The 72089-nt window shown below is 31.4% G+C and overlaps 5 protein-coding genes and 1 pseudogene across 5 annotated transcripts; 1 reads left to right on the forward strand and 5 right to left on the reverse strand.

Moving 5' to 3' along the window:
* The first annotated feature begins 8048 nt into the window (after window positions 1-8048).
* LOC133702638 (floral homeotic protein AGAMOUS-like) lies at window positions 8049-15125 on the forward strand. The gene is made up of 8 exons (XM_062126945.1): window positions 8049-8288; window positions 12462-12543; window positions 13372-13433; window positions 13517-13616; window positions 13754-13795; window positions 13953-13994; window positions 14124-14286; window positions 14830-15125. Exons 1-7 carry the CDS (start codon window positions 8062-8064, stop codon window positions 14283-14285), a joined length of 717 nt encoding a protein of 238 aa, XP_061982929.1. The 5' UTR covers window positions 8049-8061; the 3' UTR covers window position 14286; window positions 14830-15125.
* A 5397-nt stretch (window positions 15126-20522) lies between these two features.
* On the reverse strand, window positions 20523-22295 carry LOC133703693 (GDSL esterase/lipase At1g29660-like). Its single transcript, XM_062128300.1, has 5 exons — window positions 22049-22295; window positions 21435-21559; window positions 21101-21340; window positions 20906-21010; window positions 20523-20561 (listed from the first exon to the last, which is right to left on the reverse strand). Exons 1-5 carry the CDS (start codon window positions 22293-22295, stop codon window positions 20523-20525), a joined length of 756 nt encoding a protein of 251 aa, XP_061984284.1.
* Window positions 22296-23083: 788 nt separating this feature from the next.
* LOC133703694 (GDSL esterase/lipase At1g29660-like) lies at window positions 23084-24514 on the reverse strand (annotated as a pseudogene).
* A 4108-nt stretch (window positions 24515-28622) lies between these two features.
* LOC133703695 (GDSL esterase/lipase At5g45670-like) lies at window positions 28623-30695 on the reverse strand. Its single transcript, XM_062128301.1, has 5 exons — window positions 30024-30695; window positions 29649-29773; window positions 29319-29561; window positions 28978-29221; window positions 28623-28861 (listed from the first exon to the last, which is right to left on the reverse strand). Exons 1-5 carry the CDS (start codon window positions 30280-30282, stop codon window positions 28623-28625), a joined length of 1110 nt encoding a protein of 369 aa, XP_061984285.1. The 5' UTR covers window positions 30283-30695.
* Window positions 30696-52589: 21894 nt separating this feature from the next.
* On the reverse strand, window positions 52590-54662 carry LOC133703294 (GDSL esterase/lipase At5g45670-like). The gene is made up of 5 exons (XM_062127757.1): window positions 54158-54662; window positions 53781-53905; window positions 53451-53693; window positions 53110-53353; window positions 52590-52993 (listed from the first exon to the last, which is right to left on the reverse strand). The coding sequence occupies exons 1-5, from the start codon at window positions 54414-54416 to the stop codon at window positions 52755-52757; spliced, it is 1110 nt and encodes a 369-aa protein (XP_061983741.1). The 5' UTR covers window positions 54417-54662; the 3' UTR covers window positions 52590-52754.
* Window positions 54663-65777: 11115 nt separating this feature from the next.
* Window positions 65778-67762, reverse strand: LOC133703295 (GDSL esterase/lipase At5g45670-like). The gene is made up of 5 exons (XM_062127758.1): window positions 67425-67762; window positions 67212-67336; window positions 66867-67112; window positions 66503-66758; window positions 65778-66281 (listed from the first exon to the last, which is right to left on the reverse strand). Exons 1-5 carry the CDS (start codon window positions 67669-67671, stop codon window positions 66058-66060), a joined length of 1098 nt encoding a protein of 365 aa, XP_061983742.1. The 5' UTR covers window positions 67672-67762; the 3' UTR covers window positions 65778-66057.
* Window positions 67763-72089: the final 4327 nt, after the last annotated feature.

A 72089-nucleotide genomic window follows, 5' to 3' on the forward strand; every position in this document is an offset into this window, starting at 1 on the left:
TGATTAGGTAGGGCCCAACCCAATATATTATTATAATATAATAATAATATTATATATTAAATAAAAAAACAAACAAAAAAATTCCAGAAAAAATTCAAAATCCTTTCAAATTTTTTTTGATTTTCTTGCTTGTTTTTCTACCAATTTTGCTTAATATTAGTTTGTCTTTTTCCACTGTAAATATACAAATGTGGTATTAAAATACCTGGTTTTCTCTGAAATATTGCAAAATATATATATATAGAAAAACAACAAAAACAAATGTCTTGTTTTCATGCATACGACCAAATCTCTTAAAAAAACATTCAAAAAAAGATATGTATTAGCATGCATTTTGAGTTTTAATAATCAGTTTATTAAAGTCATGAGAACTAGGCTCATATTTCAAAAATAAAAAAAAAATTTGTTTTTTCTTTTAGTATTTGGGATTACGAACTTACAAGTAAGATGTATTTCTAATATTAAATAAAAGGTAGTTTATTTTTTGTTGACGTTAGAACGGTTAGGTTTTACCTGATAAGATAAGGATCTCCTTATTGAGAAGAACTTTTCTCAAACCTTAGATAGACCATCAATTAAAAAACACGACAATACCTTAGTTTATCATACAATTAAACAATGCAATTTATCTTAGGTAAGGCGTATTAAGGGTGCTAATACCTTCTCTTTACACAATCAATCCTCGTGCCCGATCTCTGAGACTAGGTAATGTTCCTAGTGACCAAAATACTAGGTGGTCACTCTCATTCCCTCTTTCTACTGATAAAGATAAGAATGTATTGTCTATTTCCCCATCACCATACCACGAATTCCAGGAACATGATCACCATGACGCCGCACACATGCGACAATGATAAGTCTAGATATATACATTGTTCACATAAAATATTATAGATTCATTGATTAAAGGTTTATTGAGAGAGCTTGTAATTAATTCATTGAGGAGAATGGTCTTAAAGCCTTTAAAGATGAAAAAGTATAATAATGACTAACATACCTAGTTGGCTGGAGATATCCTATGATCTAGGTTCAAATGGAGAACTAAGTCATATAACATTCTCAAAAGCACCCAAAAATCATTATTTCCTGGTTATTCCTATGATGGAAAGGGTGTTATTTACAACATAATATATGGTGAGTTATGCACTTAATGACTTTTATATCTTGGTATAACAAATTGAGCATATCAAAAAACTCTAAATGAAAGATCATGTTTAAGACTTTACAAAAAAATTGACTTTCAAGGTCAAATTAAACATAATCATGAGAACTAAAGGAAAAATATAGGTAAAGAAGTATATGAGTACTATTGTATTGGTTTACATAAAAAACTAAATAGTTTAAGACATTGTGCTCACTATTTAGTTGCGTAAATTCAATAGTATTTTACTAATAAAAATTCAAAACCAAAAGCTACGTATTTTGATGTAGTGATCAAGCAAATTATTATCTCTATACAAATCCTTGAGTCTTTTATATTGGTTAGACAATTTCCATTTATATAGATGATTGTTATAATATTTATTTCTAACCATGATTAATTGACACATTTGAGACCTAATTAAAAGTCAGTTTCACTAGCTTTAAAATTTAAACCTATATTGAAAAGTATTCTTTAACAAAGTTCTTTAATATGGAACATTAACTTGATTAAAATAAAGTGTATATGAATGAAAAATTATCTTAAAGAATCCATAGTCGGTATGATTTTGTGAAACACAAAACCCTCTATACCATATAGAAAAAATTCAAAATTGTCTTATAGTTTATATCGTGGAAAGTTGAAGAGTCATAAATGAGCTTAAGAAAAGTAATTTGAGTTTAACTCATATGTGTGAGCTTGGCTTGGCTCAAACTCAGGCTTAGGAATAGGCGTGCTCCGAGCCTCCAAGCTATGGGTCTTAAGCCTTGGGCCTCAATCTCTAAGCTTTGAGTCTTGAGAACTGGGCCTAAGTCAAGGTCAGCGCCTGCACCTGGGCTTGAGTCTTAGCCTAGGCCTAGGCTTGGGTTTAGGTTTTTTTTTCAATATATTTTGGACTTGAATTTGGATTTGTTATAAAATAATATTTTAACCTATAAAAAATTATTTTTTCCCGGTCATTTATATATCTAGCCCATTAATAAAGAGTATGAAAAGTCTTATCTTCTTGAACAACTTTTTCAGAGGAAAAACATTTGGTTTTTATAAAACAAAAAACTGTCAAGTTTCTATTATTTTTATAAGTAATTAAGGCCAAAAAATTGATAATTAATAGAATTAATTGTGTACCATTTTTTGTTTCAAAATCAATATAAATAGGAGTTGAATGAGAGATATTTTGCATATCTTGTAGTAACTCGTAAGCCTTTTCCACCATTCTAGAGCTTAAGTTCTTGTCATTTTATATATGATTTGGATTTTATTTAGTAATGAAACTAAATAAAATGATTCTCTTGGAATCCTAAAATGTTGATTGTAATAACATTTACACCAAAAGAGGAGCATTAAATTCTTAAGAACAAAGAATTTATCCTTGTTGAAAATAACTTTCATTTTAATTTGATTCTAAGTGCTTTAACTAGTAAGTATTTTACTTGTAAATTTAAATTATTTTAAGTTTAATAATTGCTTTATTATGCTTAATATTATGTTAGGATTCTATTTCGATCTCTATTGTAATATTATATTGATTACATAAAATTACATCCTATATAAACTAAATTTATAAACAACACCACATTCTCTCTCCATCAATCTATATCTATCTCTTTTACTACGTGAAACATGATTTTTGTGATGATGGTAATTATTATTATCAAAACAATGCGGTGATGGTAGTGAAAAAATTAATATTAACGATAATTAATAATAGCATTTGTTATTGATGTTGTTATTAAATTTTATATCATTAAAGTTATGTTATTTCAAATATACATTTAAATACATATACATATACATATTCAAAGGTATTATTATTTTTCTTTTAAATTGATGACTTAAATTTAGAACTAATTGAGTTATTTTAGAAGAAATCAATGTGAGGCATGACAAAATTTAGGGTGCTAGAAATATTAAAGTTAGGAATTTGGTTGATTAAGGAATATCAAATTTTTTATGTTTTTCCAAATTTATATTTTTTTCATCAATTTATTTTTATTTTGTTTTAATTCTATTTTATTAATTAATTTTTAATAATTTATTTCATTTTTTTCAGTGTATTATTAGTTTAATATGTCATGTAGCCAATCAGTTGGTTATACATGGTATTATTATATTCATATAAATATATATTTATTATTAATAAAGGCTTAATTTATCTTTAATATTCATATAATATTATATTAATAAATCTAATCTTTGATTTATAAATCTAAAGTAAAGATAAAGTTCATGGGACATTTATTAGAGTTGTATAGACTGATACATATTATGTTATTTTCTTGATAAAAGAAAACAGTTATTCTAATAAGTTAAGGTATAAGGGATACCTTTAACTAATATGTAGGTACTTGTCATAAAATATTTACACTGAACTAACCCATATGAGAATTCTATATAGAAAGATCACTTATGTCTATGGAAAGGCTCATGTGACAGTTGTGTAAGTGTTCCTTAAAATTGAGATCATTAAGTTATCTTATATAGAGAATATTATGCATTGATCAAGCTATATATTATCTTAATCGAGGTAATGAAGGGGCAGACATTAGGTATAACATGAACTTTATGAAAGTACTTGAGTGATCAAGAGAGGATTCATCAGCCTATGTGAATTAGAGAAAATGTTTCATCTGTTCTCAAATAGTATTGACTAAAAAATCCTTAAATAAAGTGGAATGAGATTTGAAAAGAGTTTCAAATCTCATTCAAATTATCAATGGCTATTATGTAGAGAACAAAAATGAATTAACATGGTAGACATAATCTATACTTTAAAGTTAAATCGTAACATTATTGATGAAAGGATATTAATTACATTGAGAAATCGATCATTGAAAGGTTAAGTTAAACCACTAATGACTTTTCTAATATTTGAGGGATCATGACACGTTGCTAAACGATGCACCTGATTTTCAAATATATATTAATCAATTCTTGAATTGATAATAAATTAAATTACTTAATTCTATTTAATTAGAATTATAATTTATATTCGGGCTAAGATATTAAGAACCTAACGGGTCATACACATTAAGAATTGTTAGTTAGAAATTAAACAAGATAATTTAATTAAGTACGCCTTAATTAAAATATATTTTTGAAATTAAGGACCATAATATAATTAATATAGGGATTATATTTCTAGACCTAGAAAAATCAAGTAAAGACTTCATTATGTTAATTTCTAAAATTTTCCTGAATTAATATATTGATATTTTGCTAATTTATAGGATTTTTCATATTTTCTTATAAATAATAAGTTATGCCTCTTATTTTTGGTGTTGTTGTTTATTAGACTGAAAAACTATGTAAGTCACAGATAAAGAGTTAGTACTCTAGGCATAACAATCTCTCTCTTTTAAATATGGTATGCGCATTGACAAAAATCACAAAATAGCGGAAGCCATCAGAAGAAACCATAGGAGCAGGACCCCAAACATTTAAATCAAGTGGGGCAAAATTTTTGTGACCGATAGGTCGCAATGACAAATGGGACGACTTGCCTAAAGGACAAGCTTGACACTGGGTAAAAGAACGTCTAGAAGTACATACGATTTTATTTCTAGAAACTAACAAATTTAAAATGCGAGGGGTTAGATGACCCAAATGACGATGCCACAGGTCGACAGTCGCGGAGATGCAAAGAGACCAGAAAGCTTAAGGAACGTGGCAGAAGACTCGGAGATGACGTAAAGACTATCATGACTCTGACCGGAAATGAGAACTTTCTTGGTGACGAGATCCTTCACATAAAACATAGAAGCGTGAAATTCAAAATAAACATGATTATCACAACAGAATTTTTGAAAAGATAACAACGGTTTGGTAATGTGAGGCACATGGAAAACATTAGATAATGTAAACATGCGTTTTGAGAAATGTAATGTAGTATGTCCAATATGGGATATATCAAGGCCCTTACCGTCACCAACATGCAAATAATCATTACCAAGATAGGGTGTAGAACCGGTCAGAGATCCAAGATCAGGTGTGACTTGTTGATTTGTGCCAGTGTCGGGGAACCAAGTCGCAACAGAAACATTGCTAATAGCAAGGTGAACAGATGGCTGCTGAGTGCTGCTGCGAAGCTGGGAACAATGGGGAAACTGGAGCACAATTGGCAGCGTACATGCTGCTGTCTAGACCACTACCCAGTGCCTGAGTTGCGCCTGGTTTGCTGCCAATGGTTTGGCCGCCAATCTACAGCAGATTGGCTCCTGTTCTGGGGAGTGTAACCGTTGCTGTTGGGACGCCAATTACCTCTAGAGTGACTCCTTTTGCGGCTGAAGTTGGGGCTGTGATGAGACATAGCATGGTGGGCAAAAAACTATGGTGTTGGCAGCAGTGGTGGCTGCTGCGGCAGAGAAGAAGAAGACAGCAGAAAGGGAGCAGCAACCATGGAATGGAAGGAGTTCTTGTGCAGAAATTGATGGGTAAGAAGGTGGTTGTGAAAATCAGCATATGACAGTGGCTCGACCTTGGTTATGAGACTCATTACTAAGTCTTCGAACTCGCCACGAAAGCCACAAAACACATATAGATTAAAGTCTTCAAGAGATATTGGGCGACCAGCAACAACCAATTCGTCAAATAATGATTTTGCTTGCTGCATATATATACTAATCGATGAGTCACCTTGACAAAGGTCTTGAAAGGAGCCATGGAGTTGCATGATGTGAGAATTAGATGAAGAGGCAAGCGCTTTCTCAAGAGTGTGCCCAATACAATACGAGGTAAAACAATCTACCACGAGATGCAACATATCCACAGAGAGAGAGGAGAGTAAAGCACTCAAAATAAGTTGATCATGTTGCTTCCAACGAAGAAAAGAAGGGTTGGTGGTAGATGAAGAACCAACAGAACTGTCAAAAATATGAGATGGAGGACATGGCACAGTGTCGTCAACGAAGTGAAAAACACCTTGATCAAGGAGGTATGGCTTCATCTGTATTCGCCAATAGAAATAATTTGTGTTCTTAAGTTTCAACGAAACAACTTGGTAGGTGTTTGATAAAGGAACGATAGCTGGAGTGTGTGTTCCCATGAGAGGCAAAGGAACGACAGAGATTTGTGAAAAAGGATCAGAGACATGCTCTGCAAGTGGAGGCTGCTGTTAGGGAGAAAAGATACCACCGGCAGCAGCTTGGGGATGGTTGGCCGGCTGTGCTGCACCACCAGTGGAGAGAGGGAAGTTGGCGGCAGCTGTAGAATCCATAGAGGAAAAAGAGAGAGAGGGTCAACTATAAAAGGAGGGAGGGAGAAAGGAGTTCTGACAGCAGAAAGCTCTGATACCAAGTTGAGAATAATTAGGAGGCTTAACGTAATGGTTAGCCAACCATATATATATATATATATGACAATATACAATATTAATGGTAGAGGTTACCACACAAGAGTATGTCTACAATATTTTCTATATACAATATTTCCTATATAAGTACATTCTACAATAGTAGTAAATGAGGTCCATTCATCATAATAGAACTTAGGTTTTTTCTTCATTCATTTGTTACTAGAAAGAGAAGAGGGGATAGCTCTCTTTTTCTAGCAGAAGTATATGAGTTATTGATCAAAGAAAAAGCAATGATGTGAGAAGTCTATATATATAATTTCTCCTACGTACTCCGTTGAGCCTTTTTTTCCTAATAAAAATTGATGGAAAATCGACAACATATACCGAGAAATGTGAAGTTCTTCAATTGAGAAGAAATCGTTTCAAAAGGACGAATCTCCTTGTAGTGAAACTCCAAGTAAATTAAACAACCTGCTGGGGAACATCCATACAACTATCCTCCGATCCCTTCTTTTCTTTTCAAGTAGGCAGGCAATAAAACGTATTTAGCATAGCCAAGTTCGAAAAAAAAAAAAAACAATGAAAGAAGGGAAAAGATGAGGTTCTCTTGTTAAGCACCTTTCATTTGTACCATAATTTTGTCCTTGAAACGATTAGAGAGCCCGAAAACGTGCTATTCACCCCATAAAAATCCATTTTCAAAAAGTCCCTTTCTCTTGATGACCTAAATCATTCGCATGGAAGCCAAGGAAGAAAATGAAAAAAACGAATATAGTGGATGGTTATTGAGGTCTCAGTCTTCTGATTGATTCCCATCTATAGCGTATTCTCTAATTAATTCCAAGATATATAAAAGAAAAAGGAAATTACAAGGATGGTGTAGATAAACTTAGTAGAAAGTATTGTTATATATATATATGTATGTATGGGAATGGATGAAAGGTCGTTTATCACTTTTATAAATGCCCACCTCTTAGCCCCAACTTGCTTCCATTTTCTACATCTCTCCTACTCAGATTCGTAGGAACAAAGAAGAGAGAAACCCCAGAGCAAAAGATCCTTACTTTCTCTCCTTAATAACTACTATCTCTATAACCCCTAGTTTGGTTTATTTCCTCCCAAGGTTAGTTACCAAAACACTGAGACATATATCTCGTTGTATTCTTGAGTGCTTCACTTGTTTGGGGCTTATCAATCTTCTCCTCTCTTCTCTTCTCTTCTTCATCATAGTGACTGAGGAACCCCATCAGATGAAACTTTTAATTTTCTAAAAAAGATTTACTTTCAAACGTTTCTGTCACTCTCTGCCGTTTCAATCTCCAGATTGAAGCATTACTGGTTCATCCCTTTGTTTTGTTTCTCAATTATTTTCATATCCATGAAACCATAAGGGCTAATTCAAGAGCTAGCTGCAGGCGTTCATGGAACCCCTTTCTTCTGTTTATTTTGTCTTCCATCATGAGCTATTCAGTGCTCAAGCGTATTCCTGCTAAATATGCTATGAATTATCCTTATATATAAATCATTCTTGAATTAATTACTAGCTAGTAGTTCAGTAATTTTATTACTCTCTTTTCTGCTGTCTTCACCCAGTTTGTGTTTTGGATCAGCTAGCTAGGCAGCAGCTATGGCATACCAAAATGAACCCCAAGAGAGCTCTCCCCTGAGGAAGCTGGGGAGGGGAAAGGTGGAGATCAAGCGGATCGAGAATACCACCAATCGCCAAGTCACTTTCTGCAAAAGGCGGAATGGTTTGCTCAAGAAAGCCTATGAATTATCTGTTCTTTGCGATGCTGAGGTTGCACTCATCGTCTTCTCCAGCCGTGGACGCCTTTATGAGTACTCTAACAACAGGTATATACTTAGTTCCTCGGCTCATGAATTCTCCATGTTGCAAGCCCTCTTCAAGTGCTCAAAGTTGGTTTTTCTTGCTTTCTCATCCAAAGGGATTTGTTTTTTCTTTTTGCTTATGTCAGTCTTAATTTTTATTGCTTTGGTTTTAAGCTGTTTCTTTAATTGGTTTTCTTCCATCATCATTTTCTTTCTTCAATTGGTTTTCAACGTTTGTTGTGGGAAAGAAAAATAGGAGCCTGGTGTCAAGGTTTTTAGCTTCTGAGCTAGATCTTCGGGTGTCTTTAAAGTAAAAGAACACAATCATTCTTTATGCTGCAGTTTGGATTGAATTTCTTCTCTAACTACAATTCACTTGTCTTTCTTTCTTCTATTTCATTTCTTTTCCTTGTATAAGCATAATTAATGTTTTGTTTTTCCTTCTCTTTTATTTTATTCCACCCTTAGATGATCGTGATGCATACATGATTTTGAGTTCTTGGTACATAGATCTGGTGTATTAGATAGACATAGAAGCACTATTATAAGTGTAATGAGGTACTAGAAACAAGTAGAGGGCTGGGAATGTATGCAGGCATGTCATATCAGCCTCTTTATCTCCTCCCTTGCTGTTGAGTTTGCTGTTTCCTTTTTCTTTTTTTTCCATCATTCCTCTTGCACTCTACCTCTCTCCTTTACTCTTTTCTTGCACATACATGCATGTTTGAGTCATCTCTAGGGCTAAAGAGATTACCTATAGCCAAAGCTGTCTGTCATCTTCTCATTAGTCCAAACCCCTCCCATCTCTTCTCACTTCCAAAATAGCACGTCAGTGGACATAAGAAGAAAAGAGTACAAAGTCAAATTAAATGTGAAAAAGAAAAAAAGGGTTTTTTTATATGTCATGTCATCAAACACACAAACATATATTACTAGGGTTTCTAAATCCAAATCCCCAAATGGGTTTTTTCATCTTATTTTATTTTTCCAAACCAATCACTAGGATCTCTCAATTTGGGATTCTTTTTCCTCTAATTCACACGAAATTTCACAAAATCTCTGTTCGAACCCACGTGAGGAAAGTGAAAAGCTTTTTGTTTTTCAAGCATAGCCCTAGTTAGGGTTCATATTTAAGTAACCACTTGAAGTCATCAAAATTGAACCGAAACTTTAGTGCAAACTATTAAATCAACCATGTGGATTCTTCCATAACCAGTCAAAAATTAAGTTAGATTTCACCTAGATTTTTACCCTTTTTAACCTCGGTAAGAAGGGTACAGTAACTGGTTAGGGTTTAATAGCCAGTTCAATATATCAGATTGTTGTTTTGGTTTATGAAAAGAATATTTGGTCACGTCACACACGATTTTTCAGTTCTTGACTACTGACAAAAGGGTTCAAGTCATGATTCATGAAAATGAACCATAAATTTTGAACTCCCAATCTGCAAAAAAAAAAAGAAGAAGAAGCAATACCACACATAATATTGTCCATTTCTTCTCCTTAGATCCCTCCCTCTCTCTGTTATTTTCTTTCCCATAGTGAAAGAGAGATGGAACAACGAGAAAGGGTTAGCTAAGGTCATGATGATGCCACTGTTGGTCATTGTTGAGTGTGGTTTGCGTTTGTTCAAGATCTTGAATATATGCATGTATGTATGTGTATGTATGTAAGCAAGTTCTTTTAGGAAGAGAGAGTTAATACAGAGAGAGAAAGAGAAGAGACGATGTACGACAAATGCTAGCCAATGGGAGACTTCTGTCAATTTTGGCTTTTTTAATGTAAATGGAAGCGTAAAACTCTAGCAGCAGCAGCTGCTGCTGCTCCTCTCTCAGAGTTTCAGTAACATTCAAGAAAACAAAAAAAAAATAGTTTTTTATCCTATTACAAATGAAATAGAATATCGAGGTGGGTAATAGATGGTGGCTCAAGAGATTATCCATCATAGAAGAAAAAAAGATAAATAGATATTGCCCACCATGTAATGAGGAATTGACAAGTGGGATAGATGTGACCGTTGATTTAGCTTGGCCAATCATGTTATAGGACTCAGTGACAGCTTGGCAGAGACAGCCAATCACTGGCTCGACGAAGTTAAGGTATCAGAAAATCTAGATATCTGGGTCTTGTCTTAATTGACAAAATGTGTTCGCATCTTACTGTTATTATTATGGCAAAATTTTAGGATGCACAAAGAACTGGGTGGAGGTTTTCCCATCCATCTTCTTCTTTAGGGTTTTAAAGGAGTTAACTTAATGGAGTTATTAGTTGATTTGACTCTTTGATTTGAATGTTCTTACCTTAAAATCAGGCTTAACATCATCTGGTATTGGTATAGGGGCATGATTTTGCTCTCTCCCTCTTCAGTCAATTTCTTCATTTATTTTGATATATAATTTTCTTTTTCCCTAATGTTAAGCCTCTACTGCCACATCTTAAATTACTCTTCAAAGGGTAGAGGGGTATGTAACTGATAACTAGTAACTTCACATAAAATACTGTACAATATAGATTTAAAAAAGGAATTTTATATAAAATTTGAACTCTCAATTTTATTTTATTTTTGTTATTTGGATGAGTAGTTTGTCTAAAGCAATAGCTAATATGGAGGGTATTAAGAAACTGCCTCTAGTTGTTGAGACAAAAGCCTTGAAGCACGTATTTTACTCACTAATTCACACTTCTTGGCTGTGCTCTTACCATCTTGGAAAATAAATGGATTCCAAAAAAGTACATGGTTTCTTAATCTATTTGAAATGATTTAATAATGAAAAATAAAATTAAATGTAAAGTCTTAAATGTAATAAAAAAATAATTTTCAATGTTTTTTGTGTTTAGCCTAACTTACATCAGATGAACAAGTAGAGGAAAGGAAAGCATTAAAACTGTTGCATGAAACAAGGGAGAGCAACAAAATGGAAACAAACAAAACCTAAGAAACCAACTTCTCCTGACTAAACATTCTCTATATTAAGCTCTAAAGAGTTGGAATCAAGCCTCAGCCACAAAGCAATACTTTGACGCACCATGGAGAAACAGATTTGAAGGTTAGGGGCAGTGTCATTAAAAATAACATCATTTCAGTGAAGCCAAAAATTCCAAACAACACAAGAGAAAAAAAGCTCCCATGAGAAACCAACTTTTTTTTTTATTTTGAAGTCCTCATATTTATAATATCCATATAAAACATAGGAAATTAAAATCATCAATTCTCAAAATTATTGGAGAAAAACACCTACATATGCATTATCAAATACACAAATAGGAAGTAACCATTTGAAGAAAATTAAAGACTAGAGATATCGAAAGTTGACAAACATGTGTACATGTGTTAATGTAATCGTGTGCAAGTGTCATGTCAGTTGAGTTACCAGTGCTAAGTGTTGCTTCCGTTAATGTTATAACAAATTATCAATATATGTAAGTACTAATTTTAAAGAATATTGCTATTAAATAGTAATTAAGCTATCTTTGGATACATAGAAGACCATGGGAAGTGAAAAGTTTCCTTGATAAAAGGAGTTGTGGTTTTCAATATATATATATAAGAATGACATGAGAAGTCTCTTAATACAGGCCTCCAATGAAAAGGAAATGAAGAATAATTTTCCAATTACTTTCGAGTAAAAAGTTATCTATGTTCAATACTTTCTTTTCTTTAAAAAAAAGAGAGAACAGAATAGAAGAATGTATAGATCTGTCTGTTTTTTGTTCTTTGATAACTAGAATAGTGTATGTTTCAGTTTCTTGGTAAGAGGTTAGATGTGAAGTTCTTATAATACTATAACAAAATATACTTCATCATTTGAGGGGTGGAGGAGATCTTACAAACAAACTACTGAACCCAATTCCCTTTTACTTTTAGTAACATCCCAATTTTGGTGTTGAGACATTGTGATAAGGTAAAGTTATATACTTTGGCCAAAGTAATTTACAGGATGAAGCCTTCTTCTCCCTGATTAGTGACTTTCTGAGGTATTAACATCAGTTCTGAAATTTATTAGGACAAGAGATTTAATATTCTTGAAATCCTCAATTGCAGATAATTATGAAATTTAAGATCAAAATGAAATATCCACAGGATCACTTATTTATGATTAAAATTTGATTTTGGGGTGACATTCTTCCACATTATTCGAATGCACGTTGTGATGACACTTGCTTTTTCTTGATGGAAATGATGACATGAATGCGCAGTGTCAAATCTACAATTGAAAGGTACAAAAAGGCATGTGCAGATTCTTCCAACAATGGGTCAGTTTCTGAAGCCAATGCTCAGGTATCATATATCAGCTCTAACAATTTGTTTGCATGTGCAGATTCTTCCAACACTTTGTTATAATCCTTTGTGTCCTACTGGTTTTTGGTTTTGGATACTGATTAGTTTGTAAAGTATGCACTAGGGCTGAAAAAAGGCATACAGAATTATGATATTATAGAACAAAATTACCAATTAACAGTATTTTTCTTTCTATTTTAATAAATTACAGTATAGTTTTTCGTGAATTTATGTGCGAGTGTTTACACTGAATTACAAAATGTGCATGTACGTTTTGAGGCTAGTGTAGAACCACATAAAGACAGTATATATGGAACTACCAGCATATAATAAAATCCTTTTTATGAAATTTTATCGTCGATGTTTTACACTAAATTCTCTCACTATTCATTAACAGCGTAATTAACAACATGCTGTTAAAATATAGAACGAGTTCAAGCAATATTCCTAACAATCATTTATTGCCAATATTTGTCAAATACCCTTTGTGATAACCTCATTTGTGTAAAATCGATTAAATACATACCTATTTAATTTTGCTTCTCAGAATGGAGGTTTTTTCCTACTGCATTGGGAGTCATGAGTGTAAACCTGCATTATAGCCAGTTTTGTGTACAGAAATCCTTTTCCTTCCTCTGTTGCTGTGGCCCTATTGTATCAATTTATTTCCAGTTTGATTCGGTATTATATACATGTTTCCAGGAAGTACAAGAGAGAAATGTACATTACTGATATTTTCTACTTATATTTTATGAGTTCTAATCTGAACTCGAGGATCTTAATCTAGTTATTTATAATGTTTTATTGCCTTTTGCTTTTGCATTTCAGTTCTATCAGCAAGAAGCTGCCAAGCTGCGCTCGCAAATTGGTAATTTGCAGAATTCAAACAGGTATGATCATTTGTGATCTTGATCAATTTGTTAGATAAAATTTGTTTTTCCTCCAAACTCCGTTTAAGCAAATTAATTTTCAGGAATATGCTGGGTGAATCACTTAGTGCATTGAGTGTGAAGGAACTTAAGAGCTTGGAGATAAAACTTGAGAAAGGAATTGGTAGAATTCGTTCGAAAAAGGTCTTTATTCTAGTACTCAAATGATTCTCTTTTTTTTTAAGTCAAATATCACTTTAATTTTCCTTTTATTGCCACTAACAAGTTTTGTTTTGTCTTGTTTTCCTTTTGTTTTTTAATTCCTCCCTCAAACCTGCCAGAATGAGCTGTTGTTTGCTGAAATTGAGTATATGCAGAAGAGGGTAACAACTTTTGTGCTCATATTCACCATGGCTTCTTCTATTTGAGATAAAAAAATTCAAGTTTTTGCCAACTTAATGATCCTATGGTGAACTTCTTCTATTGTATTTTCACTCCAAAAATTTTCTTTGATTCATTGAATGAAAATGCAAATTGCAGGAGATTGACTTGCACAACAATAACCAGCTTCTCCGAGCAAAGGTCTTTCTACTTATCTATTTATCAATACCTTGTGTGTGTCTGAACTTGGATCTTAATATCTTAGATCGTTGGTGGGTTGTTTTTATTTAGTAAATATGACACTACGTGGGGCTTATGTTGATGTTGCAGATTGCAGAGAATGAAAGAAGGCGACAGCACATGAATTTGATGCCAGGAGGGGTCAACTTCGAGATCATGCAGTCTCAACCATTTGACTCTCGGAACTATTCTCAAGTTAATGGATTGCCGCCTGCCAATCATTACCCTCATGAAGACCAGCTCTTCAGTTAGTGTAAGTATTTCCTTTGCAATGAGCTGTAGTTTTTCATCAATTAATTACTGATGAGCATACAATTAATTACTTTGATCTGGATAGACTGGATGGGTTTCAGTAGCAGCAGCGGCTGAATGGTTCGTGGGCTGTAAAAATTTATTGGAAGGATATAATAACTGATGCTGTGCCTTCTAATTCTCATAATCATTTGATCTTTCAATTAGTTAGATGATGATTTACGCATTCTTATTGAGATTTTTACCATTGGATGATAAGAGGGAATTGCAATATTTAGCTGTTGTGCTAAAAGTAGACTGCTGTTATCAGCACCCCATGCATATATCACTGAAGACCTAGAAGATTACCCAACCTAGTTTTACTTCACTGAACCGTTTGTATGCAAGAACTAAAAGCGTAATCTGATTTCCCAAGTGACAAGTATATGTTTCTAACTCCTTGACGAATCTGCTGCTGATTCCTTTGCTGGTTTAAATTATTCTTATGACTACAAACACAATACTTTTCAACTAGTGAATGAATAATCATTTCCTTATGTTGCAGTTAAAAAGCACCAAGTGCAGCAACTCCTCGCATTTCCATATTCCAGAGAGTACCTACTATTTCACTGAGCGCAAAAGCTACAAGTACTCTAAAACAAAAATCTGAAGTAGCATAGCTCAAATTTGTGCCGGTGGAGAGCCTAGTACTCTTCCTCCATGTATTGCTTTTCCAGTCCCAGTTAAGACATAACAAATGTCAGATAAGGATTTCTTTTCTGCATGTTTCATGAAGGCACTATAAGATGCTGTGACAGTACTTGTGACTAACTTATTATATATTTTGTCTTATATTTCTTATCTTTCATCTTGTAATATTTGTTCGCGTATCTAGTATTGCCTTTTCAATCAAACCCTGCCGTGACCCAGAATCAGGACAACTGCCTTAGCATGCTGTTCATCAGCGGTACATGTAATATAGGCCTATATATTTTGCTGCCAGCTAAATACAGTTTACATATTTCATGTGTGAGTTCAGCACGAGTAATTAATTTTATGGTTATTTTCTTTGTAACAGAGCCTCTTGATGTATATTTGTATGCATTGCGAGGTTTTTAAAGATTAAATTAATACGTAAGCTGAATGTCTCACAAAAGGTACAAATTGCTTCAGCTGCTCAATCCAGTGCATGCCTACGTACAGGCTGCAGCAAAAGGCAAAGGGTCTGGTGTAGGTAAACCTAGAGCAACAATAATGTAACTGTAGTAGTTGAGGAGCTAGAGCTTTCAAGATGTGCTTCATGAGTGATAGCATACGGAGTTCACTGGGGCAGGAGGTGGTGTTTGGTGACAAGAGATTCGTAACTGTAGTAGAAAAGCCACCATGGAGTTTAGACAGTGTTCATACGTACTGAAAGAAGAAGATGTATGTTAACAACAAAGAATCAACATTTTTAAGCAGAAAGATTCCTTTTTTGCGATTTTGAAGTTGAAATTTAATGCCATGCTCCATATATCTAGATATGGGTTTCGCAAGTAAGTGGCCATGAAAAATGCATCAAGGTTCAGAAAAGGATTTTGTACGATCATAACATCTTCGAACTTGTTTCCTTTTCTATGTTTGTGGAACACTGGAATCATTAATGAATTTAACTCTTTCTAATTGCAGTCATTTAATTATTGAGCAAGCAAGCTATAACAATTTTCTTAAAAGTATTCTGAAATTTTAAAAATTGGACAAGAAAATTTCTATAAGTTTGACAAATATCATAAAAATCATCATTTGTATCCAAAATGTCCTTAGCAACTATTTGAGAAACAATTAAATTAAAATCTTACAAAACTAAAGTAACGCTAAACAACAAGAAAAAATGAAAAGAAAAAACTCTGATAATATATATGATTATTGGATTAGTGGATGTATAAATAGGTCCTATTTTAAAATCATGATATAATGATTTATATATTATTGTCATATTTTTCTAGTGTTGCTAAAATAAATAAAAAACCATATGCGCGAATGTAATAAAGAAATAATAAATATTGCAAGGAATAACAGAAAAGGAAATGAATTGGTAATAAATTAATTTTAGATGAGAATCATTATTAATAGATGTAGACATGCTAATAGATGTAGAGATGACAATTTAATTTAAACTCAATGATACTAATCCAAAACGACTTGAATTAGTGGATTTTTAGATAGTTACCTTATTTGATGGGTAATAAATATTATATGAATATTATCAAATACAAACCATACCTAACCCGATATATATCTATAGGATGACAATGCATATCCATATGAATATCTAAAACTTGATGGATAAGGTATAAATATCTAAATTTATACTCCATGGGTAATTAGTAGGATATTAATATAAAAAAACCTGACTTGTGAATGTCTATTAATATTCCTAAATAGACCCACAAAAGATTAAAAGTAAAATACGTTATTTAAAGATTAAGGCAACTTAACACCTTAGAGGGGATGAATTATGTGTATTACTAAGCTTTACAATTAATATAAATTACTTCAAGTAAATGCAATAACAAATAATATAATTAAAGTACTTAGAGTAAAGAGTGAAAAGGAGAGAATTTGCAAAAAAAAAATTAACATAGTTCAGCAAACCTATATTCCCAACTCAAGTGACAAACCGTATTTGAATATTGTATTCTTTAATATGTCCAAGTTTTAGAGTATAATTGTCATTTGATGAATTCATACCAAGCGTTTTATACCACTTGAAAAAATGGTTCTATAAGATTTTTCCCCAAACATTATGTTTATGTATTGTCATAATTCAGAGTTCAACTTGTCAGATTTTTCAGGCTTTTCACCTTTCATTTTGTATGAAATAAACTCAAAACCCTAACTTATTGATTAAAAACAAAACTTATAAATAAAAATAAATTAGAATAATATTGCAAATTCTAGATAATAATTTCTAGTCCTTATCAGAATGCCTTTTTCCAATGTCTAATAAAAAAAACCCATAGAAAACAAGGCCTTTAGAATCTTCTAGACAAATATTAACCCGGTCCAATAATTGGATCAAAAGTTATGTTTATTAATATAAAACTACACATTTAAATATAAGTTTAATATGCGTGCAAGTATAAAATTAAGTTGAATCCGCAAGTCTTGTAGGAAATAAACTCAAATATCTTGAATTAACCCATTAATTGCGTCACTAATTTTCTTAGATGATGTCTTTGTAATAGACCAAATTGGCATATACAATGGATCCTATAGTATTGCTTAATGATTATCATCTAGTGATGTCTTAGTTTACCACACTTTAAACAATTTTCTATTATTGGCTTTATATATGGGTTGGCTTCCTTAGGATGTTTATTCTACCTTTCTACCACTGTGTCATCCTTCTTAGTAGCCTATTGATGAGAATTTTATTAGGTTTCTTGAATACTCTTACCATTCAGAGCCTTGACTTACTAGTTCGTATGGTTTGGCTTAAATTAGTTGCTATTGTACTACCACTTCTACAATAGTATTTATGCTTTCAAAGCTAAGTTTAGTACATGATTGAGCATATGCACCATCTATGCATCAATTTATCTCTAATAGCAGGATTCAAACCTTCCAAATACATAGCAACTATTTGGCCCTCAATCTCTTAATATAGTTGCACTTTATCATATTTATAAAGTCAATAGTGTATTCATGAACAATCTTTCAATCCCAAGTACATTTTTAATATGTAAAAGATAAGTATTATTTAAAATTTAAGGGTAGGAATCAATCTCTTAACATATTCCTTGTTAAACCAAAAATAAAAAATGACCTTCCTTATATAACTACATCACCTTAAAACCTTATACACGAGGAAAACATTCCCCTTTTAACCTAATTACAGTCATTCGTGCCACATTTTTTTATGATATTCATGTATAATCTATAACTCTATCACAATCATCAAATCAATAAATAAAATCTTTTATTTTCAAATCTACACTAAAAATGGCTAGTGTCAATTTTTAGATGGAACGTATTAGAGTGATTGTTAAATTTATCTCACCTTTCTTCATCTTTTACACCATATCGAGAAAAATAACATTCTTCAACTGCTTATCTACCAAAACGCTTCATAGAGGCCTAGAAAACACATGGGTTTGGTTTATAGGTATATGTCTAGCTTTAAATGTGTTGTGAGGCAAATCTCAATATTCTACCCTAACATTAGTATCGATTTGTTATTTTATTAAGTGACCTTTCTAGTTAGCCAAACCTTTACTTTGGACCCTAATCACCACCACCTAGGGTTTTTTAAGCCTTTTCAAGAACCTTCATGATGTTCCTAATATGCATCCCTTGATCAATGTCACCAGTAAGGGTGATACCTATTATCCATTAGTTAGGTCAATCCCATTTGAATAATACTTGACACAACAAAAAAAAAAGAAATGAGGTTTATTGCATGTCAAAATATCAAAAAGACACAAAATAATAAATTTTACAGGAAAAAAACGCACAAGTCTATATATTTTTTAAATAGATAATTAAGTTTCAAACTCCAAAATGGTAATTTAAATAATCTATTATAGTCAACTATAGGCTAAATCAAAAATCAATACTAAAATAAAAGGAAGATAATTAGGAAATTAAACTATATTTTTTAAATAAGAGCAATCTAAGGCAGATTTAGAAATATGAATAAAAAAGGTCTTGAAAATGGTTTTTTAAAGTGCATTTTGACCTTATAAATAAGCTCAAATGGAACAATGTGAATCCTTGAATAAGCTTTTTGAATTTGTATGATTTGCATCAATAAGACACCAAGATTTAAAGTTATGTCTATCAAAGCAACAATGTGTATTTATCCTTCCACACTATCTTCTTAAGCTTTTACCTATGAAGTTGGCCTATGAATTCTCCAACCACATACAACATTTAATAATTTCCCTCTTATGATAGTCATAGATAGTTTTCTAAATATTTTTATTTTATGAGTTACAAATAGTTATGTAGTACTTTTCATAGACATCCATCTATGGCTTAATTGGCAAGAGAGAAGACATAGAAATATCTTGACTTCAAATCCCATCCTTACCCTTTATTAAGCCTTTTGTTTGTTAAAAAAAAATGAACTCCCATTGATCAAAGGATTGGGGTGATTTCACGCAATCAATACCAAACTATGAAAGACTAGTTACAAAGTTCAAAAGAGTTTATACATAAAAATCTCGCAACTTGTAAATGTCAAAAAAAAAAGTTAATTGTTACATGGAATAGCATTATGGTCTTGAACATATGATCTTTAATACCAATTTCTCGTTAGGAAGAATGGAGTTATATGATCAAAATATGAAAAGCAATGAATTGATAAATAGCTTTTTTTAAAAAAAAAAATCAATGATTCTACTTTGAACTTCTTATAACTTTAAAAATTTAAATTTTCTAAGCATTCTTGATTCTAACTCGTAAGTGAAGTAAATTTCTTTAATTTCAAGCACAGAGCAATTATGTTTAGCTAGAAATTACCTTAAAAAAATAGAAATTTTAGAATGGATGTCAAGCAACTATCATAACCTCCTTAGTGTTTGGAAGAAAACAATACAAAAACAAGTATTGCATGTTGTTGTTAGGCTTCTTTATATATTTTTTTTTTCCAAAAAAATCATCCTAACTTACACCCAAACAAGTACTACTTCACATTTTTATTTAATCTAAAAACAACTTAAATTTCACCATTATGCAAGCGATAGTCTTAAGAAAGCAAGATAAATTATATTGATGAAGCAAAACACCCAAAATTTGTTTACACATTACTCAACTAACTAAACAACTCCATATTATCTTGTTTTTTTATTATTTTTATTACAATTTTTCAATAATCATTATTAGATTTAACAGTTTTATTATTGGAATTTACATTTACAGTTTATTGGTAGAAGATCACTAGTTTAAACTCATAGATCTTTCAATTAAGAAAAAAAATCAACCATTAAATTAAACATGAGACAAGCTAAATAAAGTTGCATCATACTTTTACATATATACTCTCCATTTACTTTTTTTAACATTTTACAGTACAAATCACAATAAAACAAATGATATACAAATAGTAGTGTGAAAGTTTCTACGTTTGCAAGTTGAATTCCTTCATCATATTGAAGGGGCCATATAGTGTTACATATTATCACAACGGAACATGCATAGCTAATCACTTTAATGCCTTAAAGTATTGTCCGCAAAGCATTGTATGATATTGTTCCGGTGATTAAGTTCAAGAACTCAGAAGGATGAAAGGAATCCCAAAACAATGCCAAATTCCTATTTAGGCATGGAAGTTTGGAAGGAATACATAAACCATAATCGTTCACTTGACAACAACTCTTGATTAAACCTCTTGTACCTTCATATCATAAAATAAAACATTCATTAATATTATTCTAAAAACAATATAACTAGAAGAATTTAAGAGAATACACAAATTCATCATGTATAAAATTTATAAAATAAAAAACACTTTTACCTGGAGTGTTGACATATTTCCATATAATTTCATAAATCTCCAAATAGATAAAGTTTGCGCCAATTAGTTTGTTATTTAAATCTTGGACACGCAATTTAAGAAGTTCATTGAAAAGAATTGCTGCTTTATTTAGTTTTTTTACGCAGAGAGAGCCGTTTGTGCCATAGTAAGCAGTGGCGTTTGGGGTGCAACCTATTGGCGCAACTCCAATTATAGCCAACTTTCTTGCTCCAAAATCATGGAGAGTCTGAAGAAACAATAAGATGTTTAACTTACAAAAGTAAATAAGATCAATTAGATATTCCCTAACATAAAATCAATATATATAGTTGTTAACCTTTAGGTGCCGAGCATATTCTTCAACAAGAACATTAGCATATTGTTTTGGGGTATAATGACGACTTGAATTGTAATACTTTGGTAGAAAATAGTTATTAATGTAATCATTACTGCCAATCATCGATAAATATAAGCACTGCTTTAGGTAGTTTGAATGGTTTTTTCCTAGTATGTGATGAATGCGAGACATGATAACTTGGTGATGTTGTATTTGCTTGTTGAAAGAAACAAGAATGCCCTGCAAAAAAAAAAAAAATCTTTTCTAGTCACCATGATTATTTTTGTGTGAAAATATTCTTAAATTGCATTAAATAATTTTAAATAGAAATTACCATATGTTTTCCTGTTTCATCTCGAATTCCAGCATAGCCAGATCCATAGTTAACACCTTCAAGGATTTGTGAGCCCTTTGCTGTTGGAAAAGATTTAATGAAACTCTTGAAACCTAAGAGTTCACCTGTTATGAAAAAGCTTCATGATCATTATTCAACTTGTATTTTTTTTATTTGAATTTCATCAATGAAATAACATGAAAGCATAAGAAGCAAAAAGAAATGTTATGAAAGTCCTAACTACTCGTATAACAGTTTACAAATTGCATTTTAAATATATTAGAACCTACCAATTACTCCTAACTATAATGAATCTGTACTTCTAAAAATTGAAAAACAATATAAAAAATTCATTTAAAACCTTATACATTAAATGGAATAGAAAAGGTATGGTAGCTTCCGAGAAAAATCATATGTCAACATCTATATAAAAAAAAAAGATGAAGAAGAAGAAGACAAAGATCACTAATGATCTAAAACAAAATGCTAAATTTATACATATGCCTAGCTAGAATTTAAGTTTGAGATTATTGTTATAAATCCTTGAAATGATGAATCTGAGTTAAAATATAACAAGTATTAAGACAAAATATAAGCATATATTTAGTATATACCAAGCACATCAGGCACAGTTCGACCATTATTAAACCTTCCCGTTGGACCATCGGGAAAGTCAATCCCATATGGTAGATAGTTCACAATTCCCTTATTCTTAAGATGGTTATTGTTGCCATTATCAACCAATGAATCTCCAAAAATGAAAAAACAAGGCACTTCTGATTTTCCATCAACATCATGTATCGATTTCAAAACAATCAATAGAACAAATGCAAGTAGATATAGTATATTCACACTAGCCATCGCAAACAAATTGAGGAAAATAAACAAGAAATATATGGAAGAGGTAAGGGAAAACTAGACAAAGCAAGGGATGGGAGGAAAAAGAAGGTGAAGTGAGAAAGAAATGAGAACTAAAACAACAAGCATATAGAGAAACCAAATGGTAAGCAACTCTATTCTTTAATAAAATAAAGAAACAAATGGTAACAACCATAATGTTTTGTTGCAACAAACATCCTAGAATTCGTTGCATGATAATCATATGTTATGGATAAGTTTGAATCTTTTTATTAATAAGCTCTTTAAGGTGTTTTGATTTATTTTTTTTCAACACATGACTATTTATACATCACATAAACCCATAAATAATATAAATTAAGTTTTTTAAATCACCACTAACCCACAAAGTATTTCATGATCATTGGTATTTTATATGTTATCAAAACTCTAACAAAATATAAATCAACAAAAATCAATAATTAAAAGCTAAAGAAAAATATAATTATATTAATCTTCATTAAATTATTAAGACATATTCATGATTGTTCTCTCAAGGTAATGTGAGAAAGAAATGAGAACTAAAACAATAAACATAGAGAAAACAATCGGTAAGCAACTCTATTCTTTAATAAAACAAACACAAATAAATGATAACAACCATAATGTTTTGTTCTAACAACATCCTAGAATACATGGCATGATAATTATATGTTATGGATAAGTTTGGATGTTTTTATTAATAAGCTTTTTAAAGTGTTTTGATTTTTGTTTTTTCATAGTAGTTTATATATATATATATATATATATATGAGTTTGGCATCCATTAAATCACTGTTGAGCTGATCGACAACTGATATTAGCCTGCCGTTGAAAAGCTGGGGTGCATTATTCATAATTACCACACAAGCAGAGCCATGTAAGAATTGCATCCTAGTTCCCCCAGTCCAAATACGACAGTTTTTCGTGCTCCATGCTCGTTCAATGTCTACACAATTAATGGAAATTAATCATCACAAAAGACAGAAGCATTACAAATCAGAAGGGAAGAAGGAAAAAAGTAATCAGGGGGGTATACAGTAAACATACCCTCAGTTGCTGCTTGTATTGTTCAAGTAGAAGTCCTGTATACTGGTCTAAGGTATACTCTTGGGTTGTAGGGTAGTGCTGGGGCAGGAATTACCTAGTAATGTAATCGTTGCTGCCCATTCCAGCAGAATATAAGCAATTGCTTAGGTACAGGGCAGCCGATTCATCGTTTCTGGAATGTCAATCAGGCGAGAGACTGTAATTTGGTGATTTCGCAGCTGCTTGTTAAAGGTTATACGTTGCCCCTGCATCCATAGTCATTTTACCAATTCTTGCCCAGTTTCATCGCGAATTCCAGGCGAAACAGAAGCATAATTAACACCAGATATTATGTCCGTGCAAGTGGCAGTTGCAAACGGTGGAATAAAGTCCTCAAAGCGTAAATTTTCAGCTGAATTGATAACAAATGATTAATTAATTACCATCTCTTTGTTACTTCTTCCAATCACCTTCCGTGTCTAAACAACCGATCCTGCAACAGCCCAGAACTACTGTCTTTTTTTTATCAAAAGAATACTGTCTTAAGCATATGTTTAGCAACCAAAGCATTGATAATTGTGATATTGAAAATACAACATTTCGCATGATAGTAAAATATCAACCATTGGAGTTTAATCCCTAGAAATTACTAATTTGAGCATCATAAATTTTAGGATTATTAAAAACTTATATGGTCATTAATTTCAAGATTTTAGAAGTTCCAGATAATTAAATAAAATACACGAAAGCTTATTAGTTCCCTTCCAAAAAATGTTAACAATTGTCCGTCCATTGCAAAACCTTCCAGTGGGGGCATAGGGAAAATCAATCACAGAAGGTGAATAATTGAGTTTAGCAAGAGTTTGGAGATGGCTGCTACTGCCGCTATCAGCCAATGAGTCTCCAAAAATGAAGTAGCGAGGCACATGCGACTTGATGATACTGGTGCTTGGTGGAGGTGCTGGGCTCTACATTTACTGGATATATCTGAATTTCAAACAGCAGGACAGGACACTTGATTGTTGATTGTTATTAGCTATTATAGTTTTTACTGACTAGGGACCAAGATACTGCTTCAAGTCTCACATGCTAAGCATTTATATCCAATTAGGTAGCTTCGCTAGATGTTGCTTTTATATCCAATAATTTTATCATGCTCTATCATCAAGATACATCGTTTATGATGGTAATAAATAATTGATATTTCATTATAAAACAAATTGATTTAATGTTTAACGTATAATATTTGTCTTCAATATGTTTTAATTTAGATTTGATAAATATTAATGACTATTGTTATAACTCAATTTTTTACTCTTTTTATTTTTATTATTTTATTTTATATAAAAATAATAAAAAAATAAAAATAAAAAATGATGATGAAAAAATAAAAAATAAAATAAAAAAATAAATTGAAAGAAGAATAAATTGAAATTTGGGTCAAGACAACATAAATTGAAAGTTTGAGGACTTAATTAAACTTTGGATTAATTTAATTAATCAAATCAAGAGATTAATTGAAGAATTGATAGGTTTTGAAACTTAATTAAGCTTGAAATCAGTTTAATTAATGAAATCGAAGTATTAATTGAAGAAATAACAAAATTTGAGCTGATTTGGGTCAAAATGACAAGGAATTAAAGTTCAAGGACAAAAGTGTAAAGGTAGGGTGCTGTTGGGAGCTTAATTGATTTTTTCAAGGCTAATTTTAAAAAAATTAAAAGTTGAAGAGTCAATTAAGAACTGAATTGAAACATTCAGAAAACAAGGACTGTTTTGTATAATGTGCTGAAATACAGGGGTACAATTGTAATTTATCCAGGGGCGAAATTAAAAAAAAAACAAAAAGAAGGAATTTCTTGATTAAGGGGCAAGGACAAAATACCATAAACAGAAGGAAAGAACACGGGAAGACGAAGAGGAAAACAAAACACAGAGGGTAAAGCATCCAATCAATCAGCACACCAGTGCATTCGGTTTCATCTCCAAGTAAGGTCTTCTTTCCTTTTCCCCGCTTTGCAATTCCAAGTTTTAGCATATTGTGTGAAGGTAATATAATTACCTTCGCAATTAGCACTACGCAGTGCATGCATGAATTAGTTCATGCGTTCCTGCTGCCCAGCCATGTCAGTTGCTTGGGACAGTGAAAGGGTTGGGCCGGCTGGATCCAGCCCAGACTATACAAGTTGAGCTTGATTCAGCCTTTAAAAAAAAACAAAAAATTCAAGACTAGACAACTCAATCCCCTTTAAATTATTCCCTTTTTATTTTGATATTCAGTCAAACAAGCCCTTTTTACTGTGAAATGCCAATCTGGTATATGATACATTTTTTTTCTCTTTAAAAAATAAAAAATATATGCATTGATTTAAATTTATTTTACTCACTTATTTTTTAGTGCCAGAGTCAGGAATACCGTATGTTTTTTTTCGTTATGTAATATTTACCAACGCCAGAGTTGAAAATATTTGTAGTCAAATGTTCACTGGCGTCAAAATTAAGAATATTACAAGCAGACTATCGGTAGCATGGTATAACAAACCCTTAGCAATTTAAGTCAAAAGTAGCAATGTAGTCTACCTCAGATAGGATGCTTAAAGAGTGATAATATCTTTTCTTTTACGTAATCAGTCTTGTACCATAGAATCTCTACTAACCAGTTAGAGTTTCTATTAACCATAGTATTAGGTGATGACTTACACTAGACATTTTTTTCTAAAAGAACAAGACACTAGAAATTATGTTCTTTCCCACGAATTTAATTTTGAAAGATCGTCGCGATATCGAGTGCGACAACTATAATAATAAGGTTATAAAGAAACATGATGATGTTTTGATAGCCATTGATGAGATGATCTCATTTCCATCAACACTTAATTTAGATTTTGATCCTTCAAACACCGAAAAAATCAATGTATTCATTTAACATAAGTAAATAAGTTAGTTTAAAATTTATGTTTTTTGATACTTTGTGTTTAATTGTGGATGTTTTATTTTAAATATTTTAAATTTTATGTTTAGTCTGTATTTTGAGTATTGAATTAAATTTGTGATATTGATTTAAAATTTAAGTTTATTTAATATAAGTGTTGTATGGTTGCTATATTTGTGTTCTATGTAGGTGTGATATTAAAAGTTATCTTTTGTTTTAATGAAGCATAAAATTAGGATCTTGTTTAAAAATAATATTTTCAATTAAAGAAAATTTCATTATTAGTTAATTTTACATCTCTTTTTTTCATTAGCCCTCTCCTTTTTTTCCATTCTTTTTTTCTAAATTTTATATTTACTTGATTTCAAATTTATCTGCATATATTATTTTAATTTGATTTATATAAGGTTATTGCAATTTCAAATAAAAATACTAACATTTAATTTGTATTTAATTGATACTCAATTTTACTTGTGTTTATTTTTATTATTCTATAATTATATAAAAAAATTTTAAAAAAATCTTAAACTCAATATAATCCAACGATCAAATCGCTAGTTTGAGTGCTTAAGATATAAAGTTTGGATTGATCTAATATATCAGTTTTAATATTAAAAAAATATTCATCCTGAATTAATTCTTAATCGATGGTTATTCAAATTATTGTTAAACCTATTACCAAGTTAATTGGGCAATTTCATTATAACTTCAAAGTCGGCAGGTTGTTGCCATAATTTTATACATGCAAAGTATTAGCGGTACTGGGGAAAAAGTAACAAATAGGGGTCTGTTGCCATCTTGGTGAACGCAGACTATTAATGTCATAAACGCCGGCCTCCCTAAAAGGGTTCAATATTAAAACTTTGTGCAATCCTTAAACATATTTTCAAAATTATTATAATATTAATTTTACATTTAAACTATTTTCTCATCGATTCTACCATCATAATATTTTGATTTTTTAATAAGGAATTACGTTAGATTTACCCAACAAAATATGTTATTTTTCTTATAAAATCATGTCTTTTTTTCTCCAAAAATGTTATAATTTGGATAGAAATATGAATAAAATTGATATAAAGTGTTTTTTTTTAGTAAAAAAGTTAAGACTACTTATATAGTTGAATAATATTTTTGAAGTGTTGACCTAATTTTGTTTACTAACGGGAAGACACGGCGCTATAGTGTTAAATAGTTATTCAAGATTATGATGCTAATAAAATTCAAATCCAACTATAAATTCAATAAAAAAAATTAATAGTTGTAAAACATGGTCTAAAACTTTGTTCGAGGAAAAATAAATAAATAAATTAATTAAATAATATCAATCGAGTCTCAACTTTATTTTAATTAAGTTATTCATATTTAACTAGGTCAATTTATTAAATGGTTTAAAATTAAACCCCATCTAGGTTAGATCTCATGTTAGTATATTATTGGATTTGCTAGCTGAAATGAGTTAAATTTGATTACTATGAAAAATATAATGTTTTTCTAATGATTTTTGTATTAATATATTCTAAAATACCTAAAAATTCAATTGTTTTGAAAAATCACATTTAAATATAGTTAAAATACATTATTGTACACATTTTAAGAATATATATAACATTATAGTCACCTTGTTTAATCATCACAACAAAAGCATACAATAAGCAGGAATAAAATCATTATATAAAGTAAATAGACCACGAAAGTAGTAGCAAATACATAGAAGCCTGCTTATTCTTGATAATCTCCTCGATCACTTTGCCTCAGCAACTCCTTGATCAAGCGAAATTAAGTGGCGAATATCATATGGATAAGCATAGGAAGGGTCCAAAGCACTGTAAGATCTCTCTGCATAGGGGAAAAAAAAAAACCTATAGTTACAATACCTGGTCTAAGGATTTGTTTGAGGAAAAACAAATAAAAAAATATTAATTGGGTCTCACCCTGATTTTGACAAAATTATTCAGGTTTAAGTAGGTCAATTTCTTAAGTGATTCAAAATTAAATCTTATCTAGACTAGATATCAAGTTAGTAGGTTATGAGATTTATTAGCTAAATTGGGTCAAATTTGATTATTATTAAAAAGATAATGATTTTCTAATGATTTTGGTATTAATATATTCTAAATTACCTAAAAAAATCAATTACTTTGAAAAATCACATTCAAATATAGTTAAAATACATTATTGTACACATTTTAAGAATATATATAAAATTATATGTAGCCAGTCACCTTGTTTAATCATCACAACAAAAGCATACATCAAGCAGGAACAAAATCATAATATAAAGTATTTAGAGTACCACGAAACTAGCAGCAAATAAAAAGAAGCCTGCTTATTCTTGATAATTTCCTCGATCACTTTGCCTCAGCAACTCCTTGATCAAGCGAAATTAAGTGGCGAATATCATATGGATACGCATAGGAAGGGTCCAAAGCACTGTAAGATCTCTCTGCACAGAAAATATTAAAAATCTCAGTTGGATGGAATGAGTCCCAGAACATGTATTGGGTCCTATTCTGGCATGGAACTTGGTCCGGAATGCATTGACCAATGACAGATGATGGACAGCACCCTGTATTATTGACCTTGAAATCTGTGAAACATAACGACAGATATTCAGTTGGTAAGGACTCCCAAATCACATCTTAAGTAGCCGAAATAAATAAAGAAGGAAATAAATGCAACACGAGTAAAAGCCCCAATACCTACCAAGAACTGTAGAATCCTCCCCGATCTTATAGTTGTTTATATATATAATCTTTGCATCCGGCAAGCCATCATTGAGTTGATCAATGACTGGTAAGAGCTTGCTGTTGAAAAGCTGGGAAGCATTGTTCAAAAGCTCTACACAAGCAGATCCGTTCGTGCCATATGTGTCAATTGCACCTGGGACACAGCCTATTTTCCCTAGTCCGAACACCACTAGTTTCCTTGCTCCTAACTCGTACAAAGACTGAAGGGCCAACAGAGAGTTGATTAGGTAAAAAACGAAAAAGGAGAGAAGCAATTTCCAATTAAAGGGTCAGAAAGAAGAAGAATGTAGTGCTAACCCTTAGTTGCTGCGAGTATTGCTCAATAAGAAGTTGGGTGTACTTCTCCAAGGTATACTCATGGCTTGTTGGGAAGTACTGTGGCAAGAAATAGTTGTTGAGGTAGTCATTGTTGCCCATTCCAACCGAATATAGGCACTTGTTCAAGTTTCTTAGAGCTGAATCATTTCCCACCATGCCAATCAAATTCTGTACTGTTTTGTGGTGATTTTGTAACTGCATATTCATGCTTATACGTTCACCCTGCATCCACGAGGACGTCAATCATAATTAAGAACTACATATGGCGACTTGAAACATTGAACGTGCAATGTATATTTATATATTTACCAACTCCTGTCCAGTTTCGTCACGAATTCCAGCTGCCCCAGATGCGTAATTCACACCATGAAGTATGTCTGCTTCCTTGGCAGCCGCAAATGGTGGTATGTAGCTGTGAAAGCCCAAGATTTCGGCTACAATTTAAAAGAGGTCCTATCAGAACGAAAATATTACCATACGAAAATATATCCTCATATACTTCGTTTTAGATCAAAGTCTTTGGACCACAAATCACCAAGAAAATACCACAGATGCATGTTTTACGGATACAGGTGACTGGAGATGTAATTAGCTGCTGAAAATTACGAGCATTTATTTAACAAGAAAAAGAAGAAAAGAAGAGCAATTTTGGTAACAAGAACGTTTTGTCATTGCGGGAAGTACCAATTACATCAACGACGGTGAGCCCATTGCAAAACCTTCCAGAGGGGCCATTAGGAAAATCAACGCCATACGGTGCATAATCAACTTTGGCGAGAGTCTGGAGCATGTTGTTGTTACCATTGTCGGCCAAAGAGTCTCCAAAAATGAAATAGCATGGCACCAGTGGATCTCCAGTAGCACAATGTTGCCACATTGAAAACACCATGAACAAAACAAGTGCCATCCACTGTCGCTTCATCTCGTGTGCCAGCATTGTCATCGAGCTTGAAAATTGAAAAACAGAAGGGAAGAAACACCCTTTAGCAGTAATGGCTCAATTTTAAGGGAAAAGGCGAGGAATGTTCAATGGTTACTGTGAAACAAATGAAAGCCAAGAGAGGTTGGGTGTAGATATAGCCTGTAGCTACTCACTCGGATCCTAGTATGTGTTTTAATTGTAGTTAAAGAACTAAGAAGGGATTTTTATTATTATTATTTAGATTTTATTTTATTATTTAGATTTTATTTATTTTATTTATGATAATTTATAAAATTATATATTTTTTAATTTTATTCTCATTTAATTTTTTAATTTATAAGATTTATTTCTTATTATTTTAATAAATTTTAAAAAAATAAAATATTAATAAGTTATTTTTCAGCTTATTTTTCATAACATAATCAAATACTAGAAAGTATTTTTTAATTTATTTTTTATTATATCACTAAATATTTTAAAATAATTTATTTTTCTAAAATTGGAAAGTATTTTCTTAATATAGATTTTTGTTTTTCTAGTACAGTGATGAGCATTTCTTTTTATTATTGTTGTACTTTTATTTATAGAAAAATATTGACTTGTTCATGTAAGTTTTTGTGATCATATAAAAATAAAAAATAGTTTTTTGTTTTTTTTAAATGGTTTATATGAAAAATAAATTTTTAAAATAAATTATATTTTGATATTTATAATATCATAAAAAATAAATTAAAAAATAATTTTTAGTTTTCGGTTATATTATAAAAAATAAATTGAAAAATAACTTTTTAATATTTTTTTAATTTATTAAAAAATAAATTTTTATTAAGCGAATATTTGACACCACCGAAACCTCAATTAAACTAAGTTTTGTCCCATCAGTCCATCAATATCTCAACAAAAGTATCCACGAGAACGAGTTAAAAAACAATCTGCAACTGTCATATAAAAAACTTGCTCACACACAGCTATATAGCTATGTTATAAAAAATAAATTTTAATATTTTATTTTTTTTTCAAGTTTATTAAAAAAATATAAACTAATTTAATAAATAAATAAAAAATATTTCAAATAAATAGTAACTAAAAAAATATATAGTTATTTCACCTTGTATTTTTTTTAAGTTTTAAAAACTGTTTTTCTAGAGAAAATTAAAAAAATATTTACAATTCATTAAATAAATCTAAAAACCAATGTTAATAAATTAAAAATTCCAAAAATAAAAAAATAATAATAAAACTAGCTAGCATAATTTAAAAATCTTATGGACCTCGATTGCATTAATCAATACCAACCTCCGTACAAAACTTAACCTTTAAAATCTCCTCATAAATTTTGATTGCAATATTAAAAAAATTATAGAACTTTTTATTAAGGCAATATTTTACGCCACCCAAACCTCAATTAAATTAAGTTTTCTCCCAACCATGCATACAGCAGGTGATCAGTAATAAAATTTTAGGATTAAAAAATTTATTTTTTTATTTTATTTTATATTCGAGTCCTGTATAATTATTAATATAATGATTATTAAAAATTTAAATAATTATTAATTTTAAAATTTATAAAATTAATTAAGATATATATAAATTAATTAAAACAAAAACATTAATAAAAAAAATTTAGTTTTCTCCCATCAATCTATCAATATCTCAACAAAAGTAATCCACGAGAGCGAGGTAAAATAAATCTGCAACTATCATATATAGAACGTGGAAATAATAATGGAAAAAATGTACTTTTGTTTTGTTTTTCTAAACATGGAAATCTCGGTCTCGGGGTTCCTTCTCTTGGAGTTTTGTAGCATGTGGTTTATTATGTAGACACGTGGGTGATAGATCATAAATGGTGCTTCATAATTCAGCCATTATTGACGCCAAAACTCTGCCGCAACACTGTTAAATATTGTTTGGTATTGTGTTTGTAACTGTACTTTATTAAAATTTAAAAAAAAAAATTTACTAAAATTAAGTGTGATTTATACTTTTTGGATCGTTTTGATGTGTTGATGTCAAAAATAATTTTTAAAAAATAAAAAAATATCATTAGCAAGCATTTCAGCACGAAAAGCTATTTAAAAAGCATCCGCAACTACACTGCCAAACACACTTTACAAATGGCTTTGGCTTCAAGATTAACGGATAATGATCTCTAGTAATCCCTTTTTAAGTATAGAATTTGGAAATCTAATTAGCCAATCCCTGAAAACAGTTTATTAAAAATCAGTTTCCTTATTCATTTATTTCTTTTTCATTTTGATAAAATATCTTTTTCATTAAAATGATTGTTTTTCAAATAAAAACATTTCATGATTTGAAAACCAAGTTTTAATAAAAAAAACAATTCCAATAAAATCAGATTTGAAAATCTTGAGTGAATTTATGAAAAAGGTATATCAAAATCTAATTTTTATCCCATTTGTTTTTAATTTAATTTTTAAGAAGGGTAAAATTAAAAATTAAAATATTAGGAATTGATTTTGATTAAGAATGTGATTTGTCAATCTGTGAAAACATTAAGGACTATAGCGTATGTTTCTTTTCCTCATATTCAGTTGAAACAATTTATAGAATAAATTAAGCTAATCTTTTTTTATATCATATATAGTTCTTATTTTTTAGATTACTATTTGTTTTATTTTACATTATTTTTATTTTTTTCAGTTTACTCCCTCACCATTTAGTTTTATTTATTTTTTATATCAAATTTGATTGTTATTCTTTTGATTGCTATTTATTTTTATCTTTTTTATTGAATTTGTTTTTCTCAATTTCATCTCTTAGCGTATTGAGAATATAAAACTTTGTGATTGTTTTGGCTTTTCCTCCTATATGGTTGGTCTCAAACTTATAAATCGGGTTATGAGTTTGAAGATTAGATCGAGTTGATTTAGTTTTTTTAATTTTTTTTAATATTGGATTGATTGGAGATTGAGTTTCATGATTTTTTTCGCTTTTCTTTCCATAAGGTTATCCGGTATCATATTCTAAATCGTGGACTTGGCATGTTAATCTGAATTGACTAAAAAAAAATTATTGCTTTTTTTAAAAAAATGATTTATTTTTCAAGTTTTGTCTTTTACCATTGGGTTGTTTGATAATTGAACTTTGTAGTTTTATTTAATTTTCTTTCTATGAGGTTATCCCTTCTTTATAACAAAGTTGCAATTTTAGCAGGGCGAACTCGAGTCCGGTTGTTTTTTTTTTATTTTATTTTATCCTTCAACATTTGATTTGCTATGAATTAAACTTTAATTTTTTTTTATCTTGCTTTCTATAGGACTATCATGTTTTCATTTAATTTTTGCTCCGTTATTAAATAAGATCATGAAGTTTTTGTAAGAATATTGAGATACATTTATGTGGTATTGACAAACACTTATTTTTGAATGGATCATTATCAATTTTCTTTGTATAGTTTGATTTTTTTTAGTTTGTCTAAGCATCCTTTTTTTATATTGAAAAAAATATGATAGGCCCACAACGTAGCATGAATCATAAATTTAGTCTAATTGTATGTTTGATAATACAGTTCAACTAATTTTTCAAACTGCTTTTCACTTTAAAAAACATTGAATTAGTTTTTTTATTTGTTTTTTTATGATTTTGATATTGTGATATTAAAAATAAATAAATAAATAAAAATATTATTTTAATTTATTTTCAATAAAAAAAATACTTTTTAAAAGCTTCTGGCATATTATTAAACAATCACAGAAACGAAGAGAACATCCTGTGAAAGTGCTTGGCATTTTCAATTGGATTTGAACCGCTGTAAAAAAAAAAAGTGCGAGCATTTTTTATGGGAAATTAAGTGAAAAACACTATTAGCGATGGAATATTAGTGAAAGAATCAGCGGTGGAGTGGTTTTCGTCATAAAATTGGCAAAAACAAAATAATTAATTATGGAGAACTAAAACAGCAAACATATTGAGAGAAAGTAAATGATAAACAACTTTATTTTTTAATAAAATAAACAAATAAATGGTACCAACCATAATGTTTTGCTGCAACAAACATCCTAGAATACATTGCATAATAATCATATGTTATGGATAAGTTTGAATCTTTTAATTAATATGCTTTTTAAGGTGTTTTGATTTTTGTTTCTTCACTGTTGAGAGAGAGAGAGGGGGGGGGGGGTTTGGCATCCATTAAATCACTGTTGAGCTGATCGACAACTGAAATTAGCCTGCCGTTGAAAAGCTGGGGAGCATTATTCATAATTACCACACAAGCAGAGCCATGTATGAATTGCATCCTAGTTCCCCCAGTCCAAATACGACAGTTTTTCGTGCTCCATGCTCGTTCAATGTCTACACAATTAATGGAAATTAATCATCACAAAAGACAGAAGCACTACAAATCAGAAGGGAAGAAGGAAAAAAGTAAACAGGGGGTATACTTACCCTCAGTTGCTGCTTGTATTGTTCAAGAAGAAGTCCAGTAGACTGGTCTGAGCAATACTCTTGGCTTGTAGGGTAGTACTGGGGCAGGAATTAACAAATGATTAATTAATTACAATGCCTTAGTCACTTCTTCAAATCACCCACCGTGTCTAAACAACCCATCCTGCATCAGCCCAGAACTACTGTCTTAAGCATATGTTTAGCCACCAAAGCATTGAAATTGTGAAATTGAAAAAACAACATTTTGTATGATAGTAAATGGGGTTTGATCCAGATACCACCGGTTCGAGTGTTATAAATTTTAAAGTTATTAGAACTTTGCATGGTCGTTAACTTCAGGGTCTTAGAAAATTAATCGAGATATACGCAAACTGATCTGGAACCCGCAGTTATAAAAAAATTAAAAAATATCAACAATTGTCCGTCCATTGCAGAACCTTCCAGTGGGGCCATAGGGAAAATCAATCCCAGAAGGTGGATAATTGACTTTAGCAAGAGTTTGGAGATGGCTGCTACTGCCGCTATCAGCCAACGAGTCTCCAAAAATGAAGTAGCCAGGCACCTGTGACTTGATGATACTGGTGCTTGGTGTGGGTGCTGGACTCTACATTTACTGGATATATCTGAATTTCAAACAGCAGCACAGGACACTTGATTGCTGCTTGTTATTAGCTGTTATAGGTTTTTACTGAACTAGGGGCAAAGATAGTGCTTGAAGTCTCGCATGCTAAGCATTTATATCCAATAGCTTCTCGCAGCATATTAGGTAGCTTCGCTAGATGTTGCTTTTATATCCAATAATTTTTATCATGCTCTATCATCAAGATACATCGTTTATGAGGGTAATAAACAATTAATATTTCATTATAAAAAAAATTGATTTAATGTTTAACATATAATATAATATCTCATATCAGTGGGTCAGGATTGGATCACGATTTGATAGGTGACCTTTTTTTTTCCATTCTTTTTTTTTTCTAAATTTTATATTTACTTGATTTCAAATTTATCTTCATATATTATTTTAGTTTGTTTTATATGAGATTATTGCAGTTTCAAACAAAAATCCTGATATTTAATTTGTTTTTGGTTTATGCTTATTTTTATTTAAATCTATTTTTATTATCATATAATTATATATAAAAAATTAAAAATAATTTTTAGACTCAGGATAGTCCAACAATCAGATAGCTAGTTTGAGTGCTTAATCCATAATGTCTGGGTCGATCTAATGTGTCGGTTTTAATATTAAAAAAAATTATCCTAAATTCTTTTTCAATTAAATCAAATTTTTTTATTAATTATTTAAATTAGTTTTAAACTTATGAAGTGAACTAATTAATTTAACTGGACAATTTCATTATAACTTCAAAGTTGGCAGGTCGTTGCCATAATTTTATACATGCAAAGTACTAGTGGTGGGATAAAGTAACAGAGAGGGGTCCCTTGCCATCTTGTTAAAAAAGAGAACTCAGACTACTAATATCATAAACGCTGGCCTCCCTTACAAAGTTCAATATTAAAACTTTGTGCAATCCTTAAATATATTTTCAAAATTATTATAATAGTATTCTTAATTTTACATTTAAATTATTTTTTCGTCAATTCTATCATCATATTATTTTGATTTTTTAATAAGAAATTATGTTAGATTTACGCAACAAAATATGTTATTTTTATTACAAAATCATGTCTTTTCTCTCTAAAAAATTTTATAATTTGGATAGAAATATGGATAAAATTGATATAAAGTTTTTTTAGTAATAAAGTTAAGACTACTTATATAGTGGGATGTTATTTTTAAAGTGTTGACCAAATTTGTTTACTAATGGGAAGACACAACGCTATAGTGTTAAATGGACATATTCAATTATCTTCTATTTGTTCATTACAAGGGGTATTTTTGAATTAGATTATGTGTCAAATAGATACTAAATCAATTATCTATATTATAGTTTTTGAACTAGAGCTCAACCTTGAACAAGTTTTGGGTGGATAAGTTGGTTGATCCGAGTTAACTTAGATCAACTCAATTTTTTTATTTTATAAAAAAATAAAAATGATATTATTTAAAAAAATAAAAGGAAAAAAGTTAACGAGTTTTGATTGAGTTTTTCCTAGCAGATCAGGTCACATGTCTACCCGAGTTTTTTACCGAGTCAATTCATCTTTGTTTTTGTTGAAACACTATCAAACCTAGATCTCGATAACCCATGTCACGAGACAACTTGCCGACTCAGATCAAATTTTAAAAAGTGCTCTAAGCGATCTTAAAGGTATACCTCTATATTATTATATAAATAAATTTATCTAGATATTGATTTTAAGATTTAAATCTAAAAGAAAAAAAGTGTGTGCCTTTTCAATCATAGCATTGAGGTTATTACTTCATTTTTGGACTTGTATATACATCAATTAAGTCCTTACTTAATTTTTCTAGATCTAGAATTGTAATTCCCTGTATAAATTACATTATAGTTAATTTCTAAAATTTATTTACAATCAAGTCAACTTGATTAATCATCTCGTTTTAATTTCTGGCAAATGATTTTTATATGTGTAACCTCTTGGATTCTCTAATAAATTGACCTAAATATAAATTACAATCTTAAATAAAATAGGATTAAATAAATTAAATTATCTAATTTATTATGAATTCAACAATTGATTGATATATATTTAAAAATCAAGTATAATGTCTAGCAACTTTTTATGATCCTCTAAATATTAGAAAAGTAATAAGTGATTTGACTTAGTCTTTTAGTGATCATTTTCTTTGTGTAATTATTATCCTTTCATCAATAATTTCTTGATTTAGACATTATAGCATAAAGTATGTCTACTCTATGTAATCATATTTATTCTAAACACCATAGTCATTGATTCTTTCAAAAAGATTTGAAACTCTTTTCAAATCTTATTCCATCTTACACAAGTATTTACAATCAATAATATTTAAGAACATATGGATCTTTTTTTTTTCTAATTTATCCAGGGTGATGAATCCTCTCATAATTATTTAAGATCAAAATGAAATATTTTTCCTAATTCATATAAGATGAGAAATCCTCTCTTAATTACTTAATTACCTTTATATAGTTCAAGTTATATCAAATATCTTTTCGTTTATTACTTTTGATTATAATAATGTATAGCAAGATCAAAACATAACATTTCTTATATAAAATTACTTAGTGATCTCAAGTTTAATGATCACTTACACAACCATCACATGAGTCTTTCCATATATATAGGTGATCTCTCTATATGAAAATTTTATTAGATCAGTTCAGCACATGTGTCATCTGACAAACACTTATATATTAGTTTAAGGTATCTCTCATACCTCAACTTATAAGAAAAATTGCTTTCTTTTATAAGAAAAAAAAAACATAATATGTATCATTTTTAACGACTCTAATTAATGTCTAGTCTTAATTAAGCGTTAACTATGATCATTTAGGAACGATGTTTTAATACAATAGAAATCTCATAATTATAACAACTTTATAATTTTCTTTGCAAAATATTTTTATTCCTAAGACTTTATCTTTACTTTAGATTCATTAATTAAATATTATATTCATTAATCAAGTATTTGATGAATATTAAAGATAAGTAAGCCTTTATTAATAATTAAATATGTTTACATGAACAAAGTCAATGACATATGTTTACATTTACATGAATTTTAATTTGATTCAGGCCATGTTTGTTTCCCGAAAAGTAGTTTTCGGGAAACCACTTTCCAAATTTTCCTGTGTTTATTTGTCATTAAAAAAGGTGGTCAACGGAAAATACTTTCCGGTCAACGGAAAACACTTTTCAGTCAAAGGAAAATTTGACTTGGTTTCCAGGAAAGTGTTTTCCTGGAAAATTTGGGCGGAAAACACTTTCTAAAAGTTGTGAAAAATTTAGAAATGTCACTATTTGCTGATTATATCAAATTTGATCCTCAAACTTTTAATTGCTATATATGTTTTGTTTTGAATATTTATTTTTTAATTTTAGCTCTTAAAATTTAATTTTTATACTAACTTTGATCTTTATTTTTATAATTGCTATTTGTTTTTTCTTTATCATTTTTTTATTGAAATTTTTTATCTATCAAATTTGATCCTCATTCTTTTGATTATTACTTATTTTATTTGAAATAATTTATGAAATTTTAATTATTATTATTTTAATTTCTTCATCTTTCAATTTTTTTATTTTATATTTGATCTCTATTATTTTGATTATTATTTATTTTATTTGAGATAATTTATGAAATTTTATTTTTTTTCAATTTCATTCCCATTCAAATTTTTAATTTGTAAGATTTGTTTCTCATTATTATAATAAACTTGAAAAAAATAAAACATTAATAAGTTATTTTCCAGCTCATTTTCCATAACATAACCAAATATTGAAAAATATTTTCCAACTTATTTTCCATTACACTACCAAACATCAAAAAATACTTTCCTGGAATTCACTTTCCAAAAAAAACTACTTTCTAGCAAACAAACGGGGCCTCAATTACATTTTATTTTTCCATATTAAAAAAAACAATCTTGTGTTTATGCAAGAAAGTGACCAAATAATTAAATTTTAAAAATGATGCTTTAAATCTGGCACAATAGCTTATTTTTCCACAACTGAAAGCATCTTAGTTTCTATATTAGAAAATGATAAAATTATTAACCTTAAGAAAAAACAGTCGAAGGTTGGAAGGAGAAAGATCTCTAATATTAGTTGAAAAAAGGTAATTATAGAAAAGATAATTTAAGTTTCTATTTTAGTTAATAAATCCATAAAAATCTAAGGAAGAGTTCATGTTTTTATAAATAGTTAGATTTATCATGAATTTTTAAACTTTGGTAATGAAAATAAAATTTCAATAAGTTACCAAAAAAAATACAATAAGTTAGTAATAAATTGTTTAAGGGTGACATAATAAGTTTACTTTATTATTTAAGATTTCATGTGTGTTGTAAAATACTTGCATCAATTATTGATGAATATTGCAATATGAGAAAAACTAGAAATAACACAAGATTTAACGTGGTTAGGTAATGTACCTACATCCACATGAGTGAGAAGCTTTTATCTTTACTATATCAAAATAGAGTTATATGATATGTATTTATAGTAGACCTTAAATTGCTCAAAGAGTATTAATAATTTTTTCATAATACCCTTATACCATACTACGGGGGCATTGCCCCGCACCCCTTAACCTATTAATCATCCCTGGCAACAAAATAGAAAATAAATCCTAGAGAAGCAGATATCATCATTCTACTCCACTCCGACATCTGCCCCAAACCACAACAATCTTCACCTTAGCTAATATCCACCACTTATGAGAAAAGTAAGGAAAATTTCACCTGGGATAAAAGATATGGATGTCTCATATCTAGCATCTAGAGACATTAATCAAGTTTAAGCAATTATTGAACTAATCTATGGTACATCTTATCGCCCTCTTCCCCTCTGGAAGTTCAACCAACTCTCATGTCTAATTATTATACAAAGATTCCATTTATTCTTCCATATCATCTATCCATTTACTTTTATCTTGGTTGTGTAATGTCTCCCGAAAAGTAGTAGGATCCTCTCTACTAGTAATAAGTTCATAAGAGAACAAATCTTTATAATCATACTTAATAGGTGGCCTGATATGTTTGGGCCTACCTAAAGCTATATTGTCATATTGCTAATCTTATGAACTAGAAATCCCTGAATAGTCAATGGTTTCTTCCTTAATATGAGTATCTAGCTTCACCTATACCTCGTGGTCATTGTTGCTGCAATTTTCTGACACTTGTTTCTTTCCTTCATGAGTATGCTGCAACATGGTTTTTTCATAAAAAAATCACATCTCTACTAATCACCATCTTGTTTTCCTTCAAATCCTAGAGCTTGAAACCTTTCACCTCTTTCTAGTACTCTAAAAAGATACATTATCTAGATTTCACATCAAGCTTTGACCTCACATCATTAGAAACATGTATATAAGCTAAACATCCAAACACTTTCAAACCAAAGTAGTTTACTAGATTGTTTGTCCATACCTTTTCTGTTAATTTCCATATAGTGCTGACCTAGGTAATTTGTTAATAAAAAAACATGCAATAGTCATTGTGTCTGTCTTGAAATTTTTAGCAAGCCTTACATTCAGCTTAAGACAACTTGTTTTTTCAAGTATTGTTCCATTCATCCTTTTCGCTACACTATTATGTATGATGTCTTGTGTACTATGAAGTGCCTCTTGATCATCAATGAAAATCATGAAATACATATATCTTCCACTTGATGTTACCCTTATTGGACCCCAAACATTTGTATGAACATTTTAAGAATCCCCTATGTCTTGTGTGTGACTATCTTGAACTGCACCTTATTTTATTTTTCAAGAACACAATACTAGTAGAAATCAAGTTTGCATGTTTTGACACCCTTCAATATATTCTTCTTATTAAGCTCCATCATCTTATGCTCACCCATATAGCCTAATCACAAGTGCCACAAGACTGTGTTATCTTACTCAGGTTCTATGGTTGCAGCTCCACCTATAACTATGGTACCTAGTAGTCTTTCCGACAATCCTTATCCCTTCATTACTGTAATAGCACATTTACTCACCTTCAGTACTCCACCTTTAACTTGAAACTTAACCTATTATGATCTAAAATGCCTAATAAAATAAGATTCTTCCTCAAATCTGATATATATCTAACATCACATAAAGTTCTAACAGCACCATCAAACATTTTAATTTTAATATTTTCTATTCCACCAACTTTGCATTGATCATTATTACCCATCAGATTAAAACCAAATTTGACTAACTTGTAGTTGTCTAACTAATCTTTATTGGGTGTCAAGTGATAAGAACATGTCGAATCCAATATCCAAGAATTTTTGGTATGATCTAAACTGGATAAAATATAAAGCATGTCTCCATCACCTTTTTCTAAGTCTTCTTCCACTATATTTGCAGACTTTGATGAACCCTCTTTGTTCTCTACGCCCACCCCACCCCCCGATTTTTCTCTGGAGATTCTCATTTTATATGACTTGTTTTCCCACACTTATAACACTAAATGTCATTCATTTTCCTAGATTTGGACTGAGCTTTGTTGTTTCTCAATTTGTTCCGGGACTTGTTTCTCTCATGGTCCTGATTACTCCTCACAACCACCCCTTCACCTTATTAATTTTCTTCACTAGCTTTCTTTATCAGATTAAAGCTTAATAAGGCACTTATGATCTCTTCTAATATGAGAGTTTCCTTACCCCACATTAAAGTTATAACAAAATTTTCTTACGTAAGAAAAGCAGGTAGGGAATTCAATAACATCAACATCTTGTTTTCATTATCAAACTTCATATCAAATCACTAATGATATGATTGAACACATTGATATGCTGATTCAAATTTGTACCATCTAACATCTTAAGACCAAACAATTTATGCTTAAGATAAAGTTTGTTTGACAATGACCTAAACATGTATCGACTTTCCAATTTTTCCCAAATTGCCCCCGGTAATTCTAACAAACAATATTAACCCATTTTTAAAAAAATATATTAATATTTTAGTAACTTTCTTGAATAGATATAGATTTGAATTCATATTTTAGTATTGTTAAATTTTTTATTTTTATATAAAAAAATATTTTCTTATAAGTGTTTTTAAACTTGATTTTTTTTTAAAAAAGAAAGTAGGATAATATATTTTATATATGTCAGTAACTCACTTTCAATACATGTGGCAGATGATAAAATCTAAGGATATTTTTGTTATTAAATATTTCAACACATGGTTCATGCTATATATATATTAAAAAAAGTATATAATAAAATACAATATAGCTTTTAAATTATATAACCAAATAAAGCTTTTCTACGTTTCGATCTTTTTTTTCATTGATCTATTTCTTTCTCACAGAACAACAAATACCCTAAAATCTAGGTTTTTATTTCTGAAGATATCAAAAGGTGATGTTCTTATTTCGCTAATTAATGATTCCTTTTTTTATTATTGATCCTAGTTTCATGATTTTTTTTATTAGTCTTACGAACACTACCAGAAATTCACTAAATACCAACGGATTTACCAACGGAATATTTCTGTCGGTAATTTGAGGTCGAAATTACCGACGGAAACTTTTCCGTCTGTAATTCAGTCGGTAACTATCGACGAACCATTTTCTGTCTGTAATTCAGTCGGTAACTACCGACGGAAATTTTCCATCGGTAGTTATTGATTAAATTACGGACGAAAAATTTTCTGAATAAAAAAAAAAGGCGGGTCGCTGACGTGGAGGTTTTGGCGGGTTATTTTTTTCCGACGGATTCAAAACGACAGCCCGTGCAGTGCCCGTACAGTGACGTGACCGGTTCGCTGTTTAAATTACCGACGGACTCACCGAGGGATTTGAAATGGCAGATCCGTACGGTGACGTGTCTATGTTTCCGTCAGAATCACCGACGTAATCACCGACAGAGTTTCCGTCGATGAAACCGTTAGAAAAAGTTAATATATGTCAGCTCTACCAACCCTCTCCTCCCCTATTTCTCCTTCTTCTTCCTAATCCCAACTCTCCCCATCTGCAATTAAACAACCAGCCCCCTCTCCCCTCCAAAAAAAAATCTTCCTCATATCAGCACAACAAGTTATATTTCTTGAAGTTTTGTGGTCACAGCATCCGTGTTTTGATTTACCGATGGATTTTATCAATTTTTGTAAGTAATTCTATCTTTTTAAATTTTAATATTTAATTAAATATCAATTTTATTGTTTTTTTAGTATATATATTTTGTTAGTAGATATACATGTTTTATTGTTATTTCTCAAACAAACTTGTAGTATATGAATGTATAATTTTATACCTATTATGGTTTGTTTTAGATTTTGTAAGATTGTATTTGTTTGTAAATTGTTAAAACTTTATGGAACTACCGAATTACATGTGCTTTTTGAAATAATTAATAGCTTGCTTAATGGGTCCGTTTAAAGTTTTATCAATGGTATTGTGGAGTGGTAATTTCTGTAAATTTATATATTTTAATTCGTATGGACGTTGATAAATGATAATGAATATTTAATATTTATGAGAAGTTGTGATTGGTTTGTTGGATAATCTCGAGGTAAAGTAATATTTTTGCAAGTTTATTTACCTAACTTAGTTAATTAATACATGATGTCATCATAATTTTATAGAGGTTCGATATAAGTCATGGATGATCGTTCATGGATGTATCGAGATTCACCCCAAGGATTGCGGAGGATGGATTATTGTAATGGGGTTCAGGGTTTTATTAATTTCGCAACATCTATTCCCAGAAATTTTACTGGAGGCGGTATTAGGTGTCCATGCAGGAAGTGTGAAAATAAAAAGTATCTGCATCCAAATGTTGTAATGATGCATCTTCTACACAAAGGATTTATGGATAATTACCAGTGTTGGTATACACATGGAGAAGTATTTGTTAGCGAGAGTGAGAGGAGAATGGAAGAAACGGTGGTTGGGTCTACTTCTAGTGCTAGCAACGTGCATGAAGCGGCAAATGACAACACTAATCCTTACAGAAATATGGTTATGGATGCAATGAGAATGAATCAAGGTAATGGCAATAAATATCCAATCGTAGAAGAAGAACCTAATGCAGATGCAGCTAGGTTTTTCGATTTGTTAAAAGATTCTGACGAACCATTATGGGATGGCTGCACGAACCACAGTAAATTATCGGCCGTAGCACAGGTGTTCACCATCAAGTCAGATCACGGGTTGAGTGAGGCCGGGTATGACAAGATTATTGAATGGGCAAGAAGCATTTTACCTGAAGGGAACAGGCTGAAAAAGAACTTCTATGCTGCGAAGTCCATGATGAAACCCCTCGGTTTAGGAAACCAAAAAATTGACATGTGCCCTAACTTCTGCATGTTCTACTACCTTGAAAATACTGAGATGACCGAGTGCATGACATGCAAGCATTCTCGTTACAAACCTAGAACTGGCAGGGGAAAGACTCTAGTGGCATATAAAAAACTTAGATACTTCCCGATCACACCTAGACTGCAGAAGTTATTCATGTCATCAAGTACTGCTGAGCACATGACATGGCACCAAGCACACCATGCGGTTGATGGAGTGATGGTTCATCCTTCTGACGGCAAAGCGTGGAAACGCTTTAACAGTGTTCATCCTCACTTTTCAGCTGAATCAAGGAATGTGCGTCTTGGGTTGTGTACAGACGGATTCAACCCATTTGGGTCATTTGCTGCTCCTTATTCTTGTTGGCTGGTCATACTCACAGTTTATAACTTGCCACTGGGAATGTGTATGAGGCAGGAGTTCATGTTTTTATCTACTGTCATACCCGGTCCAAGAAGCCCGGGGCGGAATATAGATGTTTGTCTTCGACTGTTGATTGATGAGTTGGCGCAGTTGTGGTCCTCCGGAGCTCTGACTTATGATATATCGAGGAAACAAAATTTCCTTATAAGGGCGGCATTGATGTGGACTATCAATGATTTTCCAGCTTATGGAATGCTTTCTTGTTGAAGCACGCATGGGAAACTCGCATATCCATACTGCATGGAAAACAACAAGGCATTCACGCTAGCAAATGGAGGTAAAACTTCTTTTTTTGACTGTCACCGTCGCTTCTTGCCACTTCATCACAGGTACAGAAAGAACAGAAAAGATTTTTTTATTAGCAGAGTTGAAAAAGATGTTGCATCCCCGCGTCTTTCTGGTGAAGAATTGCATGATGTTGTCTCAGAGTACGGTGACATTGTGTTTGGCCTTCACTCAGGTAAGCAAAAGTTTCCTGGTTTTGGTTTGACCCATAATTGGGTAAAGCGAAATATCTTTTTTGAGCTTCCTTATTGGAAGACCAATCTGCTCCGCCATAACCTTGACGTCATGCACATCGAAAAGAACATGTTTGAGAACATTTTCAACACCGTCATGGATGTGAAGGGGAAGACAAAGGACAACATCAAGGCTAGATTAGATATAGCTTTATACTGTAACCGTAAAAATAAGGAGTTGGTTTATGATGAGTCACGGGTCGCAAAACCAAGAGCAAGCTTCGTGTTAGAGAAAAACGCCCAACTGCTAATCTACAAATGGCTTAAGAGTCTGCGTTTTCCGGATGGACATGCATCGAACATATCAAGGTTGGTTAATATAGAGGACTGCAGATTGTATGGAATGAAGAGTCATGACTGCCACGTGTTTATGCAAACACTCATCCCATTAGCTTTTCGTGATTTGTTGCCAAAGGGAATATGGGATGCACTCACGGAGATCAGTCATTTCTTCAGAGATATATGCTCCAGCAAGTTGAATGTTGATCACATTGAGAGACTTCAAACGAATATCGTCGAGACACTATGCAAACTTGAGATGATATTCCCTCCATCATTTTTGACTCAATGGAGCATCTCCCTATTCATCTACCGTTCGAGGCAAAAGCTGGAGGACCGGTCCAATATAGATGGATGTACCCATTCCAACGGTTAGATATTACAGTTGCAATGTAATTCATATATAAAAGTATTTTATATGTTTTTCTTAATTGAAAATACTTGATTAATATTTCAATGCAGGTACTTGTTTAATCTCAAGAAAAAGGTTAAGAACAAGGCGCATGTTGAGGCTTTGATATGTGTGGCCTATATTGTTGAGGAGATCTCAACATTTATCTCGTACTATTTCGAACCTCATCTGAGAACGAGAATCAATCGTGTTCCACGGCATGATGATGGCGGTGAAGTGCCTTTCAATGGGAACTTGTCAATATTCTCCAATACTGGACGACCCACACCTAAAAATGCCGTAAGAGGAAGATATTTGTCGGAAATAGAGTTCAAACAAGCACACAACTATGTTCTATTTAACTATGATGAGCTGAGACCTTTTATTCAGTAAGTTTATACTAATTAAACTTTGTTAGTAATATACTGTTAATTATATATTGTAATATCATACACTCATTATCACTTGCAGGCAACATCGTCAATATTTGCTCTCCAATAACTCACAGCTGACCGAATCCCAGATCTTTCAATTACAAGATGAGCAGTTTGCCACGTGGTTCAGAACACATGTAAGCATTATCACAAACTTATTCTAACTTGCAAAATTACTATACGTATGCATGTCATTACGAGATTCTCGTTCATTTACTGTTTATTGATGTACATTACATACAAGGTTTATCAAATGGGAAGGAGTGCACCTAAGTCATTGTCTTCACTAAGCCTGGGGCCTGAAAGAAAATGTAAGTGCTACAACGAGTTTTTTGTCAATGGATATGTTTTCCATACTGAAGAATACGGGCAAGGAAGAAAGACATATAACAGCGGTGTTTGTGTTAAGGGATCCACTAGTAGTGAGTTAGAAGTTGACTACTATGGTAGATTAGAAAACAATATCATAACGAGCAGAATATAGTATTTTTATTCAAATGCTATTGGTATGACACGACTGACAGGGGAATCAGAGTTAATCCGCACTATGGTCTGGTCGAAATCAACTCAAAAGCTAGACTCCGCAACATAAACGATGTCTTTGTTTTCGCAAAGCAATGTCAACAAGTTTATTACACATACACCCCTTCATTTAGAAAGGATCGATCAAGAGTGGATTGGTTGTCCATTTTAAAAACGAAACCTCGGGGTCGTGTCGAGGTTGTTCAAGATGAGAAAGAAGACACAAGTGTGCGAGATGAAGTCTTTCAAGTTAGTGAGGTGGTTGAACCATATCGATTTGCTCCTTCGATTGAATTGGAAGAAAATTCAAATTTTCATGTTTTCGATAATAGTCTTGTTGCTGTTGACGTAGAGGAGTTGAATTTTGTTTTGAGCTCTAGCGGACAACCAAATATCGATGAAGAAGATGATATTCATATTGAAGATTGCGATGAAGGTGATGAAAATTCAATTGATGACGAAGAAGAAGAAAATTCTGACTAACTACCAAAATGAAGCCCTATGTAAAACCCTTTTTTTCATGTAATTTAGATTATGGATGATATATTTTGAAACACAAAATATTTATTACTTGAAATAATTAGTTGAAATACCACAATTACGAAATAATTACTTGAAATAATTATTGATCATGGATGATATATTTTGTAACACGAAATAATTACTTGAAATGCCACCACATCAACGACGGCAACACTGACAGACTTAAGTCCGTCGACATTTCACAAAGAGTTAGAAAATAATTACTTGAAATGCCACCACATCACCGACGGCCACCCCAATGACCTTAAGTCCGTCGGCATTTTACAGAGAGTTTGAAAATAATTACTTAAAATGCCATCACATCACCGATGGCCTTAAGTCCGTCGGCATTTCACAGAGAGTTCAAAAATAATTACTTGAAATGCCACCACATCACCGACGGCCACCCCGACGGTCTTAAGTCCGTCGGCATTTTACAAAGAGTTTGAAAATAATTACTTGAAATGCCACCACATCACCGACGGCTACACCGACACATTTATATCCGTCGGTACGTTGTCGGCGGGTCAATTTTACCGACAAACTTACTGACGGACCGCGCGAATTTCAAAGGGTTGTGCATTAAATGCACCTCTGACCGCGTCATGTTGCCGACGGAATTACCGACGGACCACGAAAAATATGGAGGGTCATTAAAAATTTTGGTGCGAAATCCAAAAATTACCGACGGCTTTTTGATACTTCACCGATGGAATAAATTAAAATAATAATTAATTTTATATCCGTCTGTGAATCCGTTGGGAAAAGTGCCATATAAGTTCAAGTGACCGCCCGTTCAGTTCATTTTTTCTTCTCCTTCGTTTCTCACCTTAAGATTTTGATTTTTTTCCTCTCCATTCTTCAAAGCTTTGACCTCCAATCTCTAGCAAGTTTTCTTCATCATCTTCATCAGTTTCAAAGGTTAGTGTTTCCTCTATTTCATTTTACTTTAATGGTTTTTTTTTGCTATTTGTTTTGTTATTTTTTTTTGTTTTGGTGTATTTTTTGTAATGTAGATAAAGTCTATAATTTTTTTTGCATAATTCATTGCTAAAGTCTATAGTTTTTGTTTTTTGAATTTATTGAATATTTTTTATTATTGTATTGACATAATTATTATTAGTTAATTTGTTGAATATTTATTGTTAATGTTGAATTTACCATAGAATTAGTAATTGAATATGTTGGAATAATTATTAATTTTACTGTATTATTGCATGATTTGTGTTTAAATATTTCCATTTATTTTGATTGTTATTCTAGAGTTTTTTTTTTTAATTTATTGTTTTGTTGTATTGGCATAATTATTGAATAATTTGTTGAATTGTAATTCTTGATGTTGAATTTACCTTAGAATTAGTAATTGAATATGTTTGAATAATTATTAGTTTTACTCTATTATTGCATGGTTTGTGTTTAATTTTTTTCATTTATTTTGATTGTTATTCTAGAGTTTTTTTTTAATTTATTGTTTTGTTGTATTGACATAATTATTGAATAATTACTTGAATTGTAATTCTTAATGTTGAATTTACCTTAGGATTAGTAATTGAATATGTTGGAATAATTAGTATAGATTGGGTAAATTGGTTGTGGCTATTGTTAATATGTGTAGGTTTGTGGATTTGGGTAGTATCCGGTATAGGAGAGGTGCTGTCGAATTTTTTTTTACATTTAAATTTAATTATATAATTATTTGTATCAAATTGTGTAGATGCGTAGAACAAAAACCAGAGCTAGTCGCTCAAGTGCGGTCGCAGCTAGTTCGTCTAGCAGCGAGGATGATATTTCCTTAGATGCCGCTCAAAAAGAGGCACCTACACCACCTGCGCCGTCAACCGATGCTGCCTCTTCCAGCGGTACTTCACAGTGCAGAGGCGGCGTGCCTTCACAGCGGAATCAATTTACCCGCAAGTACAAGGCACAGTGGAAGGACGACCTTTCAATGTAAGTTTGTTAAGGTTTTAGTTTTTTTAAAAAAAAAATTACAATATAATTTATGAAGTAATCACAATTGAATTTATTTAATTTATTTTCAGGTTCACAAACATTGAAGCCGCCCGAGTAATATCATCGGCGTTTAAATCGTTGATGGAGATTCCATTGTTTCAATGGAGTCAGATATCCAAGCATCCTGAATGGATGCCTAAAATCAATGTATGGTTTGGCAGATTTCAGGTTGGTGTTAATTTATAATTTTCAGCTTATTTCTAATAAATTATTAATATAATTGTAAATAAATTATTGTTTTTATTTAAACTTGTTTATTTATACACAACACAAATTCTGCTAGGACAGTGAGCATAACACTGTTGTGAGGAGGGTGTGGGAAAATCACACGGCAACTAGGTAAGATCGAAAACAATACAGGATTTTTTTTAGACAAAAATTTATGTTTCAAAATGTAATTTTTAGTTGCGTGAAGTAGGTTGCGTGATTTTTGGTGTGAAGCACAAAGAAAGGCAAAAAAAACCGCGAGGGATAGGGGTTTCCAAGGCTGGAACGATGTTGCGGTTTGGAGGGATTTCAAACCGATATACATCTCGGAAGATATATGGCCGTACTATCTTGAGCACGTGACGTCTGAGCGGTTCACACGACGCTCACAGTCAGGTGCTGGCAACCGGAATCGGCCAATTCATGGCGGGGTGACAACGCACACTGGCGGCTCCGTTCTGTTTACTGTACATGCGAAACGGATGGTAAGATTAATTTAAAAGAAATATATTGTTAAATTCAGTTGTTGTTAATATATCTTTTTTCATTATAGACTGTGTCTCTTGGACGTGAGCCAAGCCCAATGGAGCTGTTTGTGGAGACGCGCGTGCGGAGTCAAGATCGCCAGAAGAGGGCGCAACAGTTCGTTGATAACCGTGCTCAGCATTTCGTGGTATGTTTGTTCAACCATTTTATTTTGTAAGTTATTATGTAAGTTATTATGTTTATTGTATTGAATATGATGATTACTTTTTTTATTTATTTTCAGGAGACATATAATAATCGGTTGAGGGAGAGATACGGGGACGATACTTTGACCCATTCAGAATTCGATCTGGATTTGTGGATGGAGGTTGGCTCGTCAGGTGGACCCGATAAAAATCAGGTTTACGGGCTCTCTAACACTACGGCCGACAACTTGCGGTCGACCCGTAGTGTTTCAATTGTTGGGAGCTCCCAATCAATATCGAGCTCCTAATCTAAGGAGTTCGTGGCCTTGCAGCAACATACGGCTCAGTTCACCGAGAAATACGATAACCTAAAAGCGGAGTACGCACAACTCAAAGCGTCTCATGCACAACAAAAAGCGGAACAAAGAGCGGAGTCTGAGCAACTCAAAGCGTCTCAAGCACAACAAAAAACGGAGTATGAAGCGGCTCATGAACAACAAAAAGCGGCTTATGAACAGCTTTGCGAAATGATTATGAACATGGCAAGTAGTGGAACATATGCGCCTAATCTTTTTTGGCCGTATAACCACTAGCCTCCTCTAGGATCTCCTCCTCCTCCTCCAGCTTCACCTTTATATTAATTTGTAATCAACATTATTTACCTTTAAAACTTCATTTAATATTTTTCTTGAAACATATTCAGTTTGTAATAAATATTATTTAACTTTGTTTTTTTTTATGTTTAATATAAATTTTATTTGCATAATTGGTTTGTATTACAATTAATTTATATAGTTTTATATTATATATCCTAAATAATTTTTTAAAAACAAATTAAGAAAAAAAACAATTACCAAGGATTTTCCCGACGGATGAATTCGGTCGGTATTTTAAACACTCACCGACAGTCTTACCAACGGAATTAATCCGTCGGCATTTAACAGTAGCTTCCACCAGTACCGACGAATTTACAAACGGACATATTCGGTAGGTATTTCATACACTCACCGATGTAGTTCCCAACGGATAGTGGCCGTTGATAAATTACAATATCACCGACGGACTAAAAATCCGTCGGTATATTTCAAGCGGGAATCTTTTTTTTTTGGCGCGCAAATTCCATCTGTAAAACCATCGATAAATGGTTTTTATGTTGTTCCGACCGATATAGCGACAGAAGAGGGAATCACCGACGAAGGTAAAGCCGACGGACGTAATCCGTCGGTGAGGACATCGGTAAAAAAATCACCGACGAACTTCTAATCACACTCCGACGGAATTGTTCCGTCGGTAAAACTGTAAAATCTTGTAGTGGAACTCAGCTGCATACAACTATGAAAGAAAATAAACCTTAGTTTGAAGGCAATGAATGCACATAACAAAAATTTATCATATGATTGAATGTTGAATAATGCTGGTGTTTGAAGAGTTTTAATATTATGTCAACATATTGTATTAATCCGAATCAAATTTCAGTATTTAATTTGATGTATTTCATCTCATTTTTTAAACATAGCTACATGTTTATCTCTCTTTCTGTTTTTTTGTTTTCAAAAAGAAAACCTTTAAAATATTAAAAGATTAATAAATGAAATTTAAACTTGATTATCAAATTCAATTTAATAGTAATGTCATTAAAATGCAATGGTTATTGAAGAATATGATGCTAATAAAATTCAAATTTAATTAACAAATTCAATAAAAAAAAATCATAGATATAAGATCTAGTTTAAAGCTTTGTTTGAAGAAAAACAAACAAAAAAATAAATAACTTTAATCGGTCTCACCCTGATTTTAACAAAGTTATCCAGGTTTTATCAAGTTAATTTTTTAAGTGGTTCAAAATTAAACCCAGCTAGACTAGATTTCGGGTTAGTAAGTTATTAGTTTTAGTAGCTAAACTTGCTACAAAAAACTTAATGTTTATCTAATGATTTAGGTATTAATATATTCTAAAATACCTAAAAAATCAATTATTTTGAAAAATCACTTTCAAATATAATTAAAATACATTATTGTACACATTTTTAGAATATATATAACATAATAGTCACCTTGTTTAATCATCACAACAAAAGCATACATCAAGCAGGAATAAAATCATAATATAAAGTAAATAGACCACGAAACTAGTAGCAAATAAATAGAAGCCTGCTTATTCTTGATAATTTCCTCGATCACTTTGCCCCAGCAACTCCTTGATCAAGCGAAATTAAGTGGCGAATATCATATGGATAAGCATAGGAAGGGTCCAAAGCACTATAAGATCTCTCTGCATAGAAAATATTAAAAATCTCAGTTGGATGGAATGAATCCCAGAACATGTATTGGGTCCTATTCTGGCATGGAACTTTGTCCGGAATGCATTGACCAATGGCAGATGATGGACAGCACGCTGTATTATTGACCTTGAAATCTGAGAAACATAAGGACACATATTCAGCTGGTAAGGACACCCACATCACATCTTAAGTAGCCGAAATAAATAAAGAAGGAAAGAAATGCAACACGAGTAAAAGCCCCGATACCTACCAAGAACTGTAGAATCCTCCCCCATCTTATAGTTGTTTATATATATAATTTTTGCATCCGGCAAGTCATCATTGAGTTCATCAATGACTGGTAAGAGCTTGCTGTTGAAAAGCTGGGAAGCATTGTTCAAAAGCTCTACACAAGCAGATCCGTTCGTGCCATATGTGTCAATTGCACCTGGAACACAGCCTATTTTCCCTAGTCCGAATACCACTAGTTTCCTTGCTCCTAACTCGTACAAAGACTGAAGGGCCAACAGAAAGTTGATTAGGTAAAAAACGAAAAAGGAGAGAAGCAATTTCCCATTAAAGGGTCAGAAAGAAGAAGAATGTAGTGCTAACCCTTAGTTGCTGCGAGTATTGCTCAATAAGAAGTTGGGTGTACTTCTCCAAAGTATACTCATGGCTTGTTGGGAAGTACTGTGGCAAGAAATAGTTGTTGAGGTAGTCATTGTTGCCCATTCCAACCGAATATAGGCACTTGTTCAAGTTTCTTAGAGCTGACTCATTTCCCAACATGCCAATCAAATTCTGTACTGTTTTGTGGTGATTTTGTAACTGCATATTCATGCTTATACGTTCACCCTGCATCCACGAGGACGTCAATCATAATTAAGAACTATATATGGCGACTTGAAACATTGAACGTGCAATGTATAGTTATATATTTACCAACTCCTGTCCAGTTTCGTCACGAATTCCAGCTGCCCCAGATGCGTAATTCACACCATGAAGTATGTCTGCTTCCTTGGCAGCTGCAAATGGTGGTATGTAGCTGTGAAAGCCCAAGATTTCGGCTACAATTTAAAAGAGGTCCTATCAGAACGAAAATATTAACATATGAAAATATATATCCCCATATACTTCGTTTTAGATCAAAGTCTTCGGACCACAAATCACCAAGAAAAAACCACAGATGCATGTTTTACAGATACAGGTGACTGGAGATGTAATTAGCTGCTGAAAATTACGAGCATTTATTTAACCAGAAAAAGAAGAAAAGAAGAGCAATTTTGGTAACAAGAACGTTTTGTCATCGCGGGAAGTACCAATTACATCAACGATGGTGAGCCCATTGCAAAACCTTCCAGAGGGGCCATCAGGAAAATCAACGCCATACGGTGCATAATCAACTTTGGCGAGAGTCTGGAGCATGTTGTTGTTACCATTGTCGGCCAAAGAGTCTCCAAAAATGAAATAGCATGGCACCAGTGGATCTCCAGTAGCACAATGTTGCCACATTGAAAACACCATGAACAAAACAAGTACCATCCACTGTCGCTTCATCTCGTGTGCCAGCATTGTCATCGGGCTTGAAAATTGAAAAACAGAAGGGAAGATACACCCTTCAGGCTTCAGCAGTAATTAATGGCTCAATTTTAAGGGAAAAGGCGAGGAATGTTCAATGGTACTGTGAAACAAATGAAAGCCAAGAGAGGTTGGGTGTAGATATAGCCTGTAGCTACTCACTCGGATCCAAGCAAGTGTTTTGTAGTTAAAGAAGTAAGAAGGGATTGATAATTATGGATCAGCAGCCCCTGACGTAGATTTTTGTGTTTCTAGTACAGTGATGGCCATCTCTTTTTATCATTATTGTACTTTTTATTTATAGAAAAATATTGACTTGTTCAGAAAAGTTTTTGCGACCAGCTTTCTTTAAAATGACCAAACATTGAAAAGTAGTTCTGAAAAAGCATTTCGCTTGAAAGCAGAAAACAACAAGAATAAATAATACATAATGTTATCACTATTCAAAAATTTTAATTCAAGATTTTATAATTAAATATTTTTTTTTAAATAGTGTATTTTTTAAAAATATTTACAGTTCATTAAATAAATCTAAAAATCAATGTTAATAAATTAAAAACTCTAAAATTAAAAAATAAAATAAAACTAGCTCGAAAAATAACTTTGGCCCACAAATATATTGGCAAAAAAAATACCCTTACTATTTTTAAAATTAATATGTTAAAATATATGAAAATATTAATTTAATATAAAATAATTTAAAATAATATTTTTGAAACACGAGCCTCAACTATCTAGAATTGAATGAAGAGTATTTCCATCCCATTAAAGGAATCTCAATGAGCTCAAACATAGCAATCCAATAATTTTGAGCATGCTCTCGTAGATTAATCCATGGAAAAAACACCAGGCTTTCATACTACTTTTCTTTATTATGGATAAATGATTCCATAGATTTCACCTTCCAGCCTCAGATTTTGAAGCATGCGTAGAAGTTACTACACGTGTATTTTTATGGTTTTGAAGCTTTTAATGTTCAAAATAAAATAATAAATAAAAATATTATTTTAATTTATTTTTAATTAAAAAAAAACACTTTTTCAAAAGCTAAGAGAACATCCTGTGAAAGTGCTTGGCATTTTCAATTGGATTTGAACCGCTGTAAAAAAAAAGAACGTCGCTAATTTTCGTTTCTAAATCACGTTTTTCTGATGGTGAGTGGATGAAAGACAGGAGGGAGTCCTGTCTTGTCTGTCCTCTGCATGGGCAAAGGATCTGACCCCTCCTTTCTCCGTCTCCACTCGAGGGGATAAGGTGAAAGGAAGACACAAATCTGGTTTGTTGCTAACTTGCTATGTTCACCTAACGTTCTGACATCTACCAAGAACACGAAAACTAACATTCTAACATCAACATATTGCATCAAAACAAGGTGGTCCTCTCGATATTATGAAGATCTGTCGTTTTTCTTCATAAAGAGATCTGATTAAAGTGGCCGATTGCTCCCTTTTACCCTACATACAGACGTGGAGAGTGTTTGGTAGTATGATTACGGGTACTTTTTAAATAATTTTTCATGTCAAAATACATGTCAATGATGTTTTTTAAATTTTTAAAAATTATTTTTAAGATAAATACATCAAAAAAAATCTAAAATATATAAACTATATTAAATTTTTTTAAAACAAAAATTAAACTTTTTAAAAACACAGCAACAATCATGTTTTTAAATATAGCCTTAATGAAGGTGGTCCTTGGTATGTTTGGATTGAAGTGCAATATAACCCACACAAAATTCACACATTTCAGCCTAGGCCCATCGCTTCGCTGCCTCAAAAGTCTCACTATTCTTTCACTTGCCAGTTGCCACCGTTGAGGCACGCGCTGCCTGGTGCGGCCTATCATGGCATCCTTTCCCGTCCAACGGACACATGTCCGCCAGAGTTGCTGCTTCCCAGTTGCCACCGTTGAGGCACGCGCTGCCTGGTGCGGCCTATCATGGCATCCTTTCCGCGTCCAACGGACACATGTCCGCCAGAGTTGCTGCTTCCTGCAGGCCAGGAATTATTTTTAAAATAATATTTATTATTTTTTAAGGGTTAATAACTAACGTATATGTTTTTAATTTATTAATTTTAAATTAACCTATTCAAAAGAAAATTAGTTTTGCACTTTTATATTGCATGTACCAGAAAAAAATACTTTCATTATGAATTTGTAGTATAAATTTCTTACTTTTTTTATTTTTCTTTTAAAATATTATTTGGATTAAAAAATATCTAAAAAACAAGTAAAGAAAAATAACATCTTATAGAAATTAAATGAATATAAAAAACATGAGGATAATGTACAAACACTTTATACATATACTCACTTATCAACGTCATACATGTACCAAACTTAATCAAAACCTTACATTTTGACCAATAAATCTCAGCTAAACAAAACCAATGAAAATTATTTATATATATGAACTTTATTGATATCATATCATATCATATTTAATATAATATAATTGAAAATGCCTTAATCTTGGTATCATATCCCAATATATGAAAAAGTCATCCCAATTCTCTAGTGTTAAATTATAAGATTGTAAAAAAAAAAAAAAAACAAAGAGATAAAAAATATAGGGTTTTGATGAAATTTGATATGAATCTATATAATAATTAAATTACATTATTTCTTATTGAGTGTGGAATCACTTTTCATTCTTATTTTTTACTATTACATTTTACACCTTAATATTTCATATTAAGGTGTAAAATGCAAAGTTTAAAATTTCACAATATATTTTTGACTCATAAAGTTTTACTGGCAAAGAAAACTCAATTGGAGAAAGAAAAATTAAAATTGAATGTTTAAGGATATAATTAGATTTTGTTAAAGGGTCTAATTGAATATATGAATGGTTTAATTGTAAAAAAAATTAATTCTAACAACAGAATGATGAATCCACTGTAATCTAAATATTTATTTTTACTTTGTGGTTTCTTTAAATAAGGTACTTGTTATGCTATTATTGATTTTATATTTGTTTTATGTATTTATATTCTATTATTTTATGCAACATGTATATGGACTAGATATGGACCGATATATAATTAATATGGTGCTCGCTAATCGTGGTGAAGTTTAGAGAAGTTTGATTTATAGGAGTTGTAATTAGTTGTAGTTGTGGAAGCTATAGATAGCTTAAGGAGCAATTATAATGTATCTTATTCATTTCTAATTAATAGGTTTTCTCATATTTGATGTGTTAAGGTGTTTCCATATTTTTAGATAAATAAAATATATGGTATGTTTTATTTTTTTAGCATGCATTTTAGATTTAATAATTAATTTAATGAATTCATAAGAATTTGACAAATATTTCAATAACTTATAAAATTTTAATTCATGAGAATTAATGATCAATATTCTGGTATAAATGATAGACCTATAAATAAGTTGGTATTTAAATATTAGGAGTTGACTATAAAATTTTTAAAATTATTCTAAATATTCACCAATTTTAATTGAAAGTTTTTCTCGTCACAACACATGAGTTGTTGAAAATTCTGTCAAGATAGGTGAACCCTGTTAGAGCACCTGCATGGATCATTTTCATAAGAATTCATTTGGGTACATGAATCCATAATATATTTGAAATGCTAGATTTATTCACACAAATAAATCTCCATCCTAAGCAATAGGCAAACCACTAATTAGGAACTCATTAAAATCTTTAAACAACATTTAAACCACACAATCTAGCTTACCTCAAGTAGGGTGCACTAAAAATACTAATACCCTCCCTAGCCACAATCAGTCTCATACCCTTTGAATTTTTTATAAGACCAGTACACCCGGGTTTCTTAGCAACCCTGAACCAAATAACTAGGTGGTGATTCCCTCCACCCCTAACGTCAAGCATCCACGTGCGACAAGAAGTATAAGAAAGACACCACTAAAATAGTTATTCTTCGATAAGTCAAGACAGTCCAATGAAGAACCAAAAGTATGAAAATTCTCCCACACACAAGCACACAATATTCGACAATAATAATGTATATCAATCTTCTTAATTTGAATTGTAAAACTTATAAAAAAAAAGTATTTATAGTGATGAAAAAGACTCATTCCTAATAGACTGATATTAGGCTCAATTTAAATAAAGGCCAGAGTATATATATAAAAAAACTCAAGTCTGAAATAGAAAACTCTAATACCACATATAATGAACTAAAATAAACCCTAAACAAATCAGTCATAACATATATAATGTTTAGCTAACTTTTAGGTATTTTAAAAACAAAAGAAAATAAATGTCATTTTGTTTCTATGTAGAATACAAAAACCTTCCATATAAGCTTGTTATCGCCCCTTAGTTTCCTTATAGGATATAGAAACCCTTGCCAAAATAATTTCAATTGTTTCCATCTATATTGTTCTTATAGAAAAATATTTTTTGCTAAATAAGAAGTCCACAAATTATAATCTAATTGACCTAACATTTTAATCCTATAAAAAACATGGCCTCTAAATTTTTTTTTTACATTTTAGTCAAATGATCGGATTGAAAGTTATGTTTATTAGCATAAAACTACACATTAAAAAACATTAAGCCAAAAATTAAATTTGATTGTCCAACTCTTGTATTGATTGTATTAGGTAGGATAATAGTTTATTGTATGAAAGAAAAGTTAATAAAAAATGAACTTTTCAACTCACAAATCAAATTCATATTTTAAAAGAAATAATAGATATGTATAACTTCAAAAACAAATTATTTTTTTCAACTTTTAAAGAGAAAGACTAGTTGAATGATCATATTATCCTTGGGTTAAATCTAAATCACAAAAATAAAAAATATTTTATTATAAGAAAATATCAAAATATTGACATCCAATTGACATAACCTTACGAGTGATGATATTGCCAATGAGTTGATTATTTGATAAAAACCATTAACACAAGCTTTTATATATAAAAAATATTTCAATTCTCATCTTTAGTTTCCTGATCTCTTTATCTTTTTTATCTTATAGTTGTGTTTGAAAAGGTATCAAACTTTCACATTTATTTTGATCCCTCTTTATTTTTCACTCCTAATATTTTGTTTTTTTCAATTTTTTTCTTGAAAATGTGTTGGAAAATGAAAAACCAACTGTGACATATGTAATAATGAAATTGCATTGCAGATTTGATTGAATAGAAAAATGCTCCAAAATCACCCTTGTGTTTGTACCAAGTAGACTGATGAGCTCATGTGGAAAATCTTGGTCAGATTTTACTTTGTGCAAATTTTGTCAGTTTGACCCAATCGTTGCATTAAATTTCAAGTTGATTACTCATTGTCAAAAATGTTCAAGAAATGAAAAAAATATTTGTCAATTGAAAACTTTTTTCTTATATTACATGCTATAAAACACACTCTAGATTAAATGATTTCACAATGTTTTTTGTATGAAGATATAAATGGTGGTTATTTTGCAATATCTTCTTCTGGTAAAATATCTTGGCCTAAATGACATATTTTGATTTTATTTATAGAACTCATTTTTTTCATATTAAATGAAATGTGATACATAATAAGTGATAAATTATAAATTTTGGTTATATGTTAAATTTGTCACTTTGGTGGTGTTTAATATTGTGATAACAATTGTTTTTTAAAATGTTTTTTTATTAACATGGATGTTTGGGCTAACTTTTGCGCACCTCAACCAATTCTACGGGCCCTGAAGTTAACAATCATGTAAACCTCTGGTGGCTCTAAGATTTATGGGACTTGAATTGGTGACTTTCAGGGAATAAATCTAGAGTCTGACCAGTTAAGCTACACCCTTTAAGATTAATTGTTTTTTATTAAAATATATCAAAACAATATATATATATATTAAAAATTAATTTTTGATATTAACGTATTAAAATATACAGCCTTTTAATATAAGTGATGATTTTGCATTTTATAGCTCAATCATTTTAATATAAGTGATGATTTAAATTTGTCCTTGTTTATCGTTTGGATTCACAAGTCACAACAAAAGGTGCAATTAGCTTTGAAAAAAAATGAAATTTGGTTCATTTATTGAGTGAAATCAAGATTTTCTTGAACAGAAGCAAACTAGGCAAAGAATTGGCGTTGGGAGAAAAAGGGGACGAGTGCTCTCTGTTTCTGAACGTTGAATGCTGCAGATAAAAAATGCTTTACTTTTTAACTGCAGTAAATATGGTTGAAAGGACATTTACCACCACACCACCCAATCAATCATTTTCGTTGCAACAGTCATTTAGATCCATGGGCATGGGCTGATGATATATGTTTCCATGTTGCTAAAGCAAAGTGACGACTTGTATAGTGATGTGTAGGACAATGACTGGTCAACACCATCTTAATCTGTGATGAAATCTGTTTTTGGGATTTTGGATTTGGTTGATGGGGTGAAGAAAGCGTACGTCTTTCAATTAAAAGTATGTTTTGTCAATTTATAGGAAAATTAGTAATTATGTTGTGCTTTTACCTTTTTTTCTCTTAATTTTTAGTTTGAAAAAAATCATTAAAATATTTTTAGTTTTTTTAATTTTTAATTTTAATTAAATTTAAAATTTTTAAAAAATAAAGTTCATGCTTGTTTAGAATTTTAAAACTCTTTACTATAAATACATACCTCACAGGGAAACAAACAAAAAAGGAGCAAATCAAAAAGATTTATAGAGGGGTAGTAGATAAAAAAAAAAAAAACCTCATCAAGACCCACATCTCAATCGATGGCCAACCCTTCACTCAGTTCCTATCCTCTTTCATTCACGGTGACCATCAATAGCTTCTAGTTGAACCACTGAGCTTTCCTCTCTCATCCAGCAGCGGCCGTCAGCCTGTTAAATATGTTTGGAAACATGTACAAAACGTGTTTTTAAAAAATTTAATTTATTTTTTATTAAAATTAATATGGTTTGTATGTTTTGGATCGTTTTAATGTATTGATGTCAAAAATAATTTTTAAAAAATAAAAAAAATCATTGGCATACATTTCGGTACAAAAAATTATTTGAAAAACAACTACTACCACGCTGCGAAGCACCCTTGATTCATCAACAACAAGACCCAGTTTTCTCCTTGAACTGCAACCCAAAACCTTTCCCCTCCTTGTCATGAACCAACGAACGACTACGTACCATTAGAGATAATAGCATCCAACCACTGAAGAAGAATAAAAACGAGAAGAAATAGATCCAATAACAAAAAAAAAAAAAAATCAGATCTAGAGAAGAGATAAAATTAACTAATTTTTTTGTGTGATTTTCTGGTTTTGCAAGTAACAGTGAAGCCCACCATCAGCAGGGGAAGGAAAAGGAGGAGACAAGTTGCATGAATTAGTGAAATATGTTAAAACAAATAACATAAAAAAAATAAAAATCTCATAATTTTGTTTTCTTGAAAATTGCTTATGGCGAAGTTAAAATAAATTTTCTTTACATAATTTAGTATAAAATTAGCATAAGAAAAAAAATAAACAACAAAATAAAAAAATCATTTTGTGTTTTTAGCATTAATAAAATGTATTATTTTTGCATGCTTTATTAATTTGGGCTTGATAAACTTTTTATCAAGCCTATTAAAAACTTGACCCAAATATAATAACTCATTGAACCTATATATAAAATATAAAAAAATCATTTATTTGAAAAGATCCAAAACCCACTTTTGTTATTCTCGTGAGCCCAATGATTATTTTTTATGGGTTTAATAACCATTTTAAAACTCAATCTAAAGGTGTTTGAGACAAGTGGAATCATAACGAGTATCAATCCTTGTATTTATTAACGTTAGAATAAAAAATACCAACTCCGGTATTTATTGATGCTAGAGTCATAAATATCAACCCTTATATTTATTGATGTTTGAGTCAGAAATATTATAGAAAAATCATTGATAATATAGCATAACAATCTAAAGAAATTTAAAACAAAACTAACAATGTGATCTGTCTAAGGTAGGATATTTTAGGGGTGATAATATAATCTCTCTAGTATAGCCAGTCCATTGCCATAAAATCTTTGAAGATAAGTTGGAGTTCTTAGTGACCATAATACAAGAATGTCTATAAGAAAAACACAGACTCTTAAGCCATTGGTAGACAATTATGTATATTTTTCTAAGACGAAGTTAGCTTTGGGCTTTACGGTTTGTGACTCATAATAAACCAACTCCATATTTTTACGGTGATAAAACAAAGATATATCTATTCTAGCCTTGATTTTGTTCTTTGTCTTCCATTTCACTTCCATAATCGTGTTGAAAATATTTTCAAACACGTTCTTTTTAATGTATATGACATCAAAGTTATGACAGAGGAGATTGGTATTCTAATAAAAAAACTTTCAAAAAATACTTCACTTTATCTAATTATAGGTCAAACCAAAACTAAAATTTTTTTGCATACCGGATTGAAAACCAAACACAATGTCATTGTACTCCGACATTACATCATACAATTCTTCACTCGATGATAGTGCCGGGGCAACATCCTTTTTAATTCTGCCAATAAAAAAGACCTTTATGTTCTTTCTGTACTTATGATCCATTAGCAAGAGCTGTTTGTGGCAATACAAAAAGATGTTTTACTGTCATTTGTTATTTTCCATATAATATAGTCATGCTAGTTTTCCATACGTGCTCTAACTAGAAACCATTTCATATGCAAGAAAATCATTGATAGTCCAAATCAAAGTTGTCTTCATCTGAAAACTATGTTTTCTCAATACATCATATGTCAAAGCCCCAAATAACCACATTGTTTCAACTCATCAATTAACGGATGAAGACAAACATCTATATTCATATCTAGACTATTAGAACTGGGTGTGACCGTAGATAAAAACATGAACTTCGACCTCATACATATCTCCGGTGGCAAGTTGTTAACCATGAGCATCACTAACCAATAAGAATAAGGAGCAACAAATGACCCGAATGGATTAAATCCTTTTGTATATAACCCAAGATGCATGTTTCTTGATTCCATTGATGCACTATATTAAAAAAATTTCAGGCTTCATCATCGGAAAAATGCATCATCACTTCATCCACTGCATCATATGAATGATGCCTTATCATGTGCTCAACAGTCTTTGGTGACATGAATAACATTTGCAGTCTAGGTGTAATAAGAAAGTATTTAAGTTTTTTATGTGTGACAAGAGTCCTTCCCCTACCATTTTTGGATTTATAACGAGCATGCCCCCATGTTCTACACTCGGTCAACTATGTATTTTCAAGGTAGTACAACATGCAGAAGTTTGGACACATATTAATTTTCTGGTATCCTAGGTTATAGGGTTTCATAATGGATGTAGCAGCATAAGAGTTCTCTTTTAACCTATTCTCTTCAGGTGAAATGTTTTTTGCTCATTCAACAATTCTATCGTAATTGACCTCACTCAACCTATGATCTTATTTAATGGTGAACACATGTGCAATGACCGATAATTTATTATGATTTGTACACCTATCCCATAATAGTTCATCGGAATCTTTCAAAAGATCAAAAAACCTGGCCGTGTCTACATTAAATTCTCCATCTACTATTGGACATTGATCGGCATAATCCTAATGTACTTTCATCGCATCCATAACCATATTCTTATAAGAATTATTATTATCATCTATAATTTTATGCACATTATTAGAACTAGAAGTTGACCCAACCATTTTTTCTATCATGATCTTGTGAGGAACATATGGTTATCTATTTGTAAACCAATATATGTATCTCTTCATGAACCCTTTTTGTAAAATATGTATCGTTACAACATCTGGATCAAGAAACTCTTTATTTTTACTCCTCTTACATGGGCTTCTAATACCATCTCCACTAATATTTCTTAAATTAGATAGTGTGTAATTAATAAAACATTGAACTCCATTACAATAATTCATCCTACGCAACCCTTCAGGTGAATCTCGATACATTCATGAACGATTATCCATTACTTATGTCAAAACTATATAGAATATTGATGACAACATGTATTAATTAATTACGTAAACTAAATAAATAACAGACATTGGTTTAACTCAAACTTATTCAATCAATTTTAATAGTAAAACTAATTCATTATCAATTATCTATATAAATTCAAATTTCTATACATTTACAAAAAATCTCAACTCAACAATAAAATTGACAAAATATCAAACATATCTATTAAATAAATCATTATTTAATTCATCACAAAACACCTAAGTCATAAATTCAAATTAAATTTAATTAATTTACAAATAAATACAATTAGAGGAAAAAGAAGAAATGAGGAAGAGAGAGAGGAGGGTCGCTAATTAAATTATAAATTAAATATTACAGAAAAATGGTGGTTATGCTACCTGTGGGCGTTGGACTAGCCACTAGTGCTGTTTGGTTTCTTCTGATCAACCTGAATTGGCAATTCACCAACAGTGAACTCAGAGTCAACCGTATTTGTTAAATTGTTTGAGCCAACAATTACATTTTAATTTAAACTAATGATTCAGGCCAAAAGTTATTTCTCTTAAATTCTACATTAAATTTATAATTTATAGCTATAGCTAGACATCTTAAATTTAACATGAAAGCATAAATTATGCTAGGGAATGATGCATTTGATGAGTATATAATGAAGTTCGGGCTAAATAAAAAATACATGATTTGGTTATAAGTTAAGCCAGATATTACACAAGGGAATGATGAAATTTAGATAAAATGGAAGGAGAATTGGGAGGCATGGTAGAAATAGTCTAGATTTATCAAAGAATCAATGACATGGTACGTAGATTAGTGGAGAATAGCAGTTAAAATCATGTATCTTTAAAACAAAAAAGAAGGAAGAAGATGGGAGGTTATATGATGGTTTTCTATATTTTTTATTTATTTAAAGAAGGTTGAAGAAAGAATTAGAGGAGAATTAGAAAAACAACATCATCCTAGTAAATTAACAACAACTACAATATTATAGTTCAATCAAGTTTACTGGATTCAAAACTTTACTATTAGGTAGTAACTAGTAAACAAGTAATTTATTGGCGATAATAAGTACGCTAGTAATCAATAAACTTGTAATCTAATATGCTTATAATATTTATTTTCAAGAAAAAAATAAAAAAACACAAAAACTATTAGTTTATGTTCATCAAGATATTCTAGTATGTGGTTGTAATTAAAATGAATATAATTTTTTTTAATTATGAATACTTAAAGTTCTTATTTATATTCATAATATTAAAATATTTGATTACTTCTTGTGTATTAAATTATATTCTAGTATTGCTACGAGTTTGAAATTAAAAATCTAGAATTATGGTGAAATTCTAGAATTAAATTTGGAATACAAGTTGCACATATCACACTTGCAATCCAACCTTTGACACAAAATCAAAATCTTATTAATTGAGACGACATAAAATAAAAACCCTAGAAAATAGATTCTCAATCTACTTCTAAGATTCTAGTAATTAAATGGTTTCAGAATCTCATACTCCTTGCTAGTTTGCAGGAATGCACTAAATTCAGTACGTAGACAAGACTCGAAATCTGAACTTGTTTACACTCAAGTACTGCCCATATACAGAACAATGGACTACAACATTAAAAGCGACAAACATTATATAGTAAACAGAAAGTAAAATTCTTGGGGATATGATCTTTAACTGATCATCTCACCACAACCATCAGCTTCGTCTTCATTGCTGAGCCAGCTGGCGGATATCGTAAGGGTAAGCATCGGATGCCGATTGTGCACTGTAAGATCTCCTTCCAATAATTACGTTTACAGCCTCAGTCGGGTGAAACGCATCCCAAAACACGTATTGGTTTCTGTTCCGGCAAGGAGCTTGTAAAGGTAGACATGTAATCTGTCCATTATTCCTTCCAACACCGCAGCATCCAGTGTTTGTGTTCGTAAATCCTGAAATTAACCAAGGCAGAGCACATTGAACCAACAAAGTGTTATTAGCAACTAACGTATGCCTTGCACGTAGTTTAAGTAATTTTTATTTTAAGAATTTCAGGAGCAGGGTGTCTTCGAAGCAGTTTAATATTATATTGAATCTCTAGGAGTAGCAAACAGGTAGCCATAAAGGACTGCTAAGAGTGATAATGCGTTAAAAGGGTTTACTGGATATTTACCAAAAGCAGCAGGTCTGGTTAGTAAATCTTGAAAAATTCCATAAGCATTGATGTAGATAAATCTTGCATCAGGAGTATTTCCGTTGAATTGAGCAACAAGAGATCTGAGCTTGTCATTGAAAATCTGGTTGGCAGAATTAATTCTCTGAACACATGTTCTCCCATCAGGACTATTTTGGGCCAGTTCACTTGGGCTGCAGCCAATCTGACCCAGTCCAATCAAGGCAAACTTCCTGGCTCCATTGTTGTACAAAATCTGCACCAAATTAAAAAAATTAAAAAAAATAAAAATAGCTCATGGTTTCTTGAAATGACACCCCATCAATTAATATCATTAACTACGAATATAGATAGATAAACTGACCCTTAATTGTTGAGTATATTGTTGGATAAGAACGTTGGCATATTGCTCTGGTGTATATTGCCGGCTAGATGAGTAAAGCTGAGGCATGAAATAATTGTTAAGGTAGTCATTGCTGCCTAGTGCAATCGATAATATGCACTTGCTAAGATAATTTGCTGTCGTGTTCTTATCACCCAGTATGTTCACAATTTGTGAGACAGTATTTTGGTAGTTTCGTACTTGTCCGCTAAAACTGATTCGATCTCCCTGAAAAAGAAAAGGGAAAAATTGGCAAAATCATGCATGTGACAATTGAGCTATAAGGACATTTTAATGCTATCTAATTAGTAGTTGATTAATAATTACCAGTTGTCGGCCTGTTTCCTCTCTAATTCCAGCTGCTGCTGATGCATAATTCACTCCCCCGAGTATATCTCGGCCCCTTGCTGTAGCATAAGGTGGAATGTAGTTGCGGAAACCCAATTGTTCAGCTGTTAAGAAAAGTAGCAGCATCTGTTAGTTGCATGTATGGGAAGTAAGAGTAGCATGTAGTGAGAGGGAGTGAGAGCTGGGACTTACCAATAACGTCAACTGTTGTTCTACCATTGGAAAACCTTCCGGTAGGTCCGCGAGGGAAGTCAATCCCATAAGGCATATAATTAGCTTTAGCCAAAGATGAAAGTTGATTATTATTGCCATTATCGACCAAAGAATCCCCGAAAATGAAGTAGCAAGGAACTTGTTGCGCTCTAGCCCCATATTTTACTGAAAGCAAGACTAAAAAAACCACACACACCACCCACCATTTCTTCTGCACTGCCTCCATTAATTAATCAAAAAGTTTAATGCAAGGAATGATCAGTAAAAGGTAAGGAAGGGCGTGAGGTGCTTGAAATGTTCTGTGGAGGAGGTATGTGTGAGGAATTTCAATGCAAGCTATGCAACTATATATAGATGGAGTGATCACGAAGGGGACAGAGTCAAGAGATAAAAGAAAAAAAACAAATAAATTAAAAAAGAGTGATAGACTAGTGGGCTCTGTTGTCGCTTTTACAGTTGAAGAAGTTGTTGGTTGCATTAATGTCACGCGGATGTGCATGGCAAAGGACGGCGGAGATAGCTGCATTTCACTCTGCAAGCACGGTATTTCTTGTGAAATGTATCAAACCGTTGATTGAACACCATTGCTACCGGCCAGTAATTAATATTACAGTCGGTGGTGGACTTTGGTCATAATCATTTATAATCATTTATGTCATATAGCCTTAATTACAATCGGCAACAAAATCACTGTCGTTATAAATAAACAATTAGTATTTTGCTAAACTCTTGCTATGGTGCTTGTTTATCTTGGTCGGCAATCGGCTGCAGGGTTTTGTATATATCATCCAGTTTCGCCTTTGCCCTCGGGGCAGGGCTGGTGTTTCTTGATAAAGTTCCTAGACCTATCATAACTTAAAGAAAATGAAATAAATATATGTGCAGAAGAGGATTCTTTTTAATCTTTCTTTTCCCCATTTAATTATAATAACTTGAAGATTTCCTTATAATTAACGTCGTCCTTGAATATTTTGCTATTGTTAGTAAATTATCCGTCTCATATTTAATCTTCTTTCTCATTTACCCTTTGTTGAAAGTAAACTGGATCTTAAATTTTGAAAAATTCAGAAATGGTCGACCAGCTTAGTGGACAGAATATAATTCATGTTCAGATTAAATTTTTTTTATATTGAGGGGCAGAGTTAGGATTATTTGTTAGAGGAGACCTAAATTAATATAACAAGATATAATATTTGTTTTAATTTATTGTACATGAGTTGTAAAACAAAACCTGTATAATTTAGTTTTATTCAAATAGCTTACTACAAAGATACAATGACCTTTATATAAGGTAAAATATTGGAGCAATACCAATCTTCACCCTCCATCCGATTATCATATCAACTGTGAATCTTTCAACAATTTTTTTTTCTATATAGACAATCAAATAATTTGCAAGAAAATCATCCTTTATCCGATTGCGAAGTCTTATTTTAACAATCTTCATCGCTGAAAAAGCTCGTTTAGTAGTTGTTGTCGAAACAAGAAGTGTCAAAAAAACACATCGTTCTCCATCATTAACTTTCTTCCAACAATTAAATCCTTTAATAGTAAACATGTCTGATCCTGACTTTCTATATGGTTTACTTGGAAATAAATAGCAAGGGAAACAAAATGCAGTATTTTTCTCCAAATATTCAAGTCACTGATAACTTTTGAACCAATAAGACTGAAATCAACGAGGATGTTTTTTACTTGTTAGCGGATATTAATTCAGATATCAAAGGTTGATATGACCTCATATTAATGTATGTCCTTTGAATTTCATCTTGTTGATTAACCGGGTATTCTCAAATTTGAGGATGATTGTTTGGATCTCTAATTAAATGAGCAATGTCGATTCTGGTAAGAGGTTGCTCACTAATCAACGTAGGTTCTTTGTAAACTGAAGCATATTGGGGCTGCTCAACCATAACTTCAACATTACACATTGGAGTTGGTTTACTAGGTTGTGAGTCATCAATATTTTTTTTCTTTTCTTTTTTTTTTTAAAAATTAATTCTTGTTATTTTGTTCATGGTTCAACTTAAAATCAAAATATATACTGTAAGAATAAATTTATAATTTTGGTGGCTTTGCTAAAAACAAAACATAAAAAAAATCCAAGTATAATAAAAACAAACCAATAAAATATAGGCTTTGCTAAAAACAAAACATAAAAAAATCCAAGTATAATAAAAACAAACCAATAAAATATATCTAATTAATTAGAAAAAAAATCACTATAATAAGAATTCAAAAAATAATTGGTAGAACTAGCAGATTTGGAAAAAAATAGCAAAAATGGTATAATTATATAAAAAAATCATCAAATTATTAACAAACATCTCAAAACAAAACAAAAATAAATTTTAAATTTAAATTACCTTGTTTTGTTTGATGAAAGATAAATTAATTGGTGGCTTTGCTTTAATTTTTTTGTAGAAAATTTTGCTTATGAGTTGTGTTTTTATTTCTCTATTTGATCGGCTGCAAAATATATATTAGGATAAAATGATGGGTACATGCTCTGTTTTTTATTTGACAAAGTAATGTCTTTATATTTTTTTCTTTTCACTGAAATAAGCAAAGAGGAAATTGAAAATCAATATAAATTGACCAAGTAATGTCTTTATTTTAGGATAAATTGATTTGTGGACCATGTAGGTCAAGAGAAAATTGGAAATCAAAGTAAAGTCACTGTAATAAATCCCACTTTACCTCTTGGTAACGAAAAAAATTAAAATATTTTGAGGGGAGGCCCGGGCCCCTGCTTGCCCCCCCTTACTTCCACCCCTGCTTATATTAGTTTAATTCCTTAATTGTCTAGGATTTTATGATTATAAAAAAGGCTTATAATTCAACATTATTAATAAACATAAAATAGAGAGAATAACTAAGAGCTCTCAATCTTCTTCTTATTTTTGAGTTTTTGATCTTACATTGTTGTGTTGATCTTATACCATAATTGCTTTTCTTCCAACAAGTGGTATCACAACTTAGGTGTGATTATTTGACATGGTCAATCCAAACTTCCCACTTCAATATTATAGGTTGACAAAAAACAATTATGAAAACTTGATGTATTCGAGTAAAAGCTTAGCTAGGTTCTCTCAAAATGTATGAGAGATGGTTGAAAAAGGCTTTGAAAAGCCTATAATTGGAACAATGTTGACTTTAGCTTAAAGAGAAGGTGTGCAAAAGGCATGAAGGAAATATTAACAAGCACTAACAATAATCCACCAATGTCTAGATGATACCACTTTTGAGATAGTGGTCAACACAACCACCTCCAAGCAAGCATAAGAAGTTTTGCAAGAATCAAACCAAAAAGCCAACAATATGAGAAAAGTATGTCTACAAAAGCTATGTGGTGACTTTGAAAAGTTACATATGTTTGAATTGAAGAACATTTCAGAATACTTTATAAGGGTATTAACTATATACAATCAAATAAAGAGATATGAAGAGAAGATGGAAGAGAAACGTGTGCCAAATAATATCCAACGCTCGCTGTAAAAGAAGTTCCATTATGTGGTGGTCATAATAGAGAAATCATAAAATATGAATGTTCTTTCAATACAAGGTCTCATGGGAAAATTACAAGCCCATGAGGAAATAATCAATGAGATTCAAGAGGATATGGATGCACAAGTATATTTTTTTTAAGCAAGATTGTTCTGGATATTGCTAAAAGGGTAGAGGACGAGGATAAAGCAGAGAAAAGGAGGATGATATAGATTTAGAAGAGGAGGTCGAGGCAACCTCAATAGGTCAACCAGTCAACCACATGAAGCAAATCGGTCGACCGGTTACATTGATAATGGAAATTCAAGATCTAGGTTTTAAAAATCAAAAGTTAAATGCTACAATTATCAAAAGGTAGGTCATTATGCTAGGGATTGCTAGAGTCCAACCAAAAGGGATGAGGAGAATGCAAATCTTGTGATATAATAAGAGAAAGAAGCCACCCTACTACTAGTGCATAATGAGAGAATACAAGATAAAGAGAATATGTGGAACCTAGACAATGAAGCCAACAACCATATGTGTGGAGAAAAAGACAAGTTCATGGAGCTTGATAAAGCAATTAGAGCTAATATCACCTTTGTGGATCATTCAAAGGTTGTCATCAAAGGAAAAGGTACGATTTTGATTAAATTGAAAGATGAAAGTCATTAATGTATTGGTGATGTCTATTATATACCAATAGTAAAAAAACAACATATTGAGCTTAGGAAAATTGTTGGAGAATATGAGATTAAGATGAAAGATTGTACTTTAACATTACTTGACATTAAAGAAGCTATGATTACAAAGGTAATCATGATAAAAAATAGAGTGTTCTTACTAAACATAAAGATAGATGTGCCTAAATGCATATGTGAAGGATGAGACTTGGGCATAAAAACTTTGATAACTTGAAGATGATGTCACAAATGAGATGTTAAAGGGTCTGCCATCAATTATACATCCAAATCAGTTATGTAAAGAATGTTTAGTGGGCAAACAATTTCACAAAAGCTTTATGAAAGAGTCTACATTAAGAGTAAGTCAACCTCTTCAAGAAATACATGTCGATGTTTGGGGTCCTATCAAACCATGTTTGTTTGGTAAAAATCTATATTTTCTACTTTTATTAATGATTATAATAGAAAAACTTGG

This window comes from Populus nigra, chromosome 9, assembly GCF_951802175.1.
Source record: "Populus nigra chromosome 9, ddPopNigr1.1, whole genome shotgun sequence".
Classification (NCBI taxonomy): Eukaryota; Viridiplantae; Streptophyta; class Magnoliopsida; order Malpighiales; family Salicaceae; genus Populus; species Populus nigra.

Excerpts from the sequence above, each read along its gene's own strand:
- LOC133703294 (XM_062127757.1), bottom strand. The coding sequence starts at position 54,416 with ATGACAATGCTGGCACACGAGATGAAGCGACAGTGGATGGTACTTGTT. Across the intron at positions 53,694-53,780 it reads ACGAAACTGGACAGGAGTTG|GGTGAACGTATAAGCATGAA; the intron begins GTAAATATATAA and ends TCGTGGATGCAG. Across the intron at positions 52,994-53,109 it reads GGAGGATTCTACAGTTCTTG|ATTTCAAGGTCAATAATACA; the intron begins GTAGGTATCGGG and ends TATGTTTCTCAG.
- LOC133703695 (XM_062128301.1), bottom strand. The coding sequence starts at position 30,282 with ATGACAATGCTGGCACACGAGATGAAGCGACAGTGGATGGCACTTGTT. Across the intron at positions 29,774-30,023 it reads CACCGTCGTTGATGTAATTG|CCGAAATCTTGGGCTTTCAC; the intron begins GTACTTCCCGCA and ends TTTAAATTGTAG. Across the intron at positions 29,222-29,318 it reads AATACTCGCAGCAACTAAGG|TCTTTGTACGAGTTAGGAGC; the intron begins GTTAGCACTACA and ends TTGGCCCTTCAG.
- LOC133703693 (XM_062128300.1), bottom strand. The coding sequence starts at position 22,295 with ATGGCTAGTGTGAATATACTATATCTACTTGCATTTGTTCTATTGATT. Across the intron at positions 21,560-22,048 it reads AACTGTGCCTGATGTGCTTG|GTGAACTCTTAGGTTTCAAG; the intron begins GTATATACTAAA and ends TTTTCATAACAG. Across the intron at positions 21,341-21,434 it reads ATGAAACAGGAAAACATATG|GGCATTCTTGTTTCTTTCAA; the intron begins GTAATTTCTATT and ends TTTTTTTTGCAG.
- LOC133702638 (XM_062126945.1), top strand. The coding sequence starts at position 8,062 with ATGGCATACCAAAATGAACCCCAAGAGAGCTCTCCCCTGAGGAAGCTG. Across the intron at positions 13,434-13,516 it reads AATTTGCAGAATTCAAACAG|GAATATGCTGGGTGAATCAC; the intron begins GTATGATCATTT and ends ATTAATTTTCAG. Across the intron at positions 13,617-13,753 it reads GTAGAATTCGTTCGAAAAAG|AATGAGCTGTTGTTTGCTGA; the intron begins GTCTTTATTCTA and ends CAAACCTGCCAG.
- LOC133703295 (XM_062127758.1), bottom strand. The coding sequence starts at position 67,671 with ATGGAGGCAGTGCAGAAGAAATGGTGGGTGGTGTGTGTGGTTTTTTTA. Across the intron at positions 66,759-66,866 it reads AATATACTCAACAATTAAGG|ATTTTGTACAACAATGGAGC; the intron begins GTCAGTTTATCT and ends AATTTGGTGCAG. Across the intron at positions 66,282-66,502 it reads AACCAGACCTGCTGCTTTTG|GATTTACGAACACAAACACT; the intron begins GTAAATATCCAG and ends GGTTAATTTCAG.